A 72,089-nucleotide genomic window follows, 5' to 3' on the forward strand; every position below is an offset into this window, starting at 1 on the left:
CCCTCCAAAAATCATCATTATTTTTTCCTGTCATCTTAGCCAATCTGACAGGTGTGTAGTGGTATCTCAGAGTTGTCTTAATTTGCATTTCTCTTTTGATATAGAGTATCTTGATAAGAAATAAATTCATTCACATTTAGTGCTACTTATGGGACATAAGGAAACAGGATACAATGTATTTTGTGTTGAGCAAGGGAGATACAAGTCATGTTGGGTGGGAGTTTCCTATAACAAAACCCTGTCTGATTCCTGCAGGTGATGGTGTGGATCCATGGTGGCTGTTTCCATTTTGGCTCTGCTTCCGTGTATGATGGTTCCCTATTGTCAGCCTCCCAGAATGGGGTTGGGGTCACTATCCAGTACAGGCTGGGCCTCCTTGGGTTCTTCAGGTGAGATTTGCCTGCAAGTGAAATGTGAGTCATTTGTCCTGGTGAGATTTTAGTTTTCTTGTGATCCTTTGCTGCCCCAGCAAACTAAGCCCTATCATAGCAGGGAAAACCCTGGATTTGTATCCAGAGAATCTGAGTTCAAATTATGACTGTTCAGATTATGATGAATATGACTTCTGTCAAGTCACTCTATGAGCCTCAGATTCCTCATTTACCGTGTGAGTGAGTTCGATTGGGATCTTGGTCTCCTTCAGAATTCTCAGCTTAGCTAATATGTCTTCCAGCACTGTGGATGAATATGCACCTGGCAACTGGGGTTACCTGAATCAGGTGGCTGCCCAGAGATGGGTTCAGGAGAACATTGCCCACTTTGGAGGAAATATTGGCTGAGTAACCATCTTTGGAGAGTGCACTGGGGGAATGAATGCTTCCTCACATGTAAGTGACACGATCTCACAATTCCAAGATTTGTAATGAAAAGTGCACATCCAGAGAGAGAACTATGAAGACTGAATGTGGGTCTGAGCATATTATTTTAACCTTTTGTTGTTTATTTTTTATTTCTCATATTTTTCCCCTTTGATCTGATGTTTTGGATTTTTTGCACAGTGTAAATATAGAAATATGTTTAGAAGAATTTGCACATATTTAACTTACTTCTGATTGCTTAATATCTTGGAGAGGGAGGAAGAGTGGAGAAAGGGAGAAAGGTTTTGTAAAGGTGAATGTTGAAAACTATCTTTGACATGTTTGGAAAAATAAAATGCTATTTTAAAAAAGAAAGAAATGACTTCAGTCTGGAAAGGGGCTTCTTGTAATCAAATCCAAGAACTTGAGCTTTTATCTCTTTTTATTATTCTCTATCTTCTTTTATTAACTCTATCAGATTGTTAGTTATTTTGGGATGGGGGAAAGAGAGAAGGGAGAAAATTTTGGAATGCAAGGTTTTGCAAAGCATTAATGTTAAAAAATAAAAACTACCTTTGAACATATTTGAAAAAATAAAATAATATTTAAAAAATTAAATAAGAGAAATTATCTCATTCTGAAAAGAGGTTTCCTGTAGTCAAATCTAAGTTTAGATCACATGATCCTGAGTTTTTCTTATCTCTTTTATTGTCCTTCCTTCTCTCAGAACTATTGCGGTTGATGACTTTGTTCTACAAGGGTGTCACCTGGTCTTGTCTGCCTTTTGGAAATCCCATTAAACTTCCCATCTGCCTTCTTAGTAACACTAATCAGAGTCTTTCTATAGCTAAAAAAAAAAATCATCATTTTGTCCCCAACTTAGCTTAGGTTGGCTTTCAGATCATAGACACAAGCTTCATTAGTAGACCTAAAATCAAAGATTTTATAAATTGCTTGGATCTAGTAGAAGCTTTCATATCACTAGCTTAATAAGGATTGATAAAGCACCTGAAGATCTGCAACCTTTGCAAGATTTGAAGCCTGGGCCACCTGCAAAGATTTAAAGCCACTGTGCTTTAATATGTGCTATGATATTGTGCTTTACAAGAGACCTAGGTCCCTTTCCCCAGTGAGGAGGCAAAATAAATTGTGAGAAGTGCCATGGGGAGGTACCAACTTCTCTGAAAGCCCTAAGCAGGGAGAGTTCCTATCTTTGAAGAATCAGAGAACCAATTGGCTTTTTGGGTCCAGACTTGACTTTGGAGATAGGCAGAGTTGGGCATAGATGGCATAGGACAACAGAAACCTGGAAGTTTTTCGAGTGTTGATGAAACATGTTGAAAACTGCATTTTAGTCAAATTACTTTGGAGTCCTGAGCAGGATCATTTTGGGAGGAGACAAGGGAGAGAGAATGTTGGGGAAAGGGAAACACACCTAATGTTGATCTTATTAAAGCTGTTTCCTTCCTGCTTTTAGTTTTGGGGGAGCAACACAAGAGGAAAACCTGCTAAGTGAGAAGACAAAGATCTTCTGGGCAAACTTTATCCAAAATGGGTTAGCCTCCTGCCCCCTTGCTCTCCCAACAGCTCTGGCAAGGTTCCCTTAAAGGGACCTTTTGATTCCTTGTTCCATAGAAGAAAAGCAATCCTATGATTTATATGGGTTAGTTCACAGAAAACAAAATTATCTATCACCACTTGGGTAAAACTTGCTGAGCAAACACAGCCCTTTCCTCAAGCTCATGACCCAGGGAGACATGCTCGCCTTGTAAGGAACACAAGCGTGAGAAGTGCCCTGCCTAGCCCACACTATCACCCCTGAGGCCTTGGGACCTTTCTTCTTCCTGAGAAGCAGCAGGATGTATTCTGGAAGGGTCAAGGGCATTGTTGGTTTTGGCCTTGGCTGTCCAGAATTCAGATCTTGGCTCTGCTATTCTTTGCTCCCCACTTGAATCATGTCTTTGTACTTTCTCCCTGAAGTACTTGAGATGGTTCTCATCAAAGAGCCACATGAAAGGTTAAGCCAGCCTGCTTCAGGGGAGGTGAACAGGTCTGATCTCCATGATTCTCACTTTCCCTACCCTTCTCTTCCTCTTCCTCCTCCTCCCCGCTACCAGCTCCTCAGACTTCTGGAGTGGGCAATTATTTGGTCAAACAGATGTTGGCTTGCTAAACCTACTAATTCACTGACACCTTGTCTTCCTGAACCTATGTGAGACCCAAATGGTGCAGCCTTGCTGTACTGTACTGACTCTTAAATAGATAAAGAGTACCTGCAGTTGTCTATGGGACAGGATCTGAAGACAGAGAAGATGGAGTTCTGGGTGAAGAACTTGCCTTAGAAGAAAGAAGCAGGAGACCCAAATTTCCAGTAGTCATGAGTTCTAAGTCTGAACCATTTTTGCTGCTCCTGTTTAATAACCTCCAATTATTTCCTTTAATAATTCCTTGGTTTCTACTAAATATATGGTACTTAAGTCACATATTTTGACTCTCAATCATTATTACTATTAGGGAAGAATTGCCTGATGTTCAGATGGGACCTTATGATACTAGACAGAAAGGAGGTTGCCTGGTTTAGTGGATTAGATGCTGAGCTGGCAATCAGGTGTCATACTAGGCAAATGACTTTTACTCTGAGCCTTAGTTTCCTCATTTGGGGAATGAAGGGGGTAGACAAGATGAATCTCTTAAAATTGCAGCTCCATTGTCTTATGCTAAGATCATTCAGTCCATCCTCCTCCTAGCAAAGAATCATCTGTCGACAGAATTATAGGATTTAGAACCAGAAGAGGATAATATTCTCTACAAAACTAGAAAACTGAGGCCCAGGGATTGGGGGTGGCTTGTCCAAGACCAGTGACAGCAAGCTGCAGCTTCAGGCCTGGAAGCCAGATTTTCTGATTTCTAACACAATGTTCTTCTGAGGATCCTATGATGCCATGAGGGAGGGCTGGAAATAGCAGCTTCTCTGCCCTGCTTTACAATTCCTCCCAGGCCCAGAACAAATCTGGGTATGCAGGAAGTACAGAGCAAGTGCTTGCTGCAAGAAGACCAAGTTTCCTTTCATTAGGGTACAAAAGGCTGAAGGGGCAGGAGTTTTCTAGAAGTTTCCTAGAGACAATTTCAAAGGAACTCCATGATCATTTAGTTCAAACCGTCCATGAAAAGAAGCCCCATTACAACATAGTGGACAAATGGTTACAAAGACTTTTAAGGAGGAATGACCACTTCTCCAGTCAGCCTCATTGACTTTTGGGTGGCTGTAATTGTTAGGAAGTTTTTCTACCTTAAGCCTAAATTTATCTTGTTTGCAACTTCTAGACATAGCTTCTGGTTCTTCCCTCTGGGGCTAAACAGAAGAAAACTGTCCTTCTGCCACATGACAGTCCTGCAAACACTGAAAGAAAACAATGAATGTTCCCCTTGAGTTTTCTGCAGGCTAAACTTCCCTCATTCCTTCAGTCAGCCCTCTTATGATGGAGTCCTTTACCATCCTAGCTGCCCTCCTCTGGACATTCTCTAGTATCCTTAAACAATAGTACCCAGAACCAAGAACAGCCCTCCCAATGAAGTCTTACAACAGCAGCCTGTGGGAGCAACATCTCCTCCTTATCCCTATAAGAAACCATGTCCATCCATATAGCCAAAAACAGAGCTTTGTTTTCTAAAATTACTTATTTATAGATTATTCGTTTACTCTGTTCTACCCTAGTTTTCCTATTTGTCCTACCAACCCTAGACATCTTTATCAATAGTTTGGAGCCAAATCAGTCTCTTCTTCTGAAAGCTCATTGGTTAGAGATATTAATTATTTTATATTACCTTGAGGCTTACAACATTCTGTGGCAACTTAACTTTTCAATATTTCTCATTGCTCAAGGTTTCTGTGGAATTGGATTTTAATTGTTCTGTGGAAACTTCTCCCTAGTTTGTCTCTCATACCAGTCATGTCACTGAGGTTGAATTTCCCTCTACTTGGGGCCCATGCCATTGATACTGCCCTTCTCTGGCTCATTCCCCCAGAATACTCTGTCTTAAAGTTTCTTTTTCTTTACTTCTCTTTCATACCATGTGGTATATCTCAACCCAATTATGCTCCTGACCCCACTTCTCTTTATAGCTAACTAGCACTTTTAGAGTGGTTGGTCCCTTTCAGGATTTAGCCTGCCAGCTAAGGGCTTGCCCCAACCGCATGGTAGTGTTCTCTTTCTCTTGGGTAATTAAGAGTTTCACTAAGGAACTTGCCTTCCATATGCTCCCCCTCTCTATTGCATGTTTACCCTTCCTGGTGTCTTTTGTTTCCCTTCATTTTGCCTATAAGCTCTTCCCCTAAATGAACCTTCTTTTTGCCAGAGAGAACAGCCATTGGGACTTCTTGATATGACCAGATCCCAACATTTGGTGGCTACCAACATCTGGTGCCTACATAAAAACAATGGATGCTACATCAGCCACATCAGTCTCTGTGAAAATGATTCCCATGTGGTCTTCCCCAGTCTCTATCCTGAGCATTAGTGCCACTTCTTTTCCTGCCTCTTGAACATCTTAATCAGGGTGCTCTAAATACATCTCAAAGTTAGTGTGTCCAAAACACAACTATGATATTTCCTCACAGCCTTCTCTACATCTGTTCTCCGGGGATAGTGTCATTGGTTCCACCATCTTCCCAGTCACTGGGACTCCCAAACTCTGTCACTTTGGACTCCTCCCTCTTTGGCCAGATTTGTTGTTTCTCTTTTCACAATATGTCTTCACACATAAAAAACACATCTCTAATTCAGATTTTCATCACTTCTTTTATCTAGATTACTTTAATAGCCTTCACTTTAATCAGGTTTACCTGATTCAATGCTCTTCCCACTTTCTTTTGTCCTTCACTTGACTGTGATGGTAATTTTTTTTCAAAGCAGAGTTCTGCTCATGTCACTTTCCTGCTCAGTGAACTTCAGTGACTCCTTACTTCCATCAATTAACTGAGAAATATTTATCAAACACTTAACATGCCAGACACTGTACCATGGGGGATATAAAAAAAGCCAAAAGACAGACAGTTCCAGCCCTGAAGGAGCTTACAATCTATTGGGAAGACAACATGCAAGCAAATATATACAAAAAAGGGAAAGAACACTCTCTGCCTGAAGGAGCTTACAACTGAATAGGGAAGAATACATACAGACAAATATACACAGAGCAAATTATATGCAGGATAAATAAGAAATAAGTAGAGAGAAGTTTGAGAAACACTTCTGGTAAAAGATGAGATTTTATCTGGGATTTAAAAGAAATCAGAGAACATACTAGGCAGAGATGATGGGAGAAAGCATTCTAGGCACAGGAGATGGCCACTGAAAATGGTCAGAATAAAGACATTGTGTGCCTTGGTTCACAGAATAGCCAGGAGGCCAGTATTATGGTCTGAAGAATATGGATCAGGGAATAAGGTATAAGGAGATTAGAACGATAGGAGGGAGCTACATATGAAGCAGAACATTTTGTATTTTGATTCTGGAAGTATTAAAGTCTTATTGGAGTTTAACAAACAGGGGAATGACATGGTCAAATCTGTACTTTAGGAAAATTACTTAGGTGACTGAATGGAGGATCCATTGGAATAGGGAGAGATCTGAAGGAGGCAAAGCCATCAGAAACTATTGCAATAGTCTAGGTGTGAGGTGATGCAGACCTGTACCAGACTGGCAGGAGTGTCAGAGGGGAAAAGAGGGCATGTAATAGAAATCTTGCAGAGTTGACATTTATAAGCCTTTCCAACAGCTTGGATAGTAAGGTGTGAGACAGGAGTCAAGGATGACTGCTGCGTTGTGATCCTGAAGCATTAGGATGATTTGCCTTCTACAGTAATAGGGATTGCAAGAGTGGGAATAAGTTGAGGTGGGAATATAATGGGTTCTCTTTTGGATAAGTTTTACTTACATTCAATTGGAGATGTGACTTTGGAAGTAAGCCGTGAGTATGGGGCAGAATACAGAGATTTGAGAATAATTTTCATAGATAGAAATGGTCATTAAATCCATTGAAGCTGATGAGATCACCAAGCGAATAATATAGAGGGAAAACTGAAGAGGACCTAGGACAGAAATTTGAGGGACACCTACAGTCAGAAGACTGGTCAGATAGGGAAGAGGAAAATCAAGAAATAGGACTGTCTGGCTACCTAGAGAGAAAAGAGTATTAAGAAGGAGATTGTGATTAGCTGTGTCACAGACTGCATCGATATTGAGAAAAATATAGAGAAAGAGAACCTTAGATTTGAAATTAAGTGATAATTAGTAACTTTGGAACAAACATTTGGGTGCAATGCTGAGGTTGGAAGCTAGATTGTGAGGGGTTAAGAAGATAGAGAAAAGAGAAATCAGAGGCACCTAATTCAACTACAAAAGGCAAAAGAGGGTCATAATTAGAGGAGATGGAAGGATCAGGCAATTAAGAATGAGCCAGGAGACGATAAGATTAAAAATTAATGAGAGGGGATAGCATAGGGGAAATCTATTGGAGGGCAAGTGGATTGCATTCAGGATTGAATATAAAGTCCCCTGTTTGACATTTAAATCTCTTCACAACTTGATCCTGTGTGGGATGGGTGCTAGACCCCCTTATCCAAACTGGCTACTCAGAGGCATCTTCAGATACCAACAGGATGCATTTATTCAGTCCTTGCAAGACCTTGGTAGAAATACTCATTTTCAGAGGACTTGCAGTTCTAACAAAGCTCTTAAGAGTTTCTTACATTGCTAAACAGTGGAATCTTTGAAACAGCATCAAAAATGACCTTGCCATAAAGAAGCCATAAACTTGAAAAATAAAAACAACCATTCAGTTATTAACACCATGTAAATGTAGCTATTCCCTTTAACAATAAAAACAATTAATGTTAAAGGGGGTGGGTTGGAGGGAGTAGCGGTATGGGGGGGAGGGCGTGTAAGCTCCAGGGAGTGGAGTTTGTTCTCTCACTTCTAAGAAGCAGCTACATCCAGTGGGAAGGAGGGCAAGTTAAATCTTCACCTTTCCAAGTCCACATATCTTTCCCTTTTCCCTTCCCCCACTCCATGTGATGTCTCTCCTAACTCCACTATGCTTCCTGACCTTACTTCTCCTTATAGCTAACTTTTTTAGGGTGCCCAATCCCTTGCCCCCAGGACCCAGCCTGACAGCTAAGGACATCCCCCAATTTCATAGAATGTCTCCTTTGCCCTGTCAAGTGACAGGTTTCACTAGAAACTTGTTCCTTTCCATAATAAATCTATCTTTGTCAAAAATAATGGTCAATATGAATTCCCCACATGACTTACCCCAACTTTGGTGCCTATCATCACCTGGTGTCTCCATAACCTACATAATACCTAACAATTTTAAGTTTCAATATTACAATAACCCCAAATAATTTAATTATAAGTTGTTCCTACTTAAAAAGTTATAGATTATCAGTAAACTAATTCCTTCATTGGGACCCATTTCACTCAAACAAATTATTTCTCAGGGATAATAATCTGACAAAATAGTTTTAAGAAGCTTAACTATTTTAGAATTTAAGAGGAATTCCAGAAGAAGACTCCTCTTCACTTCATGTCTGTTTACTTTCTTAGGCTAACATAAACTTTGTTTATTCTCTTTTATCTTCCCCCACCTCCCATTCAGAGCTGCATGGTCTAAGGTCTCTGGACTTTTAAAATGCAAACCTAATGAAGATAAGGTTTTATTCTTTTTTTTTCCTCTTTGAGTCAGAAAAGGTTTAAGGACTGGACTGTTTATTTAAAATCAGCTCAATGCTTTTCTGTTTTTCCCAAAGTCAAAGCAAAAAAAGGTACAATTTATATAAAACTCCTTTTACTATAATATTTCAAATAACATATATCACTTAACTAAACTGACAGAACATTTTTTTTCTCTCACTCACTCCTCCCACATGTCCCTTTATCCTGTGCACTATCCTCCTCTTGGAGAACTTAATTTAGTTGAATTTGCTTTCAAATTACTTTACACACACACAAAATTCATTTATCTCAATGTTGGCATTATATGTTGATCACATCTTAAAATCTATATAAAGTTACCAAATATGAAGCAATTAAACCCAACAAAGTAGTTAATATTCATATAGCATTTGTTGTTATTATAACACCTTTGCGATCTTGAAATGACCAATTGCCAAACCCTCCAATCATTACTCTCAAAAATTAGCTAACTTTTTATGCAGCTCTCAGTTTGACTAGAGGTGAAGTCTAGTCTTTCTTTTTTTCTTTCTTTCTTTTTCTCTCTTTCTTTCTTTCTTTCCTTCTTCCTTCCTTCCTTTCTTTCTTTCTTTCTTCCATTCATTCTTCCTTCCTTCCTTTCTTCCATTCATTCTTCCTTCCTTTCTTCTTTCTTTCTTTCTTTCTTTCTTTCTTCCTTTCTTCCTTTCTTCCTTCTTTCTTTCTTTCTTTATTTGTTTCTTTCTTCCTTCCTTCCATTCTTTCTTTCTTTTTTCCTTTCTTTCTTCCTTCCTTCCATTCTTTCTTTCCTTCCTTCTTTCCCTTCCTCCTTCCTTTCTCTCTCTGTCTCTCTGTCTGTCTGTCTGTCTCTCTCTCTCATGAAATCCAGCTCACAGAACACATATAATACAGACATTCTCCACAAAGATAAAAACACAAATACAGACAAAAATTAAATAGAAGAAGATAGTCCCTTCTTATAACTCAAACAGACATATCTCACCAAGTGCACTTTTGCTTCAAAGATTTGGTTTGGACTACTCCTTCTGTGGAGAACAACTGCAAACTCATGGCATGAGATCTTGTAATACCCAGATCCGACCTCTTGACTCAGATCCCCAAGCCCAAGAGGGTGCCCCCATACAACAGTCATTCAGAGCACCCCTGATCTGTGCCATTTATCAGTTGTTCCTTTTGGCTTAATAGGTGACACCCTTTAACTTTGGATCAACAATCCTTGAGACGCCTTCAACCTAAGGACAGCCCAAGGACATAGGCTGTGGCCTGGGGAGAGTAGCTACAATCTCTGGACTTCTTTTTCCTCTTCACCTCTGAATTATGCATGCACAAGTTACCTTACTGGCCATTTCACTTGTCCTCAGGCTTCTTCTTTGGAGACTTGTGCTCCTGTTTGTATTTGGATGCCTTTCTTCAGGTCTATACTTCACAAAGTGGGAGGCTGAGTATCTTATCTTGAGTATGGTCAGAAAAATCCAGCTTGGCACCTGTCTTGAATTAGGACCCAGCTATTTCTCTGGGAAGTCACAGATCCCGGACAAGCCCCCACAAATTGTGTGGGACAGATGCTAGACCCCCTTACCCAAAGTGACTACTCAGAGGCATCTTCAGATACAAACAGGAAGTATTTATTTGGTCTATACAAGGAGATGTCCAAGCACACTAGGTTAGCAGACATAGAGCCCTTCAGTTCCCAACTCTCAGCATTGTGCCTGGCCTAGAGTGTTGGAAATAGTGAATTTTGAATTTGGTTAAATAGCAAAAGACTTGGGTTCACTAGATGGATTGAAAAGGACATAATCATTGACCAATAGTCAGCAATGCTGTCTACTTCTTGTAGGATATGTAATTTCCTGAAGCTTAGGCCTAGAGTCTGACCTTTCCTGCCCCTAAAGTCATCTGAGAATATGGATCTGACTTCCTGAAATTTAGGCCTAGGATCTCATCTACTCAATCCCATAGACTTTTTGAGAACTCTTCACCTAGTCCCATTCAATCCTTTTTGGTCCCTTTTAAGTATCTTTATTTAACTAGACTCTATTCCCTTTCATTTACTTTGTGATGTGTCTACATTGGTTTAATTTCACTTCCCTGAATGTGACATATGACCACTTATGTCCATGCCTCTGCACTGGCTGTCCCCTCAAGCCAGGAATGTGTTCTTACATCTGCCTCTTGGTTTACCTGATTACTTTCAAGATTCCACTTGAAGCTTACTTTCTGCAAGAGGACTTTCCAGCCCTCCTCTACAGCCTAATTTTTTCCCCAGCTGTCTGTCCCTCTATTAGGTAGTATCCTATATATACGTGATGAGGTTTGAGAATGTAGAAATTCCTCAGAAACCCTAAGGGTATGTGGCCTTGGGGGTTCCAAAAAGGATGCTGGCTGTCAGAGAACAATCTCTTGGTCAAGAATTACTCTACCCCTAACATACCTCAATTGTATCTCTAAACCATAAAATTAGCATCTTTGATTCTTTGCTACAAAATTATTTTCTTCCTTCTGACTTTTTGCAAGATTCCTTTGGTATTTTAATCTGCTTCAATTGGCAACACACCTATAAAAAATCTTTGCCCTCACACTTGGAGACAAACTGAATGAATTCTTTTTCCATAACCCACAACACCAACCAGGGGACCCTAATATTGGTAGAGGATATTTCTGCTCAAAATCCTGGCACTCAGCATGGGGCCCCAAATTTTATGGCCTTGTTAAGGTAAGCCCTTTGTACCTCTATAGGTGGGATATCTCACGCACTTAGGAGAGCTTATTTTGGTAATGGGAATTCCATGCTGTGTAAATTTTCCATGACCAGGAATGCCTTGACTTGGAAAATCTTGCCATTTCTTGGCATAGTTCCTTCTTGACTAAGAAACCTTTGCCATCATTTCACCCTCCCTGGGATGCCAGAGGAGACAAGGTGCTATAGAATTAGGAATTCTAAGGCTCCTGGCAAAGATGGGACAGTTCATTTCTATCCCTGAGTCTAGTGAATGGGAATTGATGACCCCTTCCTTTTTACTCCTTCAGGGACACAGGATCCTTATCAATAAGTCCAAGAATCCCTTCAAGGACCATTATCAAGATCTAGATCTTATGTCCAGCAATATTTCTTTAACTCAGTCCCCTTTCCTGAATTCTCACTTCTTCAGCCAGATTCTGAACCCACCTGGGCCCCAAACCTCAGTCCCTCCCACACAAGGTGCATCATTCCCTTTTCTCTCCCTCAGGATCCTGATTCAGCCTCATAAACTTGCCCATTGAGAGAAGAAGCAGGCTCTTGGGGTGGAACACTCAAGCTGTATGTACTTTTTTTCAAATGTCAGATCTTTCCCAGATTAAAAAAAACCGTGGTCATTGCTCTGAGGACCCCCACTAAATATATTGAGGACTTTAAAGCTATCTCTCTCCAATTTGATTTTACCTGGGGAGATAATAGCATCATTATCTCCTCTTGCTGCACTATAGAAGAGAAAAAGAGAAAAAGAAATCTCCAGAAGTTTGGAGATGATATGAGTGATTCTTTCTCCTCCTCTGGTAGATATCCACCAGGAGCTATTGCTGTCCCAATGGGGACCCTGGATGGGATTATCAGGAAGGAAGCAGAGACAGAGGGAGAAGGGATCATTTTCTAATCTGTTTCACTGAAGGCATGAAGAAGGGAATTAAGAAGCTGGTTAATTATGAAAAATTTAAGGAAGTTATCCAAATTGCTGAGAACAATCCAGCTCTCTTTCAGGGGCACCTTGTAGAGACTCTAAAGAAATAATTAACCCAGAACCCATTTCTTTAGAGGAGACCACTGACCTGAGCATGCATTTCATTAGTCAGTCTTTCCCAGAAATTCGGAGGAAGCTGCAGAAGTTAGCCACAGGTCTTCAAACTCTCCAGACATAGTTGTTGGAACCAGCCTTTATAGTTTTTAATAATAGGGAACAAGCTTTGGTGGAGGAGGGAGAAGACAGAGCCAGGGAAAGGATCAATGAACAGGATCAAATTTTAGACTCTGCCATATCTGGGTACCATATGGGTTCATCTCTGAGATACCATGACCAGGGTCATTGGTCTTGAGATTGTCCTTAGAAGAAATCCCCAACCCTGTGCCCTAAGTTCAAACAGGGATGGCACTGGAAGACTACCTGAAGATGAATAGAGTCACCTCTTTTCAATGCCCTGCCCTTTCATTTCCTCCAAACCAGGAGTGAGGTGCCAGGGTTTTGACCAGGTTCTTCCCTGCTCCATCACAATAGTAGAATTCAGGATAACTTTGGATGTGGCAAATAAATCCATTGAAGTTCTCTTTGACTTTATGGGAGCCTCACATCCAGTCCTGACCAAGTACTCTGACTCTACCTGCCCTTGCCCTCACAGGTTGTTTTGAGACCTTCCCTCTGCCTTGTCAGTTTGGTGACCTGTTTTTCCAAATACTTTTTTCTTATCATTTCCTCTTGTCCTCCCTGCTTTTCAGAATGAGCCTTAGTGGTGAAAGTGGGGATCCAAATTTCTTTTCTCTGACCTCTGGGGGAATTTTTTATTTCTCTAAAAACTCTCCCAAGAGGCCAGAGATAGAATGCAATGCTTGATCAAAAAATTTCTCAAGCACAAGCTTTTAATTCTTTGTCAGTCTCCCTGTAATACTTCAATCCTCCCCATTAAGAAAACAAAAGGGGAGTGTTGGATGGTACAGGATCTCAGAGCTAATGAGCCATTTAACTTTCTAGGATCCCAAGAATATAAAGTTTCTTCATTTAGGGCCCACATTGTCTGGTCAGTCTGTTAAGTATTTGGGCCATGAATTAATTCCCACCTCCCATTCACTCACAGAGGAGAGGAAGCAGTAGATCTTGTTACTCCCTGAACCTGCCTCAAAGAACTCTGTAGTGAACCTCAGTTGCATGTTGGAGGCTAAGTCACATCCCTGGGACTACTGCCCAGAGAGTCGAATCTATTGCCCTCACCAGCTTTAGAACAGGGGAAAGCAAGGAGAGTGAACGTCTATGCTGACTCCAAATATTCCTTTCATGCCTTGCATGCTCATGGGGCTATAAAGAAAAGGGGTACCCCTTTTCTTCTTCTGGGTGATTTCAATATCTCAGGCCAACTTTTTTTTAAATTTTAATAACTTTTTATTTACAAGTTATATGCATGGGTAATTTTACAGCATTGACAATTGCCAAACTTTTTGTCCCAATTTTCCCCCTCCTTCCCTTCACCCTAGATGGCAGGATGACCACTACATGTTAAATATATTAAAGTATAAATTAAATACAAAATAAGTATACATGTCCAAACCATTATTTTGCTGTACAAAAAGAATCGGACTCTGAAATATTGTACAATTAGCCTGTGAAGGAAATCAACAATGCAAGCAGGCAAAAATATAGGGATTGGGAATTCAACGTAATGGTTCTTAGTCATCTCCCAGAGTTCTTTCGTTGGGTGTAGTTGGTTCAGTTCATTACTGCTCCATTAGAACTGATTTGGTTCATCTCATTGCTGAAGATGGTCAGGCCAACTTCTAATCCCAGAAGCCTGTCAATGGAAACTATGGCCTAATCAATCTTTCCCCATCTTCTAGTCATCAAATTGATTGTATTTAAGTACAATATTTTGCATTTATCTATCCCTATTGAATTTCATTTAGATTCAGTCCTATCCTCTTGGATTCTGACTTTATCATCTTTATTGTTAGCCATCCTTCCCAGCTTGTATTGTCTGCAGATTTGATGAAGATATCATTTTTACTTTTTTTCTAAGTCACTGAAATATATTAAACAACTCAGGGACAAATATAGATCTCCTGGGATACTTCCCTGGAGTCCTCAATATTGTGAACTTTCACTTAGAGATACATAACCTACATTAGCAATTCATACCTTACTCGTATGAACCTGCCTGTAAAAATAAAGTGAAACTTTCTACTTTTGTTTCACAAAACTTTTTTTTTAAGTTTTGGAACCTTTTTCACTGAAGTTTTGAGGCACTGATTTTTTATCTCAAAGAACGTAAATTATTTTCTGACTGGCAATGCTTAAATTGCTTCAAATTGAATATTCCTGGTCAGGCAGAGCATCAGTAATGAGTGGCTGCAAAGCCCCAGGATTCTATTCTAAGGGAGTGATCATTTTAGCTTTGTTTGCTGGCCTGGACTGAGGTTAAATTGTTCTTGTCTGGTTCAAATATGTAGCTCATTTGATGCAACTAATAGATATCTCTGGGAATTTTGACTATTGGCCAAGTTTTTCCTGGAAGGGAAGGCCCTACTGGCTGACCACTGTGTTCTCCTCACAGAAGGGGGCTACTAGAACAGAATTTTATCTGTGCCCCTAACTGCTCATCTAGGAGCATGATTTTTTTTTTTTTTTGGTTCAATCTGATTTAGTGGCTCTTTTTTTTTTTAAATGAGGGAAGAAATCTAAGCTTGCACCTGTAGATTTGACTCCAAATGTTCTCCAAAATTATCATCACAAAAAGTGAATAGTGTCACCATATTTATCTAAACAGAGAGTGACAAGAAATCAGAGAAGTGATGTATATTAGAATAGGCCAAAAATATACAGATTTTGGTTTTTTTTCCAGTGTGCATCAGTACATATGTATCTTCCCAGGTTTTTTTGAATCCATTTTGCTCAATGTTTATTACAAGTGGTCTCAAACTTTTGTTTTCAGTATCTTTACCCTATTAAAAATTATTGATAATTTTTATCAATATCAATATCAATAAACTCTTTTCCAAAGAGTTTTTGTTTATCTGGATTATATTTATAGACATTTACCATATTGGAAATAAAAACTATTTTTGAATTTGTAGCCCCTCTAAAAGGGTTTCAGAGATCCCCAGGATTCTCTAGACCATACTTTGAGAACCACTGGTACATTGGTTGAGGTATAAGATTGTGATGGAATACAACTATACTGGTACATTATAGTAGTATTCCATCACAATCTTATACCTCAACCTGTTCAGCCATTCCTTAAATGATAAGTGTCCCCTCGGTTTCTAATACTTTGGCACCACCAAAAGAATTGCTATAAATATTTTTATACATGTAAGACCTTTTATTTTTTCTTTGATCTTCTTGGAATACAGACCTAGTAGTATTAGTATTGGGCAGGTACAATCTTATCACCATTTGGTTATAGCTCCAAATTGCTCTCCAGAATGGTCAGATCATCTCGCAACTCTATCAATAATGCATTAGTGTCCTAGTTTTTCCACATATCCTCCCATTTTTGTCAATTTCCTCTTCTGTCATACTAGGTAATCTGATAGTCATGAGGTTAATACTTCAGAGTTGTTTTAATGTGCATTTCTTTAACCAATAGTGATTTAGAGTATTTTTTTTATATGAATATAGATAGTTTTGGGTTTTTGGTCTGAAAACTGACCCTTCATATCCTTTGAATGTTTATCAATTGGGGAATGACTTGTATAACTAGAAACTTGATTCAGTTCTCTATGAAGTTGAGATAAGGCCTTTATCAGAGAAAATTACTGTAAAATTTTTTCTTGGTTACTGTGTTCCTTCCAATCTTGATTGAATTCGTTTTGTTTATGCAAAAATTTTACTTTAATGTAGTCAAAATTATAATTTTTGCATCCTGTGATCATTTCTGTCTCTTGTTCTCTTATCTATAAATCTGATAGGCAAATTTTCAATTCTCTCCTAAATTTTTTTTATACTTTTCTTTTAAATCAAAGTCATGCATCCATTTTGACCTAAGCTAGAAATATGGGGGGGAGATGATGGTGTCTGCTTAGTTTCTACTATATTGTTTTCCAGTTTTCCCAGTAATATTTTTCAAATAATGAGTACTTGTCCCAAAATTTTGGATGTTCGATTTATCACACATTAGATTTTTTTTTTTATTTAATAGCCTTTTATTTACAGGATATATACATGGGTAACTTTACAGCATTAACAATTGCCAAACCTCTTGTTCCCAAATCATTTCTAATGGAGCAGTAATGAACTAAACTAGCTATGCCCAAACATTAGATTTTAATGGTCATTTACTACTGTGGTTTGTGTACATGATAAATTCCCTTGATCCACCATTCCATTTTTTGGCTATTACTAGATTATTTTCTGGTTTACAGTCTACCTTCCTTTATGTTATTTTCATTAATTTCTTTCAAATTTTTGACCTTTTGTTCTTCTACATGAGTTTTATTATTTGTTCTAGCTGTATAAAATCATTTTTTCTAGTTTTTTACAACATTTATTAATTTGGTTGGAAATAAATAAATTAATTTAGGTAGAATTGTCATTTCTATTGTATTGGGTCCATCTACCCATGAACAATTAATATTTCTCCATTTGTTTAAGTCTGTCTTTATGTGTGAGGAAAATGTTTTGTAATTATGTTCACATAATTCCTAGGCTTGTCTTGGCAGGCAGACTACCAGATATTTCTTATTGTCACCTATTAGTTCAAATAGAATTTCTCTTTCTCTTTTTTCCAACTGTGTTGATCATATACAGAAAAGATTGATGATTCATATGGGCTTATTTAATATTCTGTAACTTTGTTAACATTGTTTATTCTTTCAGTTAATCTTTAATTGCTTCTTTAAGACTTTAAAGTAGACTATTCTATCTTCTGAAAAAGTGATAGTTTTGTTTCTTTGTCACCTATTCTAATTCCTTCAATTTATTTTTCTTATCTCCTTGCTATAAGTAACATTTTCAATACAATATTGAATAGTTGTTGTAATAATGAGCACCCTTCTTTCACCCCTTATCTTACTTCTAGCTTATCCTCATTGCAGACAACGCTTGCTAATGGTTTTATATAAATAATACTCATGAGTATAAGGAAACTCTAATAATTCCTATACTTACTAGTGTTTTTTAAGAGGACTGAATGTTGTATTTTTGTATAAGCTTTTTCTGCAGCTATGGAGATAATTATAAAATTTTATTTGTTTTTGCTATTGATATGGTCCACATTAAGTGATTTGCTCAGGTATACATAGCTAGTAAGTATTTGGGGCAGGAGCCACATTCACTCAGATCTTCCTGATTCTATTTAATTGCCTAGAGCTCCATCCTTGGCACAAAGGCTGCAGCATTGGGTTATCATCCTCTCTACCAACTAGGAAAAGCTTAGGCAAATGATCCAGGATTGAAAGCTGTGTTGCAGTGGTATGAGTAGAAAGGCTGGGGAAGAAAAGCAATCCAATGCTCTGCCAAGTTTCATAGGATCGACTTGGGTTCTGGTCATGTGGACTTACTTTATTCCCCTATCAGGAAGAAGCCCATATGGCTATTATCAGGCATAACCAATTCCCAGACTGTTGTGTTAGCATAGAGTGGTTGTAAGGATGGAAGTCTTTATTAGCCTCCATTATCCATCCCCCAACCCCTGGGCTACATTAATTCAATATTGATTAGTACATTGGGGGGAAATATTGAACAACATAGGAGGTGATAAGCATGTAGAATTGCCAACATATATTGTCTGGGCTAGCTCTCTGGAAGGTCTCAGGATCAGTTCTTGTTCCTTAGGAGGAGAATGAAGGAGGGAGGCAAACTGCCACGTGACTCAACAAAGATGAATCTTGGACTCTGGAGTCTGGAGCCTGAAGTCTTCCCTGCTGAGTGAGCTGTGGTAGAGAGACTCTGACCCTCTCCCTCAGGCCTCCAATCCTTGCTCAGATTATCTCACCACCACACATTCAGCAAGAACCAATGGTGAGGAGAGCCATCACATTGCCATATCATCTAAGTATGTGTTCATAAAACCCTTATCTCACATTGAGTTGGTAATTAGCCTTAAGTGCTCTTCTGTCTTAGATTCAAGTTCACCTTTTCAGAGTTCCAGCCCTCTACATCTCCCGCTTTCTTTTCTTTTAGAACACAGGTGGTCATGACCTCCCTGACTTCTCAGGGAGGTGAGAACCCCCAAAAGGAGGTGATTACATCCTCCCTGACTTCCCAGGAAGAGAGATGAAAAACACCAAAGGGAAGTGGAGAGTCAAGCCAGATATTACTAGCGGGTTTTGGGGCTGAAGTTAAAAACAGGTATGCACAAACCCATCAGCATAGGGATAGCAATATAACATAGACTAGTAGTGATGGCTCTCCCCACAGCCAGTGCAGGCTCAATGTGGTGTAACAAGCATTAATTGTACATGCAAGTAGTGGTATAACAAACAATATGAATCAACATGGTGTTGTAAAAGATTGCCAGAAGTCCTAGAAGGAGGGTATGTAAATAATAGTCATACATACGCCTTCTTCAGCAGCCAAGAGATAGTCTAAAACCAATCTATTGTCTATTGCTTCATATGTTAGGGAATCCAATGATTCCTGCAGATTTTGAAGTCCTGCAACAGTCTCATCATGTGTCAGGGAATCCAGTGATTCAGATAGTTATGACAAAAAGATGTCAGTTCTGAAATTAAGGGAAGAGACAGCCTTGGGATTTGGGCGTGTGAAAATGTAATGGTTAATGACTTTACTAAACACATTGATTTACTTAAGCTCCATTGCTAGGCTGAAGAGGCTGGCCTGACCTGCGAATCAGAGAAATTTGAATATTCCTTGATGGATGTATCAGAAGTTTCTTGCAACATTCATGCACTGGAAGTTCCTTGAAGTATTGGCATACTGAACCCAGAACTTCCCCTGCTATGGTAAATAACCAACAAAGACTGATTCCTAGCAACTCCCAGTTTTGTAAAACAACCTACTCTAGCAATAACCGGATAAAGACCATTATGTAATTACACCCATCCTCTGTGATTTTTCTCTTTAACTTTCCCTTTGATTCATTATCAAACTTCTATTTTCTTTATTTTTCTTCTTTTTTAAAAAATAACTTTTTATAGACAGAACCCACGCCACGGTCATTTTTTAAAACATTATCCTTTGCACTCACTTCTGTTCCAATTTTTCCCCTCCCTCCCTCCACCCCCTCCCCCAGATGCCAAGCAGTACTATACATGTTAAATAGGTTACAGTGTATCCTAGATACAATATATGTGTGCAGAACCAAACAGTTCTCTTGTTGCCCAGGGAGAATTGGATTCAGAAGCTATAAATAACCCGGGAAGAAAAACAGAAATGCAAACAATTTACATTCATTTCCCAGTGTTCTTTCTTTGGGTATAGCTGCTTCTGTCCATCCTTGATCAATTGAAACTGAGCTAGATCTTCTCTTTGTCGAAGGAATCCACTTTTTTCAGAATACATCCTCATACAGTATTGTTGTTGAGGTATATAATGATCTCCTGGTTCTGCTCATTTCACTCAGCATCAGTTCATATAAGTCTCGCCAATACTCTCTGTATTCATCCTGCTGGTCATTTTTTACAGAACAATAATATTCCATAACATTCATATACCACAATTTACTCAACCATTCTCCAATTGATAGGCATCCATTCATTTTCCAGCTTCTAGCCACTACAAACAGGGCTGCCACAAACATTTTGGCACATACAGGTCCCTTTCCCTTCTTTAGTATCTCTTTGGGGTATAAACCCATTAGAAACACTGCTGGATCAAAGGGTATGCACAGTTTGATAACTTTTTGAGCATAGTTCCAAATTGCTCTCCAAAATGGCTGGATGTGTTCACAATTCCACCAACAATGTAACAGTGTCCTTGTTTTCTCACATCCCCTCCAACATTCCGCATTATCTTTCCCTGTCATTCTAGCCAAAAAACTGGATCTTTGGGTTTGTCACACACTAGATTATTAAAGTTATTGGCTGTTTTGTCCTTTGAATCTAATATATTCCATTGATCTTATCTCTTAGCCAATACCAGATGGTTTTAGTAACCGCTGCTTTATAATATAATTTTAGATGTGGTATAGCTAGGCCACCTTCATTTGATTTTTTTTCACTAATTCCCTTGAGATTCTCGACCTTTTGTTTTTCCATATGAATTTTGTTGTTATTTTTTCTAGGTCATCAAAATAGTTTTTGGGGAGTCTGATTGGTATAGTGCTAAATAAATAGATTAGTTTAGGTAATATTGTCATCTTTATTATATTTGGTCGCTCAATCCAAGAGCATTGAATATTTTTCCAGTTGGTTAGATCAGACTTAATTTGTGTGGAAAGTGTTTTGTAGTTTTGCTCATAAAGTTTCTGATTTTCCCTTGGCAGAGAGATTCCTAAATATTTTATACAATCAGTAGTTACTTTAAATGCAATTTCTCTTTGTAACTCTGACTGCTGGATTTTGTTAGTGATATATAAGAATGCTGATGACTTTTGTGGGTTTATTTTGTATCCTACAACTTTGCTAAAGGTGAGGATTGTTTCTAATAACTTTTTAGTAGAATTTCTGGGGTTCTCTTAAGTATACCATCATATCATCAGCAAAGAGTGATAATTTGGTTTCCTCATTGCCTATTCTTATTCCTTTAATCTCTTTCTCAACTCTTATTCCCAAAGCTAGCATTTCTAATACAATATTAAATAGTAACGATGATAGTGGGTAACCTTGTTTCACTCCTGATCTTATTGGGAATGGTTGCAGTTTGTCCCCATTATATATGATGCATGATGCTTACTGATGGTTTTAAATAGATGCTACTAATTATTTTAAGGAAAAGTCCCATTTATTCCTATACTCTCAAGTGTTTTTAATAGGAATGGATGGTGGATTTTATCAAATGCTTTTTCTGCATCTATTGAGATGATCATATGGTTTTTGTTAATTTGGTTATTAATATGGCCAATTATATTGATAGTTTTCCTAATATTGAAACAACCTTGCATTCCTGGTATAAATCCTACTTGATCGTGGTATATTATCCTGAGGATGATTTTCTGTAGTCTTTTTGCTAATATCTTATTTAAGATTTTAGCATCAAGATTCATTAGGGAGATTGGTCTATAATTTTCTTTCTCTGTTTTCAACCTACCTGGTGTAAGTATCAGTACTATGTCTGTGTCATAAAAGGAATTTGGTAGGACTCCTTCATTCCCTATTTTTTCAAATAGTTTATAAAGCATTGGGGCTAATTGTTCTTTAAATGTTTGGTAGAATTCACATGTAAATCCATCTGGTCTTGGGGATTTTTTTTAGGGAGTTGATTAATGGCTTGTTCTATTTCTTTTTCTGAAATGGGACTATTTAAGCAATTTACTTCCTCCTCTGATAATCTGGGAAGCCTATATTTTTGGAGGTAGTCATCCATTTCGCTTAGGTTATCAAATTTATTGGCATAAAGTTGGGCAAAATAACCCCTTATTATTTCTTTAATTTCCTCTTCATTGGTGGAAAGTTCTCCCTTTTCATTTCTAAGACTACTAATTTGATTTTCCTCTCACCTTTTTCTAATCAAATTTACCAAAGGTTTATCAATTTTATTGGTTTTTTCATAAAACCAACTCTTAGTTTTATTTATTAGTTCAATAGTTTTTTTTTTACTTTCAATATTATTAATTTCTCCTTTTAATTTTAGAATTTCAAGTTTGGTAATTGATTGGGGTTTTTTAATTTGATCTTTTTCTAGCTTTTTAAGTTGCAAGCCCAATTCATTGATCTTCTCTCTCTCTATTTTATTCAAGTAAGCCTCTAAGGAAATAAAATTTCCTCATTACCACTTTGGCTGCATCCCACAAATTTTGGTATGATGTCTCATCGTTGTCATTATCTTGAGTGAAATTATTAATTGTGTCTATAATTTGCTGTTTCACCCAATAATTCTTTAAGATGAGATTATTTAGTTTCCAATTACTTTTTGGTCTATTTACACCTAACTTTTTGTTGAATGTAGTTTTTATTACATCATGATCCGAGAAAAAAACATTTATTATTTCTGCCTTCCTGCATTTAATTTTGAGGTCTTTATATCCTAATATATGGTCAATTTTTGTGTAGGTTCCATGAACTGTTGAGAAGAAAGTATACTATTTTCTGTCACCATTCCGTTTTCTCCAAAGATCTATCATACCTAATTTTTCTAATATTCTATTTACTTCTTTAATTTCTTTCTTATTTGTTTTGTGATTTGATTTACCTAATTCTGAGAGTGCAAGATTGAAACCTCCTACTATTATAGTTTTGCTATCTATTTCTTCTCGCAACTCTCTTAACTTCTCCTTTAGGAAGTTAGATGCTACACCACTAGGTGCATACATGTTTAATACTGATATTGCTTCATTGTCTATAGTACCCTTTAGCAAGATGTAGTTTCCTTCCTTATCTCTTTTAATTAAATCAATTTTTGCTTTTGCTTGATCTGAGATAAGGATTGCTACCCCTGCTTTTTTTACTTCACCTGAAGCATAATAGATTCTGCTCCAGCCTTTTACCTTTACTCTGTATATATCTCCCTGTTTTAAATGTGTTTCCTGTAAACAACATATTGTAGGGTTCTGACTTTTGATCCAGTCTGCTATCCACCTCTACTTTATGGGAGAGTTCATCCCATTCACGTTTATGGTTAAAATTACTAATTCTGTATTTCCTGCCATCCTAATATCCCCAGATTATGCTTTTCTTTTTCTTACCCTCTTCCCCCCTTCCCTAATATTAAACTTATTGATCCCCCTTGCGTCATGCAGCTCTCCCTCTTTAGAATCCCTCCCTCCTCCCTTTGAATCCCTTCCCCTTTCTTGTGCCCTTCCCTTATTATTCTTTTCCCTTTTCCCTTTTCCTCTCTCACTTTTTAATGAGGTGAGAGAAGATTCTCTGTAAAACAAATATGTTATTTCTTCTTTGAGCCAACTCTGATGAGAGTGGGATTCACACAATGTTCCTCCCCCTCTCTAAGTTCCTTCAGATATGATAGGTTTCCTTTGCCTCATCGTTGCATGTAGTTTCCCTCTTTTTATCTCCCCTTTTCCTTTTTTCTAACACTACCCCCTTTCCATTTCTACTTCCCTTTTTTATGTTATATCAGTAAAATCAAATTATACATGTGGTTTTTATGTATATCCACAACAGAAATACAGTTCTCAAGAGTTCCTTTTACCTTTTTCTACTTCTCTTGAGTCCTGTGGTTGGAGATCAAATTTTTTGTTTAAGTCTGGTTTTTTCCTTAGAAACAAATGGAATTCCTCTGTTTCATTAAATGTCCATCTTCTTCCATGGAAAAAAATGCTCAGCTTAGCTGGGTAGTTTATTCTTGGCTGCATTCCAAGTTCTTTTGCCTTTTGGAATATCAGATTCCAGGCCCTTCAATCCTTTAATGTTGAGGCAGCCAGATCTTGAGTGACCCTTATTGTGGCACCTCTATATTTGAATTGTTTTTTCCTGGCTGCTTGTAATATTTTTTCTTTAGTCTGAAAATTCTGAAATTTGGCCACAATATTCCTCAGAGTCTTTATTTTAGGGTCTTTTTCAGAAGGTGTTCGATGAATTCTTTCAATGCCTATTTTACCTTCTGGTTCTATTACTTCTGGGCAGTTCTCTTTGATGATTTCCTATAAAATAGTATCTAGGCTCTTTTTTTCATCATAATTTTCGGGTAGTCCAATGATCCTCAGGTTATCTCTCCTAGATCTATTTTCCAGGTCTGTTGTTTTTCCAAGTAAGTATTTGACATTTTTTCCAATCTTTCATTTTTTTTTGGTTTTATTTGACAATTCTTGATGTCTCAATGAATCCGTCATTTCTATTTGTTCAGTTCTGATTTTTAGTGAGTTATTTTCTTCATTAGCTTTTTTACTTCTTTTTGTATATGTCCAATTGAGTTTTTAAATGAGTTGTTTTGCTCTATGGAGTTTTTTTCCATTTCACTAATTTTTTTTTAGTGAGTTATTTTCTTTTTCCAATTCACAAATTCTGTGTTCCTGCACTTCTTGGAAGTTTTTTACCTTTTCCAATTCACATTTCAGGAAGTTGTTGCTCTCTTGCATAGCTTCTCTTTCCTCTCCCCATTTTTCTTCTAGTTCTCTTTTAAGAACTTTTAAGTTTTTAATAGTCTCTTCTAGGAGAGCCTTTTGTATTGGGGACCAACAATTTTCTGGAGACTGTCTGCTATTAGTCTCTTCAGGGTTGAAAAGCTGCTCTCTTTCTGTATAGAAGCTATCAATCGTCCTTTTGATTTTCTTACTCATTTTGTTAAAGCTTGTAGGGTCTGCCTTCAGGGCCAGGAGGTTACCAGCTTCCTCTTCAGAGCAGTGATAGGTGTATGGACGGGTAACTGTCCTGCCAGCCGGCTACAAAAAGCAGTGAGGTACTGGAGTGGGCTGGGAAAGAGTTCCCCACCCAGAAGTAACTCAGACCTGCAGGGCAGAGCTGGGAAAATGCCCTGCAAAGAACCCTCATTGTGTGAGATAACGACTGCCCTGGGGCTAGACGCTGAGCAGTGAGAGTTTCACTAACCCAAGCCAAATCCCACCCTGGGACTGTGGATATTAGCAGTTGAGCAGTGAATGGCCCTGCAGGGACCAGAAGTGTTTCTGACACGGGAAGCACAGTCCTGCTGGGGAAGTTCTATTACCCCAGGCCAAGCTCCCCACTGTGCCAATTACAGGCTGCCCAGGCTGTGCCTACCTTCCGTGCAGATTTATAACTGCCCCCCCCCAGCAAAAGCCCCAAACTGCAGGATGTGGCTGCAGGGCTGGGTTTCAGTCTGCCTGAGTCACTTTCAGGTTTCAGTGGTTACAGCCAGATCTTGTTAGGTTCTGGCGTTTTTTAAGAGTACCCTCTGTTTTAGGCTTTAATTTTTCTGCCAGTTTACTGCTTTGTAATCAAGGCAGAGCAGTTATCCTATAGCAGAGTGGTCTCTATAACTTCTCTAGCCACTGAGATCACCCTCACCCCTGGTCTGCTCAGGACGCTAGTCTCTCACTGCCTGCACTATTCTGTTCCTGGCTCCTCAGGACAAACCTTTCCTGGAGATCTTCCAGATTATCTTCTGCTGGTAAATTGTAGCGCTTCTAATCTTCATGAATTTAAGCAGTAAAGAGATATTTTTGAGGCTGAATTAAATAGTTGGTTGAGGGGATGAGAGGAGCTTAGAAAGTTGCATGTGCCTTCTCTGACATCTTGGCTCCGCCTCTCTCCAAACTTCTGTTTTCTCTCTCCTTCCCTCCCATCTTTCTTTCCTTCCTATTTCCTTTTCCTTCCTTTCTCCCTTCCTTTCAAGACATTTCAAGTCCAATATAGCTCTAAAACCAGCACCTTGGTATTGTTGGATTCCTTAATATTTGCATCCTTTAGAACGGAATTTGAGCTGCTGCATGCAAGTCTGTACATTGAAATGAAATCTGTATTTGTTAATGTATGTATGTATGTTAAACAAGGTTAACCCACTCCGACCCGATTGCACACCATGTTCAGAATAATGGAAATTTTGAACAATGCTTTTATGATTTCTAATGCACAATTAAAGACTTTTTAAAAATATGCATTGAATTTCTCCCAATGCTCATCAGGAATTAAGAAGAAGGGTGAGACAATGAATTAGGCATTGCTCCTGCCAGAGAAATTAGAGAGATCTTGGGTCTTGTAGACAGAAACCACTGGGATCTGGTTGAATCTCTAGAGAGAGAAATCTTCAAAGGAGGAAAGGTCACTGAGGACAGAGGAACTGGCTGGAAGTGCTTGTGAAGAGCATGAATAGTGTTAGGCATGGAATCAGGAAGAACTGAGTTCTAAATCTCCCTCACACCTACTAGCTGTGGGATCCTGGGAGAGTCATTTAAAGTTCCTCAGCATTGTGTTCTTCATCTATAAAGGGGGAATAATAATAGCACTTGCCTTACAAGGTTGTTGTGAGGTTCTGATTAGATAATTGTATGTGCCTTGTTGCTACATAAATATTATTACTATTATTAATTATTACTATGTTCCTGGTATATCATGTCCACTGAGAGGCTAAGTATGGGATCAGTAGCTTGCAATGTTAGGAAGACAGAAAATAATAGAGAATTCTTTAGAAAGCCATTTATTAAACCTTATTAGCTTATCTCTGTGGGGTGTGTGAACTTGCCCATCTGATTTTTAAGATTGTAATCTAAATTCTCATCTTAAGCACCCTAGAGCAAATATTAACAAGGAAATCAATTCCAAAGCCCTTAGGTTCTAGTTGCCCTTTGACCCAACTGATCTCATATTAAAGCCCAGTTCTGGGATCTGGTTAGACATAACCAGTGCAGAGAGAAAGATGGGGAAGACTTTCCTGCTGTCCATGCTCTTGACTTGGGGGGTCCTGGGCCACCTAATTCCAGCCCAAGGTGAGTGGCTCTGCCAGGCTGCCCCAGAGTAGGGAGTAATTTCTGGGTGAAGGTAGAAGTGTATAAGGTTTGTGGTTATTTTTTTTTGTTGCCCTCATTGGTTGGAAAGGCTACAGCTGAGAGGTTGTAGTTAATTTTGTTTTCCTGGGACAGATCTGGGTTCATTACTCCAGAACTTATGTTTTCTACACATGTTACACAAAAAAATCTTCCTATCACTGGGAATAACTCTGGAAAACAGCCATCCGAACTAAGAACATTAATTTAAGTGCCAATCATTGTGCTAGGCACTGGTAGATATGAAGACAGAGGAAAAACAGCTCCTGCCCTTAAGGAATTTGTAAGGAATGGATGTGTGCAAGTGATGAAGTGCAAATGATGATGTTAGTGGTAGTTGTGATGAGATGCAAGAATTGGGGTAGGAAATCCCCTCTGGTTGGCGCTGGTCCTATGTGAAAGAATTCAAAAACCTGAAATCTGAGTGGCAACAGGGATTAATGGCACTGAGAAGCCTACCTTTGCTAGGTAGACTGACTGCTTTAGTGGGCAAAAAGTCCTGTGAGAAAGACAGCAAAGGTTAACATTGAGAAGAGAATACTACCAGTGGGAAAAAAAAGTCCTAGAAGCACAACTTGATAATAAGTTTCCTTGGCAAGCATAATCCTGTTTAGGACTTCTGCAAAGATTTGGGGTTCAAAGTTGTCTTTTGTTAGTTGTCTGAGTCTGGGGTTTCAATTCAAAACTGAATGAGATTCCCTCATTGTTGTCAATGCACTGGGGCCTAGATCTCCAAATGAAAAGAGATTACTCATCTTGGGAGTGTGAGAGACTGGGAGTGGTTGGGGACTAATTTTCAATTCAGTAGAGAGTGCAACCATATCCCTGGCCTGATCTTCAACTGAATGAGACCACCCAACTGGGTTTCCTGAGGGTAGGCCTCTTTCAGAGGAGAGTTTGAGACTCTGGAACTTCCCCTGAAAAGAGCGACAAAGCCTTACATCATTGCCACCTCAAGCATTTGGGGAAAGGGGATGAAGGTCTCATCTTCTGTAATTGTTTCAAGCCAATAAGGGTCCTACAGCTATGATGGCCTTCCTGTCTTAGAGAGGTAGCTGCTCTGGCCCTTTTGATTGGAGAGGTCTCAAAATTAATTTTGGGACAGCCATTAGATATTTTGCCCCCCCCCTACCCACCTTGGAGTCAAAGCATTTTAGAAGCCAAAGGACATGTGGCTTGTGCAGTGGGAGGCTTACTCTAGTAAGCCTATCAGGCACTCCTGCTAGACAACCCTGACCTGACTTTCTGGGTGTGCCATGTTCTTAATCCTTCCACTCTGCTCCCAGACCACACTCAATGAAGAGACATTATTCATAATTGTAAGGAAACTCTAGATTCTGTCTACTCCAACAGACCTGACTTAAGGGAAATTCTGCTTGACAATAGAGATGGGGAGTGGTTTACAGATGGGTCGAACTATCTTGAAAATGGGGAAAGAAAGGCAGGTTATTCTTAGGTGAGCCTCAATGGAATCCTAGAAGCTAAGCCACTGTCACTGAACTCATTGCCCTAATCATCTATCCCAATTCCAAATATGCTTTTCATGTTTTGCACACTCATGGGGCCATATGGAAAGAAAAAGGACAGAGTTTATATCAGAATTACATGTAATAAAAGCCAGAGGGGAAAAAAAGACCAAAAATTAATTGGAAACTAAATAATATTATTCTAAAGAATGAATGGGGGAATCAACAAATCATAAACACAATTGATAATTTCATTCAAGAGAATGACAATTATGAGGCAACATACCAAAATTTATGTGATGCAGCCAAAGCAGTTCTTACGAGGAGTTTTATATCTCTAAATGCTTATTGGCATAAAATAAAAAAAGAGAAGATCAATAAATTGGCCATGCAACTAAAAAAGCTAGAACAGAACAAAGTAAATACCAAATTTGAAATTCTGAAAATAAAAGGGGAGATAAATAAAATACAAAGTAAAAAAAAAACTATTGAATTAATAAACAAAACTGAGAGCTGGTTTTATGAAAAAAAAAACAAAATAGAAAAACCTTTAGTTAATTTGATCAAAAAAAAGGAAAGAAGAAAATCAAATTGTTAGTATCAAAAATGAAAAGGATATACTTTTCTTTTTTGAATTATTATTTTTCTTTATTAAAGCTTTTTATTTTTCAAAACATATGCATGGACAATTCTTCAACATTAGCCCTTCTAAAATCTAGTGTTTCAATTTTTCCTCCTTCCCCCACTCCCTCCCCTAGATGGCAAGTAGTCCAATATATGTTAAACATGGTAGAAATATATGTTAAATCAATATAAAGATGCATATTTATACAATTGTCATGCCACAAGAGAAGAATTAAATCAAGCCAGAAAAAGAGAAGCAAAATAAAATTCAAGCAAACAACAAAAAGAGTGAAAATGCTATGTTGTGAATGAATCACACTCAGTTCTCACAGTCCTCTTTCTGAGTGCAGATGGCTCTCTTCATCACTAAATAATGGGAACTGGTTTGAATCATCTCTGTGGAAGAGAGCTATATAAAGGATGAATTTTTCACCAAATGAAGAGGAAATTGGAACAATAATTAGGAACTTTTTGCCCAACTATATGCCAATAAATATTATAATCTAAGGAAATGGATGAATATTTACAAAAATATAGATTGTCCTCATCAACAGGGGAAACAAATTACTTAAGTAGCTGCATTTTGGGGAAAAAAATTGAACAAGCTATTAATCAGCTCTCTAAGAAAAAATCTCCAGTGTCAGATGGATTTGCATGCGAATTCTACCAAATATTTAAAGAGCAATTAATTCCATTATTATGCAAACTCTTTGGAAAAATAGGTAAAGACTGGAGAGCAATTTGGAACTATGTTCAAAAAGTTTCTACTAGGATTATATCTCAGAAAGATCCTAAAGGAGGGAAAGGGATCCACATGCACAAAAATGTTTGTGGCAGCCCTCTTTGTAGTGGCAAGAAACTGGAAACTGAGTGGATGTCCATGAATTGGAGAATGGCTGAATAAACTGTGGTATATGAATGTTATGCAATACTATTGTTCTGTAAGAAAAGACCAGCAGGATGATTTCAGAGAAGCTTGAAGAGGCCTAAATGAACTCATGCTAAGTGAAATGCACAGAACCAGGAGATCATTATACATAGCGACAACAAGACTATATGATGATCAGTTCTGATGGATGTGTCTCTCTTCAACAATGAGATGATTCAAATGAGTTACACTTATTCAGTGATGAAAAGAGCTATCTATACACAGAGAGAGAACTGTGGGAACTGAGTGTCGAACATAATATAGCATTCTCACTCTTTGTGAGTGTTATTTGTTGTTGCATTTGTGTGCATTTTGTTTTCTTTCTCAATTATTCTTTTTTTCCCTTCTTGATCTGATTTGTCTTGTGCAACAAGAAAACTGTATAAATATGTATACATATATTGGATCTAACATGTATTTCAACAAATTTAATATGTATTGGACTACCTGCCAGTTAGGGGAGAGGGTTGGGGAAGGAGAGGAAAATTTGGAATAAAAGGTTTTGCAAGGGTCATTGTTGGAAAAATTACCCATGCATATGCTTTGTAAATTAAAAAGCTTTTTAAAAAACCATCTTAGTGGAAAGGGACTTTGAAGATTCAGACTAGGAAGTTTTGTATATTGCCTAGCAATGGTTCTCACTTGACACTCCACATAGGTACCTGTCTGTGACTGTGAGTCTTCCCAGATAAGGAATTAAGATGTTGGTGCTTCCCTGGAGTGGTGATGATGTATGTTGTATATCATTTGTTTGTTACAGTCTTTATTGTGATGGTGGCCACTATGTTTGCTAATTGTGCATTATTTTTATGTTTTGAGTTTCCTCTTCCCTTATGTCTTATTTCAATTAAATTTCTGAGTAATACTAAACTTGTACCCTTCTACTTTTAAAAAATAGGTCAAGTAGGAATCTTTCCAAATTCTTTTATGCTACAGACATAATCCTGATACCTAAACCAGGTAGGGTCAAAACAGAGAAAAAAATTATAGGTCAATTTTCCTAATAAATATTGATTCAAAAACCTTTTTTTAAAAAAAAATTAGTTTTTTTTATTTTCAAAACATATGCATGGATAATTTTTCAACACTGATCCTTGCATAGCCTTGAATCCCAAATTTTCCCCTCCTTCTTCCATTAACTCCCCTAGATGGCATGTAATCAATATATGCTATAAGTGTTAATATATATGTTAAATCCAATATGTGTAAACATATTTGTACAATTTTCATGCCAATTCTTAAATAAAATATTAGCAAAGAAATTACAGCAAGTTATCCCCAGGATAAAACATCATGACCAAGTAGGATTTATATCAGGAATGCAGGGCTAGTTTAATATTAGTAAAACTATTGGCCTAATTGATTATATCAATGACCAAAGTAACAAAAATCATATGATTATCTCAATGGGTACAGAAAAAGCATTGACAAAATCTAATGCCCATTCCTGTTAAAAACATTAGAAAGAATAGAAATATATGGAATTTTTCTTAAAATGATCAATAGCATCTATTTAAATTCATAAGCAAGCATCAAATGTAATGGAGATTAACTAGAACCTTTCCCAATAAGATCAGAGGTGAAACAAGATTGTCCACTATTACCATTCCTATTCAATATTGTATTAGAAATGTTAGCTTTGTCAATAAGAGAAGAAAAAGAGATTAAAGGAATTTGAATAGATAAAGAGGAAACCAAATTATGACTCTTTGCAGATGATTTGATGATATACTTAAAGAATCCCCTAAAAAATTACTAGAAACTCACACCTTTATCAAAGTTGCAAGATACAAAACAAATCCACAGAAATCATCAGCATTTTTGTATATTACTCACCAAGTCCAGCAGCAAGAGATACAAAGAGAAATTCCATTAAAAATAACTGTAGATAATATAAATTTTGGGGAGTCTACCTGCTAAGGTAAAATCAAGAACTACATAAACACAATTATAAAATATTTTCCACAGAAATAAAGTCAGATCTGATCTCTTGGGAAAATATCAAGTGCTCATGGTTAAGCCTAGAGAATATAATAAAAACGACAATATTACCTAAATGAATCTACTTATTCAGTGCCATACCAAACAAACTCCCAAGAAAGTGCTTCACAGAGCTACAAAAAAAAAAATAACAAAATTAATCTGGTTAAACAAAAGGTCAAGAATTTTAAAGGAATTAATGAAACAAAATGAAAATGAAATGGCCTAGCTGTACCAGACCTAAAACTATATTATAACACAGCAGTCATCAGAACCATTTGGTACTGGCTAAGAAATATAGAGTAGTCAATCAGTGGAATAGGTTAGGTTCATAGGACAAAATATTCAATGACTATAGTAATCTAGTGTTTGACAAACCTAAAGACTCCAGATTTTGGGATAAGAACTCACTATTTGATAAAGACTGCAGGGAAAATTGAAAATAAGTATGGCAGAAACTAGATATTGACCCACACCTAACACCCTAGACATAACCAGTGATAAAATAAGGAAATTAGAAGAACAAAAGATAGTTTACCTCTCAGATCTGTGGAGAAAAAAGGAATTTGTCACCAAAGAGGAATTTGAATACATTATTGAAAGCAAAATGGATAACTTTGATGATATTAAATAAAAAAGGGTTTGTACAAAAAAAAAAAAAAAAAAAAAAAAAAACAATCCAGATGAACTTAGAAGGGAACCAATAAACTAAGAAAAATTTTTACATTCAAGGGTTTTTATAAAGTCCTCATTTCTAAAATATATAGAAAATGGACTCAAATTTAAAAGAATTGAAGCCATTCTCCAATTGATGAATGGTAGAAGGAGATGAACAGGCAATTTTCAGATGAAGAAGTCATATGAAAAGGTGCTCTAAATCATTATTGATCAGAGAAATGCACATTAAGACAACTCTGTAGTGTAACACTACACACCTTTCAAATTGGTTAAAATGACAGGAAAAGATAACGATAAATGTTGGAGGGGATATGGGAAAACTGAGACATTAAAACATTGTGGGTGGATTGTGAACTGATTCAACCATTATGGAGAGCAATTTGGAACTACGCCCAAAGGGCTCTCAAACTGTGAATACCCTTTAATCCAGTAGTCTTTTTACTGGGCTTGTATCCTAAAGAAATCATAGAGGAAAGAAGAGGACCCACATGTATAAAAATGTTTTACTGCCCTTTTTGTAGTGGAAAAAAACTGGAAACTGAGTGAATGCCCATAAGTTGGAGAATGATTGAACAAGCTATGGTATATGAATGTTATGGAATACTATTGTTCTATAAGAAATGATCAGTAGTATGATTTCAGAAAGGCCTGGAGAGACTTAAGTGAACCAATGCTAAGTGAAATGAGCAGAACCAGGAGATCATTATACACTTCAATAACAATACTAGATGATGATCAACTCTGATCATTGTTTCCCACACCATAGAAATATTCCAACCTTATACTATCTACTTATTTTACATAGTCCAATATTATATTGATTAATATGGCTGACATGTAGTGTAGTTTATCTATTTGTTCTCTTTTTATTAAATCTGTTGCAGTTTTAAGTTTGATATCATGATTACAATCTCTGCTTTCTTTATCTAATAAATTTTCTTCCTAATTGTTGTCATCATCATTGAGTTTGTGTGTGATTCTCTTATTTCCTATTTCTACTGACTCCTTTATTTACTACTACCTAGTATTGCCCTATTACTTAACCTATTCCTCCTCCAATGACTATTCCCTTAATTCTCTTGCCCCATCCTTTCCAACCCTCTTTATTCCATACCTATTAATTATATAACCCTACATAGCTCGTTTATCTTATTCCCTCACCCTCTTACTTCTCTATAAATTAAGAAGATTTAAAAAAAATTATTTTCAAAACATATGTGTAGATAGTTTTTAATATTCACCCTTGGAAAACCTTATACTTCAATTTTTTCTGTCTCCTTTCCCCAAACCCCTTCCTTAGACAACAATTAATCCAATATATAATAAATATGTGCAATTCTTCTATACATATTTCCACAATTATCATGCTGCACAAACAAATCAAAAAGGAAAAACAGAAAGAAAGAAAACAAAATGAAAGCAAAGAGCAATTTAAAAATGTGAAAATATTATGTTGAGATCCATACTCAGTCCCCATAGTTCTCTCTCAGGGTTCAGAGGGCTCTCTCAATCATAAAACCATTGGAACTGGCCTGACACACCTCGCTGATGAAAATAGCCACGTCCATCAGAATTGATCTTTGTAAAATCTTGTTGTTGCTGTGTACAATGTTCTCCTGGTTCTTCTCACTTAACTTAGCATCAATTCATGTGAGGCTCTCCAGCCCTTTCTGAAATCATCTTGCTGATTATTTCTTATAGAACAATTATATTCTATAATATTCATTTGTATTTTTCTTAACAACAGTGATTTAGAACATTTTTAATGTTCTAATAAATTATTCTAATAAATATTATAATAAATTATTATACACACTCCTACTTGATTATTATATCATACTTTAAGTAAAAACCATGTACTCATTTTGACCTTACCTTTGTATATGGGGTGAATGTTGGTCTATACATAGATTCTGCCATACTATTTTCCAGTTCTCCCAGCGATTTTCTTTTAAATAATATTTCTTTTGCTCTAAAAACTCGGATCTTTGCAATTGTTATATATTAGATTACTTTGGGTCATTCACTATAAGATAATTTCTATCTAATCTATTCCACTGATTTACCATTCTATTTCTTAGCCAGTAGAAAAACGTTTCAGTCATTACCCCTTTATAATAGTTTGAGATCTGTGCCTTCTTAAACTAGGTTGCGGGTAAAATTTTTGGGGAGCTGTAGCTTGACTGAGCCTCAGATTCCCAAAGCTAGACAGTTCCTGAGGCAGCACCAGAGCTGTCTAAAAATGAAAGGACTTCATGTCTGAAGAGCTTCAAGGGAAATAATGACCACATCTCAAGGACATTGGGAGTGGTATTTTTAGTCAGGTATGGATTAGAAGACTACCATCTGAAGTCGTTCCCCTTCAAAGCTTTTGTAAGGATTCAGGTCATGGGGTGAGGGAGCTCAGGAGATCTGGCTTCAGTATATCTAATTGAGGGGAGATGGTCAGGACTTTTTAACTCTACAAATCATTTTTTAAAATATTTAATTTCATTTTTTTCAAAGAAGATTTTTTTCTCCCTCCCTTCCCTTCCCTCTCCCACTGAAATAAAAACAAAACAAAACCCAAAGCCATCATGATAAATATATATAGCCAAGAAGAACTAATTCCTAAATTGGTCAAGTCCAAAAATTTGACTCTTTTTATAACCTGAGTCATCAGCCTTTCTAGCACCAATTAAGAAATATGTGGTTGAGCCATGATGGCAGAGAGTAGACAGAATGTTGCCTGAGTTCTTCCTGGCTTCCCTCAGAATCAACATTAGATCAGAACTCTGAATAGATCTTTAGAGTGACAGAATCCATAAATATTACTTATAACTAAATAATTAAAATATGAGAGCTTTGCAGGAAAGCTTGGAAAAGGAAACACAGAAATTTGCTGAAGAAAATAACTCCTTAAAAATACATTTGGTGAAATGGGGAAAATGTACTGAAGAAAACCATTTAAAATAGATTTGGTAAAATGGAAAAAGAAAACAACACCTTTAAAAATAGAATTGATGAAATGGAAAAAGGGAACAACTTTAAAAACAGAATTGGTAAAATGAAAAAAAAATCCAATTAACAAAACACCTCCATTAAAAGCACCAATGACCAAATGCAAAAGGAGAGTTAAAAAAACTAACTGAAGAATAATTAACTAACAATTAAAAGTGGCAAATGGAAATGAATGACTTAATGAGACATCAAGAATCAGTCAAACAAAACAAAAAAAAAAATTAAAACAGAAGAAAAAGTAAAATACCTCATTGGAAAAACAACTGACCTGAAAAATAGGTCCAGCAAAGAGAATCTAAGAATTATTGAACTCCCTAAAAAATCACGATTGAAAAAAAATCTGGACTATATTTTTTAAGAAATGATCAAGAAAAACCACCTTGATATCCTAGCACTAGAAGGCAAAACATCCATTGACAGAATCCACAATCACCCCCTGAAAGAGACTCCAAAAGAAAAACTCCAAGGAATATTGTAGGTAAATCCCAGTATGATTAGATCAAGGAGAAAACACTGCAAATAACCAGAAAGAAAAAAAAATCATATATACAGGAGCCAAAATCATGATTTCCCAGGACCTAACACCTTCAAATTTAAAGGACAGAAAAACCTAGAATATGATATTTCACAGGGCAAAAGAGCTTGGACTGAATCAACTAGCCAGCAAAACTAAACATTATCTTTCAGTGATACAAATGAACATTCAGTGAATAGGGGATTTTAAATTATTTTTGATGAAAAAATTCAGAGCTGAATACAAAAATTGATCTTCAAATACAGAACAAAAGTGTAGCATAAGTAAAAAGTGAAGGAAAACTCCCTTATATTTTTGAAAAATTAAAACATTACATCCCTACATAGGATGATGATATGTGTAATTTTTGAGAATTGTATCTTTGTTAAGGGTATACTTAGAGGGTGTAAGTATATATTCACTTTAATGTGATGATATAAAAAAAGAAACTGAGGTGGAAAAGAAATTGTACTGGAAGAAGAGGTAAAGAGAGGTAAAAGAAGATAAATTATAACACATGGGATGCAAAGAAGAACTATTACAATAGAGGGAAAAAGGGAGAGGGATGAGCATTGTTTGAACCTTAATATCAATGGATTGTCTCAAAGAGAAAATATATAGTTTGTTATAGAAACTTGTTTTGCCTTGAGGGAAAAGGGGAAAGGAAAGGGGGAGGCTAATAGAGGGGTAGGGCAGAAGTAGAAAGGGAAAGGGATGAGAAATGGAGGATAGGCTGAAAAGAGGGAGGGCAGATTGAGGGAGATGAAGTCATAAGAAAAACACTGGTGAGGAGGGAATGGGGAAAGAAGAGAATAAAATAACTTGGGAAAATAGGATGTGGGAAATACAGTAATAAAAATTTTTATTGTGACTGTGAATGATACGAACTCTCATATAAAACAAAAGCAGATAGTAGATTGCATTAAAAGCTAGAATTCTACAATTTGTTGTTTACAATAAACACATTTGAAGCACAGAGATACATACTGAGCAAAGAGGAAAAGGCTGGAGCAGATTCTATTATGTTTAAGCTGAAGTTTAAAAAAAAAAAGAGCAGTATTGATCCTGATGTCAAATCAAGCAAAAGCAAAAATAAATCTAATTAAAAGACATAAGGAAACTACAAACTGTGCCAGAGTACTATAGACAATGAAGTAATATCAATACTAAACATATGCACCAAATGGGATAGTGTCCAAATTTATATAGGAGAAGTTAAAAAATTTGCGAATAGAAATAGACAGCAAAACTATACTAGTGTGGGATGTCATCTTCTCTCTATTAGAACTAGATAAATTGAACCACAAAAACAAACACATAAACAAAGAAGAAAGAAGTTAAGGAGGTCAACAGAACTTTAGATACAATAAACTGTTGGAGGAATTAAGAAATATAGTTCATCATCAGTCGTCAGGAATCATGGTTATTCAAGGCATAGAGAGCAAAGTGTGGTTTTCCAAAATTGTCAGTTTATTCACTACTCTTGTTATTCTATACCTTTCTATAGGTAACTTGTCAAAGGGAAATGTTTGTAAGACCGAGCCTGTCTTGATTTCTTCATCTTGCCTTTGAGATGAAAGTAATTCTGGCAGAAATAGAAGGCCTGCATTCCCATCCAGGGGAGTGTAATAGGGAGGGAAACATATGGACGTCTCCACCAATTCTTGGCCCTCTGTCTATCCTCAGGGTTTCTCTTCACCTTTGTTCACAGGAGACAAAGCTGATGACCCCATCAGGAGCACTGAATATGGAGAGATCCGTGGGACTCACATCAACGTCAAGAATTTGGACAAAGGAGTCAATGTTTTCCTGGGAATCCCCTTTGCCAGACCTCCTATTGGGGCCTTGAGGTTTTCTCCTCCACAGCCACCAGAATCATGGAGTGAAGTGAAAAATGCTACTTCTTACCCACCTATGTAAGTGACTTCCTCAACTTTCTCTTACCAGATGGGCATAGGGCACCAAAGTATCTTATCCAAACTTTCTAACTCCCCCAGTGCCTAAAGCACAATTCTGTTTCTTAAAATAAAAAAATCTTCCTTTTTCTCTAGGGCTATGCAGCTTTGAAAAACTGCTTAATTTGTCTTCATTGATATAGGACTTCAGAGGTCAGGGCAGTGTGGTGAGGCAGTTAGTACATAATACTAAAGATAGGAAAATTAAGGCCTTGAGAGTTTAAACATCTCATCTGAGCTCACAAAGCTAGTAAATTTCAGAGCCCAGATTCACTGACTCGTAAATTACAAGAGGAGGAAGAAGTCATAGAGACCAAATAATTCAACCTTCATGTATTTTTAAAAAAAAGATTTAAAAATGCCTACATTTAAAAAAATTAGGATTCAGTTCCTCATATTCACCCCTTCCCTCCCTTGACTTGCCACGGGGCATCTCTTTGAAACAAGACCATCCTGTGTACTTCAGGACCCATACCTGACAGCTTAAAATGTCCTCATTGGTCTCATCCATGGGCAGCTCCTTCCCAGATTTGTGCAGTGTGCAGGAATGTCAGGTTGGAGGCTATGAAGTTGAGGTTATGCCTGTTGGTGGCACGTTGAGGAGCAGCTTCTGTAAGGCACTGCTGCTGCAGTGTGTAGTCTCCTAGCTGTAGGACTGGAGAGGGGCACTGAGCAGCTGGCATGGCCCATAGGGAAAAAGCAGCAGGAGCAGGAGCAGGAGTAGTACAAGCAGCAGTGGCAGGAGCCCAGGGCAAAGCTGCAGTCAGGGTAATGATGGAGGAGGCAGCCTTGGAGGACCCAGGGCTCCTGACATTTCTAAGACCTGGGCAGAGCCCAGAACCCTGGGTGGCAGAGACTATGGGACCATGACTTCTGCCTCTGCATCCAGGTGAGAAAGCTTGGATGGCATGATGTCAGGAAAGAGTATAAAGGTAATGGTTCCTCTCAGTGAGTTGAGGCAAGAAGGGAGGAGCCTGGGGGTTGGGGAGAGGCTGCCTTGTTTCTCTGCAGCTGGAATCCCTACTTGCTCCTTTGGGAATTTGGGTGGGAAGGGATGGTTAGGCTGTGGACTTGAGATCCACCCATTATGGGGAAAATGTTCATACTTGTGGTTTTTGCCACTTGTCCTGCCTCCTGAGCCAATTAATAATGAGTAAAGAGGAGTGTAGGAGTGTGTGGGGAGTAGAAGAAGTTGTGTTTCCACAGATATTGTCAAAACAGAATGAAATCATTGATATATGGAATAGTTGAATAATCAGGGTTGTAAATCTGACCAATTTTAACTAAGTGGGATTGTAAATCTGAGCAATCGGAACTTTGAAGACAAGAGTAAAGAACCAAACCAAGGGTATAAAGTCTGCTCCTGAGTCTGCATTCCGTGTGTCTTACCCATGAGCACACCTGCTTCTCATGAGAATTGCTGAAGAAAGGATTCTGGTCTCTCTCTCAAAGAACTTTTGTGGTTAACTCTGCCCCTGGACCAGCTTGCAACTGGGGAAGCTGTAGGCAGTGACAGCTCATCCCAGGCTTAATCCCCAACCCTGCTGAATTCCGTGGGGTCTTTTGATAACACCATTGTACTCTGACTACTACTAATAACTTCTACTACTACTACTAATAACAACAGTTAGCATTTATGTAATGCTTTGAGGTTTCTAGGGAAGTTTATAAATAATATCTCATTTGATTCTCCCCAAATCCTGGTAGGTAAGTATTATTATTGCCACTTTACACATAAGGAACCTGAGGCAGGCAGAGATTAAGTGATTCTCCCAGGTTTAGATAGCTAGCGAGTGTCTGAGCCTGGATTTGGATTCAGTATTACTGATTCCAGTTTCAACTCTCTCTCCACTAAACAACCTAGTTTCTTATTTCTATTTTGTTCCCGAGAGCATCAATAATTTTTAATGGTATGTATAAAGGAATCCTGAAACTAAAAACCTTGAGAATCACCAGAATGTGTAGCAGAAAGAATCCTGTCTTGGAGCTACAAGGACTGGTTCTAGCTTCCTAATTCCAGGATCAGGATTCTAGCACTGGGTCCTCATTTGCCTTAAAAGAAAGCATTTTAGTAAACTATTTTGAGGGCTTTCTATAACAGCACTTTAAATATATTATCTCCTTTGACCCTCTTAACAACCCAGTGAGGTAGTTGCTATTTTTATCTTCATATTTTAGATGAAGAGACTGAGAATGTGATAAGTTACATGGCTTATCTAGGATCACACAGCTACTTTGTGCCTAAAATTGAATTGGACTCATTTTCCTACTCCAGTTGCTGGTCTCTTAGCCACGTACCAAACCTCTTATTTATTTTTTTTATGAAGCTCAGATAGAAAGTCAGGGGGAAATTATTATTATCATATTTTTTATTTTATGAATTCCACACAGATGGATAAAATATCTTTCTTTAGTTGAATGAAGTGATTAGGACATGGCATTTCTGCAAGATGGACTCTAGTAATAGGCAGGACACATTAGGTATGTTGCACTCATAATTCTGTTGTTCTAATATGATTTTGTTCTCTTTTGGTGATTTCCTTTATTTTGTAAATGTTTTCTTCCATGTATCTTGGAGTTTGCTTTTATTGTTTCTGTTACTAATGTTGTCATTCTTAGCCTAAATGAAGGGGACATGGTGTGATGAGTGGAAATGCAGCTAGATCCCAGTTGGAACCTGATATTATCCTACTCTGCAATGGGCAGGTTTCTTTCTGTGATTTCCATGAGTTGCAATCTTTCTTCTGTTTTCCAGGTGTTTGCAGGATATTACTATCCTAGAAGGACTGAGGAAGTCCTTGACCATAAACTTCTCTATTCCTGCTACTTCTGAAGACTGTTTGTACCTCAATATCTATGTTCCTGACCATGCAAAAGAGGGGGCCAGATTGCCAGTAAGCCAAATCTCTGTGATATCTATATCATGGGATGAAAATTGATGAAGAGTTTTCCTTTCCTTTCCCCATTTTTCTTCCAGTTCTCTTTTAAGATCCTTTTAAAGAAATTTTCTAGGAGAGCCTCAGGTTATATCACCCTTTGGGGCTTCATCTAGAGACAATCTGCTTTTAGTCTCCTCAGGGTGTGAAGTTTATTTTTCTCTTTCCCCATAGAAGCTATCTAAGTTAGAGTTTGCTTTGCTTTTTTACAAATTTCTTTTTAAAGAAAATTGGGATCTGCTTTTAGGGCAAGGGAGGTTTTCCAAGCTTCTACAGCCACCAGGAAGCAGCAGTGGCTATGCTGGGACTGTGCTGAATCACTCCTGGTGCTGGGTGGGTGTGACCAGGTCTCATCAGACTCAGGTGCTTTGGGGTTCACTGTTTACCTTTTGTGTTAGTGCTGGATGTTTTATAACTTCTCTGCTGATCTCCTGGCTTGCAGCTAGGGCAGAGTAGCCAATAATGTGGTAGAGTCCTCCCTGTAGATTCTCCACAGCATGAAGTCTGCACCACTCTGGAAACTGTACCCGTCCTGGGTCTGCACAGTGTGAGCTGGCATCTTGTGCCTGGCAACCTCCCTGTGCCCAATCAAAACAGACCTTTTCTGTTGATCTTCAAAATTATCTTCTGCTGTTAATTTGCTTCACTCCCAATATTCATGAATTTTGCTGGTCTAGAACTAATTCAGAGGCTGATTTTGGTAATTAGTTGAGGGTCCAAGGAGAAGTTCAGAAAGAAGCATGTGTCCTCTCTACTCCCTTGGCTCTCCCACCATCATTTCACTTCTTGATAGACAGTATCTTGATAAGAAATAAATTCACTCACATTTAGTGCTACTTTATTATGGGATAAAAGAGAACAGGACACGGTGTTTCCCTGTTGAGTAAGGGAACAACAGAGCCATGTTTGATGAGAGTTGTTCCTATAACAAAACCCTGTCTGATTCCTGCAGGTAATGGTGTGGATCCATGGTGGCCGTTTCCGTTTTGGCTCTGCTTCCATGTATGATGGTTCGATATTGTCGGCCTTCCAGAACATTGTAGTGGTCACTATCCAGTTCAGGCTGGGCATCCTTGGGTTCTTCAGGTGAGACTTACCCCCAAATGAAATGTGAGTCATTTGTTCTGGCAAGATCCTAGTTTTCTTGTCATCCTAAATTCCTTCATATCAGAAAAAGCACTGAATTTGTAGCCAAAGAATCCAACTTCAAATTATGGCTGTGCAACGTATGATATATGTAACTTCTTTCAAGTCAATTTATGAGCCTCAGAGTCCTCATTTTCAAAATGAGTGGGCTGGACTGTGATTATGAAACTGGTATTCATGGGAATTCTCAATCCTTGCCTAATTTCTTTCAGCACTGGGGATAAGCACACATCTGGCAACTGGGGTTACCTAGATCAGATGGCTGCCCAGAGGTGGATCCAGGAGAACATTGCCCATTTTGGAGGAGATCCTGGCCTTGTGACCATTTTTGACGAGTCCATTGGGGGAATAAATGCTTCCTTACATGTAAGTGATAAACGACCTTATAATTCCAGTACATTTGTAATGGAAAGGGCCATCCACATACAGAGAGAGAAGTATAGAGACTGAAGCAAGTATTTTCACCATTTGTTGTTTTTTCTTACTTGTGTTCTTTCCCTTTGTTATCTTTTTTTGTTTGTTTGTTTGTTTTGCATAGAATGACAATATGTTTAGAAGAATTTGCACAAGTTTAACCTATATTTGATTGCTTAATAGTTTGGGGAAGGAGGAAAAGTGGAGAGAGGGAGAAAAGGTTTTGCAAAGATGAATGTTGAACACTAGCATTGCCCATGTTTGGAAACATAAAATAGTATTTAAACAAAGAAAGAAGCGCCCTCAGTCTGGAAAGAGGTTTCTTGTAGTCACAATCAAGAGCCTGAGTTTTTCTTACCTGTTTTATTATACTTCCTTGTCTCAGAAACATTGGGACTGATGACTTCTTTCTGTTAGCACCTGCTCTTACCTGCCATATGGAAATCCCAGTAAACTTCCCAACTGCCCTTCTTACTAATATTAATCAGAGCCTTTTTATAGCTGAAAAAGTCACCATTCCACCTCCAACTTAGCCAGTTTCACTTTTAGATCATAGTCACAAGATTCAATAGTAGGCATATAATCAAAGCTTTTCCAGTTCTCCAAGCAGTTCTCATGCCACTGACTTAATACAGATAGATAGCATTTGAAGATCTGAAAAGTCCTTCACCTATAGGATCTCATTAAATCTTCTTAACAGCATGAAGTACCATTTTATACTGGGGCTGAGAGAGATTAAACAGCTTTCCCAGAGTCTCTCAGGATCAGAAATCGTCAGGGGCAAAATTCATTCTCAAGGCCCTTCTCATTCTCAACCCATCATTCTATCCAGTAGGCATGTGTCAAACTCAGATTGAGATGGTTAGTAATCTTTACATACAGATCCCTATGGGTTCCATATTGACTTAATTTTTAAACGCAATGTTCTGTTTTATTAGATTTTTATTTACTTTGTTAAAAAGTTTCTAATTATATCTATTGGGGATGGGGCAATCAGGGTTAAGTAACTTACTCAAAGTCAGACCCCTAATAAGTGTCTGAGGGGGAATTTGAACTCAATTCCTCCTTTCTCCAGGGCCAGAGCTCTACCCATTCCACCACCTAGCTGCCCCTCCCAATTATATTTTAATCTGGTTCTGGCACACCCAGGTGTCAGTCTCTAGCAGTATATTTGACACATTTGATATGACCTATATATGGTCTCCTGACACAGATGCACAGCTAGGATGAGGTATCTGATAAAGACATCAGTGGAGAGATAATGATGATAAGGATGATAGTGGCTGACAGAAGGCAGCATGATTAGGAGAGGATCTGGGTTCCTATCCTGGTCCTGGCACTTTCTAGCTCTGTGGTTTTGTACAAATCCTTTCCCTTCCATTGCCTTGGTTTTCTCATTAGACTGTAAACTCCTCAAGGGCAGAAGTATCTTGATTTTGTTTCTGTACCTCCAATGCTAAGCTCAGTGGTTGTCACAGTTAGAACTTTAATAGGTTTTTTTTAAAAATTCTCCACTATATAAAAGGAGGAGCATGAATTCAGCTGTCAATCTATGATTCTGACATGGTAGCCTATGGTTTCCACGGCACTTTATACCTGTTGTCTCCTTCATGATCACAAAAGTAGTTAAGGGATGTGGAGATGCAGTGAACAAGCCCAGGCATCTCATCATACCTTGGGCTTCAATCACCAGAGAGGTCTGGGTAACACCCAGAGCTAACGAGGCTCCCTTTGTGTTAAACTAAGATTTTGGCCTGGATGTGCCCAAGGACCAAAGGCCGGGGTCCCATAGAGACCCTGCTGTTGGTAACTGTCCTAGATGGTTAACTTGGGGCGGGACAGCATAAGTAACGATCCTGACTTTCAGACTCAGTCTCCCCTGTCTCTGCTCAGCCAGGAATGTCTGGGCCTCCCATGACTGTTTGTTCCTCCCCTCTTCTATTCTTTGTTCCCCCAGATTCTGTCCCCCATGTCCAAAGGCTTGTTGTACAGGACAATCAAGGAGAGGGATGGGACCATCCAACCTGGCTTGATTTCATCTCGCTCAGAGTCCATTACAAGAGTGAGTTCCTTGTCTTTTGAGAGATTTACATGAACTGATGCTAAGTGAAGTGAGTAGGAGTTAGAGAACATTGTTCATGGTGAAGAAAGATTATGTGATAATCAATTCTGATGGATGTGGCTCTTTTCAACAGTGAGGAGATTCAGGCCAGTTCCAATGGTCTTGTGGTGGAGAGAGACTGGACTGAAAGAAAGGACTGTGAGGACAGAGTGTGGATCACAACATAGTGTTTTCACTTTTTTGTTGTTTGCTTGCATTTTCTTTCTCATTTTTTTCCTTTTTGATATGATTTTGCTTGTGTAGTATAAATGTGGAAATATATATATATATATATAAAAGTTTTACATATATATAAAACATTTTTTAAAGCCCTTTAGTCCTTATAAGCCATTATCCTTCCTTAAGATTATTGGCTTCCTATCCCCATGGCCTAGTTTCACTGACCTTTGGGCTTTTCTGAGCTATAAGAGGGCTCACTGGAATCACTGAATGTTGAAGCTGAATCTGACCATAGAAATGATCTGTCCAACAGTCCCCTTTTACAGAGAAGGAAACTAAGGCACAAAAAGGAAAGATTTTATCCCTAGCTCTGCTTAATATTCCTTTTATTTTAGGGAAATTATCTGCCTTCTTGAAACTTCAGTTTCTTTCTCTGTACAATTGAGTTAGATTAGGTGGTTTTCAAAGTCCCTTCTAGGGGACTTTGGGAAATTCTATTTCCTGACAATCCCAGAACAGCAGAGAGAGTTCTTTAAGTGCACTCAGGTACAGGTTAAATGAAATCATCTGTGAAGTCCCATTTATTTCTGTAGTTCTGTCATTTTCTGACTTGTCCAGGATCACACAATGTGTTGGTGAGTGAGCTGGGACGTGGACTGAGGTCTCTGAGCCAATAACAGCACCTTTCAACATACCAGACACATTTGTTCTCCTTTAGAGCCAGTGATGATCAACTCTGACTAAATGCTTCAACTCATTGTACCCTGCTCCTGCCCATAACCATTTCCATTGGCTGGCACTGAGTCCTGTAACTAGGAGGTTCACTCTTGGAAGGACTCATCCCCTTTGGGCACTCAGCTTCCAGCCTGGTCTCCTTACTATGATTGTATAATCACACATACAGATGATTCTTTATTGGTTTTTTTATTGAATGGGATAGAATTTTTTTACTGGTGTGTAGGCTAAGGATTCAATTATGAGAACATTAATTTTTTGTGGTTTCTTCTGTGCAGGTCATTGCCCACCTGTCTGCTTGTGAGAAATACAGTTCAGCCTCCTTAGTTGAGTGCTTAAGAAACAAAACAGAAAGGGAGATCATGGCCATTAGCAAGGTAGGTAAGATGAAATGGAAAGATTCAATAAGAGTTGTCAGTTTAGCCCAGGGTAGGGGCTGAATAACCCATTTCTGACACTCTTTCACCTCCCTCCTTTGGGGGGGGGGGGCAATGGGACAAGGATCTTGAATATGTCACTAGTTGTATGGGTCTGTTTCCTCCTATGTAAAATGGGAAGCTTATCTTTAATGTCCTCTAAAAATCCCCCCAGCTCCAAGATTTCTCCAAGCTTTAACATTTTACTGAGATTCTTTACATTTTCAGCATAGGATATGCTTTAAATATTTGTGATTTATTCATACCTTCAGCAGTGGACATTCTATGTTCTAACATCTCATATTCTATAATTCTTTGTTCTGAGGTTCTTTTCTATCCTAATATTCTTTTCTAATATTCATCCTTATTTTAATATGTTCCTGGGTCAGAATTATGAGAGCACCATGATCATACTGTCAGTTTCAGAAATACATATTCTCATATGGAGGACAGATAAGATGGAGTTGGGAGAAGACTGGAGATAGTGAGATAAATTAAGGTGCTATTACACTAATGCAGAATGACAGCAAAGAAGCTATGAACTGAGGAAGGATTTTGTGGGATAAACAATTTGGAGTAAGACTAACCTTCTTCTTTCTGCTTATTTTTCTGTAGTATTTCAAGATAATACCTGGGGTGATTAATGGGCAATTCTTCCCCAAACATCCTGAAGATCTCTTGGCTTCTATAAAGTTCCACAAGGTGGTCTCCATCATCAATGTCAACAGCAATGAATATGGATCGATAATTCCTCTTGTAAGATCCTTGATTTTTCTACCACCAATTCTCCTGCATGAATGGAATGGCATGGCAAGACTAGGTGTACACAGCTTTTGGGGATCTTGGTATTTTTGATCGCTAAAGAATCACAGAATTTTGGATTTGGATGGGATTTGGGATGTCTATGGAGACTAACCCAGAGCTATATTTCTACAACATCCTTCAAAAGTGGATGTCTAGCCTTTATTTGAAGACCTCCAAGGAGATGCGACTTACTATCTGTTGAGGCTTCCCATTCAACTTTAAAACAGCCTTGACTTCCTCCCATGAATCTAAATTAGTTTTTAAAAAAATGTAAAGTTCTGCAGTGCTCTCATGATGTCCTTTTCTCTCTATACAGAGTTTAGGGATCACTAAGTTCAAAGAGTTAAGTAGAGAAAACATCCTACAAATACTGCTAAATCCATTCATGGTAAGACTTATAAAGGTAAACTCACTTTCTTACTTTTTTCCTTCATAATCCGAGACTCAGTATCACAGAGTTGGAAGGAAACCTTAGAGACCATCTATAACAATAAGAGCTGTCATTTATTTGAAACGCCTTTAAGTTTGCAAAGTAACTTTCAAATTTATGTAACTTGACTTTTACAGCAATCCTGTGAGGTAGAGGATACTATGATCCTCATTTTACAAATGAAAATGAGGGTAAGTGACTTGCTCAGGGTCACATGTCTAATAAGAGTCTGAGGCCAGATTCAAACTCGGTTCTTCCTCACTCCAGATGTGGTGCTTTAGCCTCTGTACCACTCAGTCTGGTCTTCTATCTTCTGTGGATGAGCCAAATATCTTTTCCACCATCCCCAACAAGTGGTTGTCTGGTATCTTCTTGAAGAACTGAACTGCCAAAGACGAGGCTCTGGGGAGGCAGCACAAGGATGTGATGGGATCTAGGATTTCACAGAGACTCTGCCCAATGTGCTGGAAGGCTTCCTTCTACTGTTTTTGGTTTTGGACTGTGTAGGGCTCATCTCTCCTAATCAAATGACAGAAATTCCCCAAACAAATTACCCCCATGTAAAATTTTTTGTTTCTTAACATGTTTCTTCCTGTGTTTCATATAGGATATCCATCCTGATAATGTAGATGCAATGATGTACCTATATTTATGGAATTTTGAGGATCCCAAAGAACTTCAAGCTCAATTTCAGGAGATGCTGGGGGACTTTGAAATTCCTGCCCTCAGGGTGGCCAAATATCAACAGAGTACAGCCTTAAGCATTTACAGGACTTGTGGCATAAGGTCTTGTTTCTGGAGTGACATATCTTGTCTGTGCACTCACCCAAAAGGCTTTCTGTTCTTGGGTTTAGCATGATGGCCTTTAGATTGGTTGAATTGTCTCAATGACCTTTCTTCTCTTACCTTCCCTATATTTCCCATCCCTAGGAAAGTTGTGCTTAGTAGGAATTGCCAACAAAAAATAGCAATTACCTATTTTTCGCAGCACTTCATAAGTCTTATCCTTCTGGATCCTCACACCAGCCCCCATAAGGATAGTTAAAGAATTATAATTGAAAGATCAGCCTCAAAGAAATAAAAGCATTTCCCCTAAGGTCTCAGTCAACAACAGGGCCAGGATTCCAATGCAAGTGGTTATTCTAGACCCCGGCACTTGTCCTTCCTCACAGTCTCACTCTTGAATAGTATCTGTTAAGGAACAGCCCTTTAGGGGGTTGCTTATTAATTCCTAGCTACGGTCATCTCCCACCCCAAAGGAGGGAATCCACCTAGGGGCCCAGGGCATGTGATCCCGTTCTGTCTTCAACATGTCTCTAACTGGACATTTCTCATTCTTACCTAGGTCCTAGCTCTCCAGTCTACTTTTATGCATTCCAGCACGGACCAACCACATTTGTCAGCATCAAGCCAGATTATGTGGAAGTGGACTATAGTGATGAGCTGTTTTCTGTATTTGGAGCTTGTAAGAAATGGAGATTTTGATTGGGAGAATGGGGACTTGAGAAGGGCAGAATCTCTGGGGCTATGAATTATCATCCTTGTTGCCTGCTCTATTCTTGATAACATCAAAATGAATCCTAGTTCCTCATCTTTCCACATATGACCTCATTTAATCCTCTCAACAGCCCTGAGTGGGTAGTATATGGATGTAGAATCATCAGCCCCATTTTGGAAGGAAGGACTGAGACTTAAAAGAAATGATTCCCAAAGTCACAAGCTATTAACAGTGGACATTTTTGTAATACATAGAGTTTTACAAATGCCTTGACTTCATATATACTATAGGTTGCTCCTCACTTACAACCTGTGAGTTAAATGCTATTATTATTCCCATTTTATACTCTAGGAACCTTGGGCAATCACAGGTTCAATGTCTTATCCAGTCTCCCACAGTCAGTAAATGGTAGAGCTGGGATTTAGTTCCATCTGGGCTGTATCCCAAATCGAAGGTTCATGAAGCACTGAACAAAAGCTATCTGACCTTCAGTAAGTCAGATGGCCCAAAGTCTGAATGTCAACAAGGGTTTGTTTGGAAGATCTTTGTGAAGATCTGCCTCAGAGGTCTTTTAACTTAACCTGCTTATTTAGGTGAGCAGGAGAATGGAATCAGTTTCTCAATTCATTTCTTATGATTAAGCACATCCTATATGCAGAGCCCCTCTGTTCAACCCTGGAAAATATACAATAAATAAGTCATTGTCTCTGAATTCTTGGAGCTTATTACACAGAACGAAAGATGAGACACAAAAACACATACACAAAAATACGCATTCCCATGTCAATGGGCCAGTGTCCTCACCAACCCTTGACCTCTCCTCCAGTGTGGACCATCACCTGTCATCCTACCTGTGTGCTTCTTGTCCTTGAATTTCCTAAATCCTCCACAGAGATTCTGCACATTGGGTTGGAAGGCTTTCCTCTTTCTCCTTCTTTCCATCCTTCCTCACCTCTCTCCATCTTTTTTTCTTCCTTCTTTCTTTCCATCATTTTTGGATCCAATTTCTTACTAGTACATCCACTGGTTTATCACTGGACAAAAGTCTTATTTAGCAACTCTGTGAGTTTATGTTTGGGATGATTCCAAAACCCTTTTTTGTGTAAACCTTCTGCCCCTATTTTCACCTCTCTGGTATTATTCTGGCAGAACTAGAAGGCCAGGTTACACATTGATCTCTTGTGACTTGCCCTGGCCAGGGAATTCATTTCTTTATGGCTCAAGTACTAATGCTTTAACCTATCTGCACTCCCTATACTGCAATACCCATCTTGAATAGCAGGGATTTTCTGGAACCTGGCTCAGTTTGCAAAGATTTAAAATCATTAGAGCTTGTGCTATGTTATTGTAGCTTAGAAGAGACCTAGGTCCCTTTCCTCATCGAGGAGACAAAAGAGAATGTGAGAAGTGCCCAGGGGAGGTACCAAATGCTCTGAAAGCCCTAAGCAGAGAAAACTCCTACCTTTGCCTGAAGAGTCAGAAAACCATTTGGCTCTTTGGGTCAAGTCTTGTCTTTAGAGTCAGGCAGAGCTGGCCCCAGATTACATAGGACAACAGAAACCCTGGAAATTTTCCTAGTGTTGGTGCAACATGTAGAAAACCAAATTTTAGGGAAATGACTTTGAAGCTTGAACGGGATCATTTTGGGAGGAGAAAAGGGAGAGAACACTGGGATGAGAGAAATACTTACACCTAATGTTGATCTTAATGAAGCTGTTTCTTTCCTGTTTTTAGTTTTACATGGACCAATAGCACAAGAGGACAAGCTGTTCAGCGTGAATAGAATGATCTTCTGGGCAAATTTTGTTAGAAATGGGTGAGCATCCTGCCCCCTGGCTCTCCCAATAACTCTGGCAAAGCTCCCTGAAAGGGGCCTCTTGATTCCTTGTTCCTTAGAGGAAAGCAATTGCATGATATATATATATATATATATATATATATATATATATATATATATGTATGTATATGTATATATATATATGTATATGTATATATGAAAACAAATTGAGCCATCACCATTTGGGTAAGACCTGCTGAGCAAACACAACCTTTTCCTCTCCTGGCCCAGGGAGAGCGCATGCTTATGTTGGAAGGAACACAAGGATGAGAGGTGCTCTGCGGAGCCCACACTGTCACCCCTGAGACCTTGGGACGTTTCTTCTTCCTGGGAAGCAGCAGGATGTATTCTGGAAACCACAAGGCCATTGTTGTTTTAGGCTTTGGCTCACCCGAATTCACATCTTAGCCCTGCTATACTTAGCTCCCCACTTGAATCACGTCTCTCTGTACTTTCTCCCTGAAGTGCTTGAGATTTTTCTCATCAAAAAGCCACAAGAGACATTAAGCCAGCCTGCTTCAGGGGAGGTGAACAGGTCTTATCTCCATGCCTCCCACTTTCCCTGCCCTCCTTCTCCTCCCCCCAGCTTCTCAGACTCCTGGAGTGGGCAGATATTTGGTCAAGCAGATGTTGGCTTGTTAAACCTGCTAATTCAATGACACCTTTTCTTCCTGAACCCATATGGGATCCAAATGGTGCAGACCTGCTCTACTGGCTGATCTACAACCAAATGAAGACCATCTGCAGCTGTCTGTGGGACAGGGCATGATGGCAGAGAAGATGAAGTTCTGGATGAAGAATTTGCTTCAGAAGAAGGAAGCAAAGGATATCCTGGGGAAATGAGTCCTAATCTGAACCATTTCTGCTGCTGCTCTTGTCTAGTAACTTCCAATCATTTCCTTTGAATAATTCCTTCATTTCTACTAAATATATGGCACCTTGGGTTACATATTTTGAGCTCAATCATTATTACTATTAGGGAAGAATTGTCCGATGGGGCCTTAGGATACTAGACAGAAGGGAGGTTACGTGGTTTGGTGGATTAAATGCTGGGCTTGCAATCAGGAAGTTACGGGTTCAAATCCTGCCTTTGACACTTCAAAGCTGTGTCTTCCCAGGCAAGTCACTTTTACTCGTAACCTCAGTTTCCTCATTTATTGAATGAAGGGGTTTAGACAAGATGGATCTCTTAAAACTGAAGCTCCATTGTCCTATGCTAAGATCATTCAGGCCATTCTCCCCCTAGCAAAGAATCCTCTGTCCCCAGAATTATGGGATTTAGAACCAGAAGAAGATAATTAATATCCTCTGACAGAACAAGAAAACTGAGGCCCAGAGACTGAGGGTGGCTTGTCCAAGGTCAGAGAAAGCAAGTGGCAGCTGCAGGCCTGGAAGCCAGGTTTTCTGATTTCTAACACAACGTGCTTCTGAGGATCCTATGCTGCTGTGAGTGAGGGCTGGGGATAGCAGCATCTCTGTCCTGCTTTCCGGTTCCTCCCAGGCCCAGCACAGATCTGGGCATGCAGGAAGTACAGAGCAAGGCCAAGTTTCCTTTCGTCAGGTAGGCACAAAAGGCTGCAGGAGAAGGAGCCCCGGATGCCCCACACCTACCTCCCTGTGTCCCCCCTGCCCAGAATGGCCTTCCTCCTTTCCCCTTCATTTGTCTGGCTCCAGGCCATGTTCCCCCCACACCATCTAGCCTTCTGAGAGGAAACTAGCCTCTAGCTAATTGTCCTGCTCTGGCTGCCCTTCCTCCCTCAGGGGGATACCAACAGGGCTTCCCCATCCGAAGGGAGTGGATACACTGGCAGGCAGAGAGAAAGCAGGGGGCAAGGTATCCAGGGATGTGTGATGAAGGAAAAGGGGAAATTGAGGTTAGATGACAAAGAGATGGTGTCAGATTACAACCTAGAGTTTTCCTCCCTGACTCCCATCATGATCTTGGGAAATGGGATAGAAGGAAGGTCAATTGCCCAACTTCAGACCCCAGAAATTGGGGTCTGAGTGAATGGAAACCAAGGGAAAAACTCCCCAAACAACCAATTCCATCCTTTCTTGGGTGTTTCCACTCGAATTCCACAGGAAGTGTGGGACTAGGGGCCATCATGTGTCCCAGGAATAATGGGAACCTCTGTCTGGAAGAAAGGCCTTGAAGAAATTCTGATCCTTACAAGTGCCCATCTCTCAGGCCCTTCAGGGCATGGGGCCTGGTGACTTAGAAAGAGATTGATGATTCCTCCCCTCAATGGCCTTTTCAAGGAATGTCTGTATAATGCACCTCACTCTAATTCCCCTTAAATGAATCAAACGGTTAATTAGCCAGTCAGGTGCAGAGCTAGTCTGGAGATAGGGAGCATGGATGTCCTTCATTGACTTTGAATCTTTCAGACAAGGATCAAATCAGCTTCACTTTGATGGGCAGAGTGATTAATGCTACTGTACTGCAGTAGATACTGCCCTCTCCTTGTCTTTAATCTGAACAGGAAGGAGAGGATGCCAGCTACTGTGGATTGGACTCTTCTCTCATTGACATTGGGTCAGCTCTCCATGGGGAGGGAAAAGCCTAAGTCCATACTGATGCCCAGGGAGAAAGTCCCAAAGTCCCATCGTACCTCTGAGTTGTTTCTAAAAGATTCTGAACTTAATGACAAATAAAAAGAGCATTTCCACATCTGGAGTGGAACAGAAAAGGGGGATTGTGTATGAAACTCTGAAACTTACTGTGAAATTATGCTATATACAGCATGCTTTAATTTAAAGTCCATAATGAATTTGACACATAACTTTCAAATATATCCTGCTTCTCTGGGCTCTTAGAAGCTCTTATTGTGCTTCCTTGATGATCAACCCACCACAGAACTGCTCAGTAAAAGGAGGAGGCTCCAGGACAAAAGGAATATAAGTACAATGTTGGTAGAGTTAAGAATTGGTCTGTCCATCTGAAAAGAAGTTTGGAATGAGGCTCAAAACATCAATAAACTGTTTATTCTTTTTGACACATTATGCAACACAGTATAGTTACACCGTTTCTAAGGGGGGAGATGGAAGGACATGCAAGGAAAGACATAGGGTTGCCCCCTTCCCTAAATAAAAAAAAAGGAAAAACCAGGATGTACGTAGTGCTTCAAAATTTTCAATGCTTATAAATATTTTTTATTCTTTACAACAACCCTGGGTGACAGGTGCTATTATAGTCATTTTATAGAAGAGGAAACTGAGGCAGGAAGCGGTTAAGATCTGAGTGCAGACCAGAAGGCAGGTCATCCTGACTCCAAGACCAGTATTTTATCCAATGTGCCCCCTGTGGCCTAGAAAAGAGCCATTAAGGGATCTTTTGTTGCCATAGAAAAAGAGACCAGAAGGAAGCCTTGGAAGCAGCACAGGCAAGCAGGACAGTTTTGAAAACTGCACATTAACCTTAAGCTCTACACAATGGGATTTGCAGCTTCATGCACAATCCTCTTTTTCTGCTGTACTATAAATATGAAAATACCCGTTTTCTTTGGTATCGAGTTCAGAAGGTAAGAAAAAACAAACAAAAACCATCCTCTGTGTGGTATTTCTCTGTAGTGAAGGGAGAATTCTCCTCCTCTACAAAAGAAAACAGCTGCCTCAGAAGCTGCAGCTCCTTCCAAGGTGAGGAAGCCCCGGGGGATCAGACTCCTAAACAATTCCATTCAATGAACATTTGTTAAGTGCCTACTATAGCCAGGGACCATGCTAAGTGCTGAGGATACACAGAGGAGCAGACAGCCCCTACCTCCGGGAGACTATGATCTAAGGGGAGAGACAACATGCAAACAATCTCAGCGAAGTCATCTCCACGTGGGATAAAGTGGGAATCATGAGCAGAGGGAAGGGACCGGACTTAAGAGGGGGTGGGGAAGGTTTCCTGTGGGAATTGGGTCTATAAGGGCTTCCAGAGCCATGTGCGAATAAAGAACCCGAGTCCCGGAAAGGAGCGAGTTCCAGTCCGAGCTGGGAGATCTTGGGCACCTGCTTCCCTGGAGAAGCCCGGCCCCCTCCCCTGTGCAGTGGGGAGCATGAGGGCACCACAAAGCGGGGGGAGCCATGAACTGCACACACACACAGACATCATTAGGCACACGCACACACACAGACACACACACACACACACAGACACACACAGACACACACACACAGACACACACACAGACACACACACACAGACACACAGACACTCACACACACACACACACAGACACACACACACACAGACACACACAGACACACACACACAGACACACACGCACACACACACACACAGATACACAGATGCACACTCATACACACACAACATCATTTGCACTTATTTAACACACTGACTGCACACAGCAGGTGCTTAATAAAAGCTCAGGGATTTGAGAACTGAGAAAGGACTCCAGGGCAGGCTCATCTCTAGGAGGGGCAGAAACCACCAAAATGACCACAGGACCGCCCCACACCACCAGGTGGGCCCTTCCTCACTTTCACTGGGACTTGCTCCCCAGCACTCAGCTTCTTTAAAGTGAACAGGAGTTATGGCTAATGGATGCACTGCCAACCTTGCTCACGCCCCGCCCCTGCAGGCTCCTTTCAATCTCAGAGAATTACCATGTCAGCCCCCAGGCCCGTCCCCGCCCCCATGCAGGCCCCCTCTCATATACTTTCTCACCCCTGTAACCTCCCCAGGCGCGGACCTTCCCAAATACCTGAAATTATCAATGATCTCTCCATGGCCGATACACTCCAGCACCTGATCATCCTCCTCGCCCCTGGTGATTGGTCACTCCCTGGACTGTTGGTAGATTGGCAGGTTGACCTTCTCCAAGAGGCCCCACCTGGGCTAGCGCCGCTGCTCCCCTGGTGGCTGTTGGTTCCTTGGGTGCCTGACAGCAAGGCTCACTTCCTTCCAGGGTGAGGCTTTGGGGGTGAAAGAGATGGAACGAGATTTCTCAGACAGTTGTGAAAATCGAGTAAAGTTTTACCTCCCCCAGCCAACGCTGGCCTGAACCCACACCCACTAGGACATACCTATCTCCCCTTCCTGCCATTCTTCTAGGGCATTCCTACCTCCTTCCATCCCTTTCCTACCTCATCCTAAGCAAATTCGGGCAGCTATACTCCTATCGGGCAAAGCTCAATGAGAGCTAACACTTAGAATGTAAGACCTTCAGCCAGTAAGGATGAGGGCCAGTGGTGGGCAGGATTCTATTTAATCTGCTGTCCTGTCTCAATGTGGGGAGGGGGGAAGGGACTCTTCCATTGGATTGCCTGGAGTGATGCCAGCTTCTTTTGAAAAGTTATAATCTTCATTTGGCTTCTAGAGATATCTCCAACTATTCTGTTATTATGATGGTCACTCAGGGTTGAGGAAGCAAAGTGCGTTTCTGGGAGGGAGGGATACAGTAGTGGGGAGAGGACAAAAGGATTCTCCTCCAGTTTAACCCTGGTCCTTTCTGGTCCCTAAACTGTGGGAGGAAGAGGGAGCATCTGCCCAACCCCTATCTTCCCAATGCCATTTCCCAACACCTCCCAGATCCTCAGCCTTCCATCTGTAAAATGAGTGGATTGGACTAGATGACCTGGAAGGATCCTTCCAACCTGAGATGTGCTGGGCTGCAGACAGAGATGTAGACAGGCATCTCTTTAAATTTAACCCGCATTATTATTAACTGTTTCTCAAGTCTAGGCAGTCCTCGTGACCATGTACCAAGCCCTGAATAAAGACCCAGGTCTCCCCCTGCCACCAGGGCCATCTCCAGTGGTCCTGATCTCTCTGGTCATTTCCATGACATCGTGGACCTCTGAGAAGGAAGGGCAAGTACAACAAGCACCTCTCTTCTCCAAGAGAGCCAAATGACATCACCATCAGGAAGGTAGCATCTGATTGACAAAGGAATGGGGTTTAAAGGAGGCAGAGTCCTCCAGGGTCTTCTGGGTCAGGGGGTAAGACAGAAAGGGAGAGGCTGGTGCAGGGTCACCTCCCCCACCTCCTGGCCATGGAATGCTAGGTCTGGGAGGACCCTCGGACATAAAGGGTCAGAGCTGGAAGAACGCAGAGAAACTGAAGACTCCAAAGCTTCATTTTATTAGAGCTGAACACAGGGAGTCCAGGCAGGAGAAACAAAGGATTTTCTCTCAATGCCTCTCATTCCTAGACCAACTCACTGTTCGTTTCACTAAGATGATCGTACATGTGGGAGGAAGGGAAAAAGAGGGGAAAGAGGAAAGAGGACAGCTTCTGAGACCTGGAAGAGATAAAAGGTGGGTTATCTCGAGGTCCCTTCCCATTCTGGACCCCCAGGAACTCTCAGAAAACATGGTCCCATGCATAGAAGGCATGCAGCTGTGCACAACTACCCCTGAATTCAAGGAAAATACTCAGAAACAGGAAGGAATCCACTTAAGAAAGGCCTTGAGGTGGAGAAATAAGTAGAGTCTCTGCTGCAGTCGGGGGAACCTGAACCAAAAACTGCCAGGGCTGTGTCGGCCCCAGTTTCCTCAGCAGCAAAGGGGAGATAAGGAAAGCATCTTCCTCCCAACCAGCTAGGTAGCGCCAGAGTGGACCATCATCTGGGGTTTAAATTACACTATATCACTCCTATCAATCTCTGTGAAGATGATTCCCAGTTTATCTTTCCTAGGATCTATCCTGAGCATTAGTGCCACATCTTCTCCTGCCTCTTGAACATCTTGATCAGAGTGTTCCATATACATTTCAAACATCATTATGTCAAAAACACAATTTCTCTCACAGCCTTCTCTACTTCTCACTTCCATAATAGTATTATTATTGGCTCCACCATCTTCCCAGTCACTGGGGTTCCCAACTTCATTGTCTTTTTGGATTCTCCCTCATTCAAGTCTGGAGCCGGATTTTATCATTTCTCTTTTCACAATATCTCTTTGCTCATAATGGACACATCTCTAGTTCAGGCTCTTATCACCTCTCTTATCTAGATTACTTTAGTGGCCTTCTAACTGGTTTTCTTGCTTCAAGCCTTTTCCCACTCTCTTATCTTTGATTTAGCTCTCAAGGTGTTGTTTTTTTTTAAAGCAATGATTTGCTCACATAACCTTCCTGTTCAGTGAACTTCACTGACTTCCTCTTTCATCAATTAATCAATGGACGAATATTCATCAGTCACATACCATGTGCCAGGCACTGTGCCACCAGGGATATAAAAAGAGACAAAAGACAGACAGTTCCTGTCCTCAAAGACCTAATAAGGAAGACAACATGCAAACAGGTATATAGAAAGGAAGGGAAATAACAGTCCCTGCCCTCAAGGAACATACAATGCGATGAGGAAGAAAACATGCAAACAAATATATATGTGAAGCAAACTCTCTACAGGATAAATAGGAAATAATTAGAGAGAAGGCACTAAAATTAAGAGGGGTTAGAAAAGAATTGTAGTAAAAGACAGAATTTTAGTTGGGACTTAAAGGAAGCCAGAGAAGATAGTAGGCAGAGGTGATGGAGAAAGCATTCCAAGCATGGGGCATAGTTAGAGAAAATGTTCATATTCAAGAGATAGAGTATCTTGTTCATGGAACAGCCAGAAAGCCAGAACAGTTAGTATACTGGGCTGAAGAATATGGATCAAGGAATAAGGTGTAAGTAGACTTGAAAGGTAGGAGGAGGAACTCATGAAGGACTTTGAATGCTAAGCAGAGCATTTTGTATTTTGTTTCAGGAGGTATTAGGGCCTCATTGAAGTTTATCAAGCAGGGAAGTGCAATGGTCAGACCTGCACTTTAGGAAAATCACTTAGGTGGCTGAATGGAAGATGGATTGGAATAGAGAGACCTGAGGAAGGCAAACCCACTAGAAACTCCTGCAGTAGTCTAGGGTCTGTAGTAGAGTGGTAGAAGCGTCATTTTGGAGAAGAGCGGCATGTAATAGAAATGCTGCAGAGCTAACATCTACAAGCCTTGATAACTCTTGGATTGGGTGGTATGAGATAGGAGTCAAGAATGGCTGCTGGGTTGTGAGCCTGAGGCACTGGGAAGATGGTTTGCCCTCCATAGCAATAGATATGGTAGGAATCAGGGAAAGTTGAGGGGGAAATATAATGGGTTCTCTTTTGGTTAAGTTTGGCTTAAGATATTTACTGGACATCCAATTGGAGATATGACTTTGGAGGTCAGCAGAGTAGTTGAGGAAGAAGACAAAGATTTCAGAATCATCAGCATAGATAGAAATGGTCATTAAACCCAGTGAAATTGATGAGATCACCAATTAAATGATGTAGAAGGAGAAGAGAAGGGGTCCTAGGACAGAAGCTTGAGGGGCACCTACAGTCAAAGGATGTCCTCTGGATGAGAATCTAGCCAGGAGGAGACTGAAGAGTGGTCAGAAAAGGAGGAAAGTCAGGAGATAGGACTGTCTGGATACCTAGAGAAAAAAAAGCATCAAGCAAGAGAGGCTGATTTACAATGTGAGAAACTGCAGAGATATGGAGAAGAATGAGGAGAGAGAAAAGGGACCTTAGATTTGATGACTAAAAGAGAATTGGTAACTTTGGAGAGAGAATTTGGGTGGAATGCTAAGATTGTTAGAGTGTAAGGGGTTAAGTAGAGAGAGAGAGGAGAGAAATTAGAGACACTTATTGGGTAGTTCTGCTACCAAAGGGCAAAGAGATAGAGAATTAAAGGGCATTGGAAGGATCAGGCAATTGGGAATGAAACAGCAATGGTAAGATTAAAATGAAGTTATAGAAAAGAGGTAGCAGAGTGTGAACTCTATTGGAAGATCACTGGATTGCATCTAGGATTGAATATAAAGCCCTCTGTTTGACATTTATGTCATTTCACAGAAGGAAGAAATTTATGGCAAAAGAAGAACTAGTGAACATTATGAAATGCAACATGGATAATTTTGATTATTTTAAATTAAAAAGATTTTGTATAAAGAAATCAAATGCAGCCAAGATTAGAAGGGAAGCAGTAACCTACGAAAAATATTTGCATCCAAGGGCTCTAATGAAGGCCTCATTTCTAAAATATATAGAGAATTGAGTCAAACTTATAATAATATGATAATGTAAACCATTCTCCAAGTGATGAGTGACCAAAGATATGAACAGACAATTTTCAGATGGAAAAATTAAAGCCATTTCTAGTTATATGAAAAAAAATGCTCTATATTACTATTGATTAGAAAAATGCACATTAACACAACTCTGAGATTGGCCAAGATGACAGGAAAAGATAAAGATCAATGTTGGAGGGGATGTGGGAAAACTGGGATATTAATACCTTAATTAGTAGAGTTGTGAACTGATCTAACCATTCTTGAGAGCAATTTGGAACTGTGCCTAAAGGGCTATCAAACTGTGTGTACCCTTTGATCCCACAGTGCCTCTATTGGGTCTGTATACCAAAAAGATCATAAAACTGGAAAGGACCCACATGTGCAAAAATGTTTGTAGCAGGTCTTTTTGTAGTGGGAAGGAACTAGAAACTGAGTGGATGTTCATCTGTTGGACCATAGGTGAATAAGCTATGATATATGAATATTATGCAATATTATTATTGTTGTATAAGACATCAGCAGGATGATTTCCGAAATGCCTGGCAAGACTTACATAAACTGATGCTAAGTGAAGTGAGTAGAATCAAGAGAACACAACAAGACTGTGTGCTGATCAACTGTGATGGACGTGGCTCTTTACAACAATGAGATGATTCAGGCCAGTACCAATAGACTTGTGATGCAGAGAGTCATCTGCATCTAGAGAAAGATCTATGGGAACCAAAAATGGATCACAACATAATATTTTAATCTTTTTGTTATTGTTTGCTTCTTTTTGTTCTTTCTCATTTTTTCCCTTTTTGATCTGATTTTTCTTGTGCAGCATAATAAATGTGAAAATATGTTTAGAATGCTTAGCCTCTATTGGATTAAATTCTGTCTAGGGTAGAGGAGATGGGTGGAAAGGAGGGAGAAAATTTGGAAAACAAGGTTTTGGAAGGGTGAATGTTGAAAACTATCTTAGCATGTAATTTGAAGGTAAAAAGCTATTATGAAAAATAACCACTTCATAACTTGATGCCTTTTGGTACTTTTTTAGTACCTTCTATTTAAGTATCTTTTATTCCCTTACATTTACTTCATGATGTGTACATTGGTTTATTTTCTTTTCCTTGAATGTGACGTACGACCTTATATGTCCATGTCTGTCCTCCCTTGCAGCAGGAATAGTCTTCTATCACCTACCTCTGGATTTACCTGTTTATTTTCAAGACTTAGCTTGAAGCTCACTTTCTACAGGAAAATTTCCTTAGAATCTAATGTTTCCTTTTTCAGATGATTGTCTTTCTATTAAGAATGTGGCTTATCTGCATCTACTTACCACTTTAAGAGCAGAGGCCATAATTTTTCATTTTACTCTTTCAACTCCTGGATAAGCAAATTATCAGTTATGAGTGGCTGCAAAGCCTCAAGCTTCAATTCAAAAGAAGTCATTGTTTTAAGTTTACTTGCCCTGTTGCTATCCTTGACTGAATTTAAATTATTGTTGTCTAGTCTAAATATACCTTCCTAGGAGGAACTGATAGATATCTCTGGAATCTTGCCTATTACCCAGATTTTTTCTAAAAAAGTAGAAACTATTGATTAGTCACTAAGTTCTCGTCTATGAGAGAGAGCTACTAAACCAGAATTTTATCTATGCCCTTAAATGTTGCTGGTCCAGCATGATTTTTTTTAGTTTTAGACTGTTTTCATGGCCATTGTTATTATTATTTTTATGAGGGAAGAGTAGCCCAAGTTCGCACCTGTAGACTTGACTTACAAATGTTCCCCAGTATTATTACAAATAGCAAGTAGTGAATCACCATATTTATCCAAGGAGAGAGTGAACAGAAATCAGAGAAGTGACACAGATTGGAATATGCCAGAAAATACACAGACTGAATGAACTCTTCTACAGATGAGCTCAATCAAAAGAAAGGCACTGATTGCACCCAGTGGAAAATTCCGTGGTTTCCAATCAAGTCAAGAAGCAGTTATTAGGTGCTTCCTGAGGCCAAAAAAATCCTAATAGGATCATGAAAAATTTTACTTGACTGATACGACTGGAATGCAAAAACAAGACCAGGTGATGTGGTTAGGGTAGCAGTTCCTAGTTTGAAATAAACATATGACAAATTCATAATGGCAATTTTCTTTGAGAAAAGATAGTTTTACTTATGAAGTGAGGTTACAGGTAAAATAAGCATCAAGAGGGATAAATATAAAATAGAGTTGGGAGAGTAATAGGGTTACTGAGGAAAGGAGTTTGGAAGAATCCATTAAAGGAATATGCCATGAGGCCAGGGTATATCATTGACTGGAAGGGTAGATTCAAAGATGAGTCTAGCACACTAACCAGAATTAGCTATAAGTACAGAGAAAAATGCCATTAGAGGGAATGCACTAAAAGGGTGAGAGAGAGATTACCTTATAGTGGGTTTAGTCCTGAAAAGACCTTAGTAATTATCTTCATCATGATCATATCTTTTATAAGGGAAAATGTAACCTCAGGAGAGTAGGGGAAGTGCCCAGAAAGAATTTGTAACTCATAGGGAGGGATCAAGGAGAAGGCAGATGGAATGCACCTGTTAGACTAGGTTCCAGACCTGTCTAAAGACATGCTAATCAATATCTCAAAGCTTGTTTAAAGATGCCCAGAAGTTTGAGGGATGGAGGCAATGGTAACTTTCTTGCATTTTGGTGCTCCAAACCTTTGGCCTTCTTATTGACAAAAGGTAAATAATGTGCAGCCCAAAATTTTCTTCCTATTTTTCCTCTAAGATGGGATTGTCAAAACTGGGAACCTGCAAAGCCATATGTATGGTATCATTTTGCACACTGGGGAACTAATGATAGATCTGAAAATTGAGGGGTGACCACTTCCCTCTGTTTGAGGATAAGATTTTGGATTTTTAGTTATGTCTGCATCCCCAATATTTCAGAGAGAACTAGTATGATATCTGGTTATCTAGGATTTGAAAAAGGCACATTCTCTGTATTATTACTATCTCTGTGCTCCCATTTCTGAGTGTTTGTGACAGTCTAACTTCTCTTTGCAACTCAAGCTAATCTGTTAACATTTCTTCAAATTTAAGCTTTTCCCTTGACAAAATTCATTGTACAATACTGGCCTCATTAAATCAGTAATCACATAAATGAAACAACAGACTCCTGAAATTATCCAAGTGCCAAATTATCTGTACAATTACATTTGAAGTTCTAGATCCATAATTGTGCTTGGACAGTGTCATGTACTCTGTGCTGACATTTGATGAAAAGTTATCCAATTTAATTTAGGGATCCTGCTAAAACAGCAAATCCAGAATGGTAATAGAGTTGAAATTCCAGATTTTATTGTAATTGAGTTCCTCCTAGAAAGTTACCATTTTTGATGCTCTAATATCAGCTTTCTAAAATGATCATTACTACTTCATCCTAAAAAAAATCACAGTTAAACCAATTCCATTCAGTGTTGGTAAGATTTTAGTGGATGAATAAAAAATTATAAATTTCAGGAAATAGATTTTATGACAACAATTTCTTGCCATATGTCCAGAAAGTTAGCTCTCTCTGTTATATAAGACATATTTTAGTTGTAAAATGAAAAGTTTATCCACTTGATGAGCTATGCCCCCTTACAGTTTGAAGCAGCCACGGTTCCAGCAGACGACAGAGATCTCTGACCCTTGTCTCCAGAATTTTTTCTGTCCAAAAGACAGAAAGGGGAGAAATGATAGGTCTCACAGCCCAAGATCTACTCCAATTGCATATCTAACTGAAGATAGAGCAATTAAAACCTTTTATCTATTGCTCCTTATTTGGCTCCTATAAAACCCCCATCCTAACTTATTCATTCTAATGTTTGATCTTCCTTATCTTTCTTTTACCACCTTTTAGGGTGGTAGCCTGCTAGCTAAACCCCAGATTTGCTATAAAGCTAATTTGCTAAACTTCCTTAAGAGTCTAGCTAGCCAGTGATGTGAATAAACTCTTTAGTGACTTTAAGAGAATGTCTTTAACTGGGAAGTCCCCTTTGTGGATCTGAATTCTCTTGAAGTCACAAGATAAATGCTTTCCTTTAAATTCCTCTTTCTCCCATGGCCAGGTCCATAGGAGGCTCAAACCTCTTGGAAGTGGTATGTCCTCCAGCTTTTTTTTTTTTTTTTTTTTTTTTTTTTTATTTAATAGCCTTTTGTTTACAGGATATATACATGGGTAACTTTACAGCATTAACAATTGCCAAACCTCTTGTTCCAATTTTTCACCTCTTACCCCCCCACCCCCTCCCCTAAATGGCAGGATGACCAGTAGATGTTAAATATATTAAAATATAACTTAGATACACAATAAGTATACATGACCAAAACATTATTTTGCTGTACAAAAAGAATCAGACTCTGAATTATTGTACAATTAGCTTGTGAAGGAAATCAAAAATGCATGTGTGCATAAATATAGGGATTGGGAATTCAATGTAATGGTTTTTAGTCATCTCCCAGAGTTCTTTTTCTGGGTATAGCTAGTTCAGTTCATTACTGCTCCATTAGAAATGATTTGGTTGATCTCGTTGCTGAGGATGGCCTGATCCATCAGAACTGGTCATCATCTAGTATTGTTGTTGAAGTATATAATGATCTCCTGGTCCTGCTCATTTCACTCAGCATCAGTTCGTGTAAGTCTCTCCAGGCCTTTCTGAAATCATCCTGTTGGTCATTTCTTACAGAACAGTAATATTCCATAATTTTCATATACCACAATTTATTCAGCCATTCTCCAACTGATGGACATCCATTCAGTTTCCAGTTTCTAGCCACTACAAAAAGGGCTGCCACAAACATTCGTGCACATACAGGTCCCTTTCCCTTCTTTATAATCTCTTTGGGATATAAGCCCAGTAGTAACATTGCTGGATCAAAGGGTATGCACAGTTTGATAACTTTTTGAGCATAGTTCCAAACTACTCTCCAAAATGGTTGGATTCGTTCACAACTCCACCAACAATGAATCAATGTCCCAGTTTTCCCACATCCCCTCCAACAATCATCATTATTGTCCTCCAGCTTTCAACAACTGGATGCCCAGACAAGCTTTCTGAATGAGTCACTTATCAAATAGCCATTCCCTCTCCCTCTCACATTTTCTTAATCCTCCTCCTCACTTTTTGGGGAAAGTGAAAGAAAAATTCATGGAGCAGCTAGATGTGCAATGGGTAGAGCACCAGCCCTGCAGACAGGAGGACCTGAATTCAAATCTGTCCTCAGACACTTAACACTTCCTAGCTGTGTGACTCTGGGCAAGTCACTTAACCCCAATTGCCTCAGCAAAGAAAAAGAAAAAGAAACTCATATAAGTGTTATTGCTAGTAAAGTTGGCAGTCCTAGAAACAATGCTTGGTTTTGAAAATAAAATCTAGGTATAAAATTCCCTTGCACAGGTGAAATAGTTTTTAAGCTTCTTCACCTCTGTATTTTTGAAAATTCTTGATTAAGATTTTTGATAATTATCTAAAATCTAGGATTCAAAACTGAATAATTTCATGGTTTTAATTTTAGATCAATTGACTTTGGAAAGTGAAGTCTAAATCCAACATGATCTCACTGCATGTGGCTGCTCCTTAACCCTGACCTGAGCCCTCCCCGCATTGGCAGAATGGGGGAGGTATCAAAAAACACAGCTCTTCTCCAGGCTTTCCTATGATTAAAAGAAATTTATCCAACTTTAAATTGCTTCTATTGTTTAAAGGAAAAGCCTATGTTTGCACAGTTAATAACTGAATATTTATTTTTATTTCTCAAGCCTATGGTTATTTTCACAGCAAAATCATTTCGTTGAAAATCTGTTTAGATAAAATGCTGTGGCAGAAGCTCTACTGCTTAGTAATGCAAGGAACTTCTAAGAGAATTTTGTTAGATTTCTGGTTAACTGCAAATTCTCTGAAAATGGTTATTTCAAAACTCATTAGCTCTACCATGGTTTCCATCTGGCTTCAGAAAATTATTTAACATTTCTTTAAGTGCCTCATGGTCTCATTGTTTAATTAAGATAATAACAAATGTGATCTGTAACTTTCTTACAATATCTAAACCTGATTTAAACCTGATAATGTGGGTATTTTTGCCAGTTTTTCTGCACTTTGTTTTGACTGTGCCCTGCAGACCCAGATCTATTGAGAAGAAAGTGTAGCATGAGAATGCCTCCCACCTTATCAGGCCTGAGATAGTTAAAGTAAGGCACAATGATTTGTAGTCTCTTTTTCTTTTTTTAGATATGAACCTCGGGCGAGGGACTTGGCTGTTTGAGAGAAAACTTTTTTGGGGGGGACTATTCCTCAAGTTTGGATTCAGATATGGATAAGTACCATCAGAAAATCCACTATCCCAGAAAAATGCCACAGAACTTCAAATGAAAGGGGTTTGTTTGTTGATCTGGGTAAAGAGTAGAAGGTTGGGTTTTGACCTCTTCTTGAGGTCAGATCCTTCTAACTTAATTTCCCAGTTGTGTCCCCTTCTATTATTAGAATGACTCCTATGTATTCTTGATTCTTAGAAGGGATGGAATTCATTTGAGCTTTTCATGCCTGATATCAAACAGGTAGAGACATTCTGTTCTGTCACTGCCTTTTCTATCTTACAGCAAAATTTTCAGAGTAAGTATTCAGTTTAAAAGCTATGAGCAAAAATCCAGTTTATTTACTCTAGTGGGGAGTAATATCTATTTGCCCTATGTTTTCTGTTGATAAATATGTTTTTAAAGCAACAGCTTATTTGATATCAAAAGCTTCTAACATTGGTTTCTCCCAGTTCATTCTACAACAGATCTTGATGAAGAGGAGATGCACTTCCCCCTCTGGGTGATTTTTAACACCCTCAGGCCAATTTCTAATCCTAGAGACAAGCCAATGGAAACTTCTCTTTAGGCCTATGCCAGGTCATGAAGTCTCTTGTTAACAAACCATTAGTCAGGATGCTTGTCTACAAAAGATTGATAGAGAGATTTTATACATATGTCCCATGGGATAATATCTCTAACACAAAGTCCAGTTTTTTTAGTATGAGATCATTGTCAGATGGTTGTTAAGGAAGAGTTGGATGCCCCAGTTAATCTGGTGACATCCCCCTTTCTGAAAACTGCTCTTTCTGCCCAATGCAATCTCCTTCATGGCGATCTTGGCCACTCTGTTTCTTTGGCATCCCAATTCTAATCAATATTCCAGCCTTAAATGAGTCTTTTGTTTTAAGTAAGTTTTTGTTAAAAGGACTTTTAATGGCGGTCTCTGGAAACTGAGATCTTTGGAGACATTGCCCCATTCCCTCTACATTTTATTTTTCCTTTTCCCTGGTTCTTTATATCAGGAGAAATAATTCTGATTGGAGATCCCTCTCAGCCAGTCATTCTCTTTAACCATTGCCGAGGTCCTTTTGAAAACTTTGGCATCTGTATCTTTAGCTATGCAAGTGACTCTACTATTTGCAATGTTTCTGTCCCTAAACTCTCTTAATTTGGCTAAGTATTTTTAACATTTACTAAAATTATTTTTTGAGTTCCAAATTCTCACCTTTTTGTCCATCTTTCCTTCAACCTTTGAGAAGACAAGATGTGCTACATTGCAAAGAAAAAAATTCAATAAAACCTTCAGACATTAAATTTAAAGTCATATTTAAACTTAGACTCAGATTCCATCAGTTATTTCTCTGGGAGTAAATAACATTTTTCACCTTAAGTCCTTCAGAATTGTCTTGGATTATTGTATTTATCAGAATAGCTAAATCATTCACAGATAATGACTGTATAATATTGTTGTTACCATGTTCTGGTTCTGTTCATTTTGCATCAGTTCATATATTACTTCCCAGGTTTTTTTTTTAATCTATTTGACTCAACAGTTTTTATATCACAATAGTATTCCATCACAATCATAGATCACAACTTGTTGTATCTCTCCAGAGTGGTTATCAGGAAACAGCTCCAGCAAAAGTGCGTTAGTGTCCCAGTTTCTTCATATTCCCGCCTACATTTGTCATTTTCCTTTTCTTTCATACAACCTAATTTGATAGGTATAAGTTGATAGAGTTGTTTTAATATACATTTCTTTAATCAATAGTGATTTAGAGTATTTTTTTCATATGAGTATAGATGGTTTTGATTTCTTTGTCTCAAAACTGGATCCTCATAACCTTTGATCATTTATCAGTTAGGAAATGAGATGTATTTTTACAAATATGACTCAGTTCCCCATATAGTTGAGACATGAGGCCTTTATCAGAGAAACTTGCTATAAAATGTTTCTTGTTTCTGCTTTCTTCCAAATCTTGGCTGAATTAGTTTTGTAATGTAAACAAAAACATTATTTTCTGTCTTCTATCTCTTATTTGGTCATAAATTATTCCCTTATCTGTAAATCTGGCAGGCACAATTGACCATTCTCCCCTAATTTGTTTATGATATCACCCTTTATGTTGAAATCATGCACTTATTTTAACCTAAGCTAGACATTTTGTGTGAGATTATGATCTCTGCCTAGGTTCTGCCATATTGCTTTTTAGTTTTCCCAGAAATTTTAGTCAAATACTGAGCACTTTCCCCAAAATCTTGGATCTTTAGTTTATCAAACACCAGATTATTATGGTAATTTACTACTGTGTCTATACACAGTATACACACAATCTATTGTGTGTAGTATACACAGTATACACATAGTATACACAATCTATTCCCTTGCTCCACCACTTCATTTCTTAGAATATACTAGATTATTTTCATGATTACTGCTGTGTAATACAGTTTGACATCTGGGACTGCTTGGCTCCCTTTCCCTTAATATATTTTTGTTGTTATTGTTCTTTCAGATGAATTTTATTACCCTAGCTCCATAAAATCACTTTTCTAGCTCAACAGTTTTGTTTAGATATGACATTATTTGCGTGGAGAGTATTTTGTAGTTTGCTCATATAGTTCCTGACATTCTCTTGGCAGATAGATTTCCAAATATTTTATACTATCGACAGTTATTTTAAAATGGAATTTCTCTTTGTATCTTGCTGTTGGATTTTGTTAATGATGTACAAAGATGCTGATGATTTATGTGGATTTATTTTGTGTAATATTTTGTATCCTGAAACATTGCTAAAGTTGTGGATTATTTCCAATAGCTTTTTAGTTGATTCTCTGGGATTCTCTAAGTATACCATCATCTCATTTCCAAAGAGTGATAATTTGATTTCCTCATTACCTAATTTAATTACTCTAATTTTCATCTCTTATCGCCAAAGCTCGCATTTCTAATACAATATTTAATAGTAATGGTGATAGTGGGCAACTTTGTTTCACTCCTGATCTTACTGGGGATCGTTGCAGTTTATTCTCATTACATATGATGCTTACTGATAGTTTTAAATAGATGCTACTGTTTTAGGGAAAATTTATTCCTTTTATTCCTATACTCTCTAATGTTTTTAATAAGAATGGGTGTTGGATTTTATCAAATGCTTTTTCTGCATCTATTGAGATAATCATATAGTTTTTGTTAATTTGGTTATTGATATAGTCAATTATGCTAATAGTTTTCCTAATATCAAAGCAGCTCTGAATTCCTGGTATAAATCCTACTTGGTCATGATGTATTATCCTGGGGATGATTTTCTGGAATCTCTTTGCTAATATTTTATTTAAGATTTTTGCATCAATATTCATTAGGGAAACTGGTCTATTTTCCCCTGGCTTTTTATTGAATGTAATTTTTATTGCATTATGATCTGGAAAAAAAATGCATTTGCTATTTCTGCCCTTCTGCATTTGATTCTGAGGTCTTTATGTCCTAATATATGGTCAGTTTTTGTATAGGTTCCATGAACTGCTGAGAAGAAAGTGCATTCCTTTCTATCTTCATTCAATTTTCTCCAAAGATTTATCATACTTAACTTTTCTAGTATTCTATTTACTTCTTTAATTTTCTTCTTATTTATTTTGTGGTTTGATTTGTCTTGTTCTGAGAGAGCAAAGTTGAGATGTCCCACTATTATAGTTTTGCTGTCTATTTCTTCTTGCAGTTCTCTCCTTTAGGAATTGCCATGCTATGCCACTTGGTGCATATATGTTTAGTATTGATATTGCTTCATTATCTATGGTACCTTTTATCAAGATATAGTTTTCTTCCTTATCTCTTTTAATTAGATCAATTTTGGCTTTTGCTTGATCTGAGATCAGGGTGGCTACTCTTGCTTTTTTTTTTTTTTTAATTTAACCTGAAGCATAAATAAATTCTGTTCCAGCCTTTTACCTTTACTCTGTATGTATCATTCCACTTTAAATGTGTTTCTTGTAAACAGCATATTGTAGGATTCTGGCTTGTAATCCAGTTTGCTACCCACTTCTGCTTTATGGGAGAGTTTACCCCACTCACATTTACAGTTAAAACTACTAATTCAGTATTTCCTGCCATCTTATTATCCCCAAATTATATTTTCCCCTTTCCCTCCTCCCCAGTATATAACTTATGAGCACCACTTGTTTCAAGCAGTCCTCCCCCTTTAGAATCCCTTCCCCTTTTTTATATCTTTCCCCTACTATTTCTGTTTTCCCTTCTATTTAGCTTATCCCTTCTCTTTTCACTTTTTTCTTCCCACTTTTCAATTAGGTGAGAGAAGTTTCTCTGTAAACCAAATATTTTCTTTTTCAGCCAAATCTGATGAGATTGAGATTCATACAATGTTCATGCCCCTCCCTTCTTTCCCTCAAATATAAAAAGTTCGCCTCTTTGTGAGATGTAATTTTCCTCATTTTACCTCCCCATTCCCTTTCTCTAGTACAATCCCTTTTCCACTTCTAATTCCTTTTTATATTATAACAGTAAAATGAAATTATACATGTACTCTCTATGTATACCCAAAACAGAAATACAGTTCTCAAGTTTTTATGCTTCTCTTGAGTTCTGTATTTGGAGTTCAAACTTTTTATTTAGCTCTGGGCTTTTCATCAGAAATAAATGGAATTCACCTGTTTTATTGAATATCCATCTTCTTCCCTGGGAAAAAATGCTCAGCTTATCTGGGTAGTTTATTCTTGGCTGCATTCCAATTTTTTTTTTTTTTTACTTTTGGAATATCAGATTCCAGGCCCTTCAATCCTTTAAGATGGAAGCTGATAAAACCTGGGTAACCCTTATTATGGCTCCTTGGTATTTGTATTGTTTTTTCTGGCTCCTTGAATATTTTTTCTTTGGTCCAATAGTTCTGAAATGTTACCACAATATTCCTTGGAGTTTTAATTTTGAGGTTTCTTTCAGGAGGTATTTGGTGAATCCTTTCAATGGCTATTTTACCTTCTGATTCTTTGACTTCAGGGAAGTTCTCTTTAATGATTTCCTGAAAAATGATGTCTAGGCTCTTTTTTTTCATCATGGTTTACAGGAAGTCAAATAATCCTTAGATTATCTCTCCTAGATCTATTTTCCAGGTCAGTTGTTTGCCCAAGTAGATATTTTTTTTTTCTATTTTTTCATTTTTTGGTTTTGCTTGACTGATTCCTGATGTCTCATCAAGTCATTCATTTCCATTTGTTCAGTTCTGATTTTTAGCTAATTATTTTCTTCATTTTATTTTTTTACTTTTTTTTTTGTATCTGTCCAATTGAGTTTCTAAATGAGTTGTTTTGTTCTATTGAATTTTTTTCCATTTCACAAATTCTGTTTTTTAAGTAGTTATTTTCTTTTTTCATTTCACAAATTCTGTTATTTTCTTTTTCCATTTCACAAATTCTGTTTTTCTGGGAGTTATTTACCTTTTCCAATTCACAAATTCTGTTTTTCAGGGAATTGTTTTCTTTTTCCTTTTTGTCAAATCTATCTTTTAATGAGTTACATACCTTTTCCAAACCCTCTTGCAAAGTTTTCCTTTCCTTTCCCCATTTTTCTTCTAGCTCTCTTTTAAGATCATTTTAAACTTCTTATAGGAGAGCCTTCTGTGATGGGGACCAAATTATTCCACCTTTTGGGGCTTCATCTGGAAATAATCTACTTTTAGTCTCCTCAGGGTTTGAAATCTTTTCTTCTCTTTCACCATACAAACTATCTATGGTTAGAGTTCTCTTTGGCTTTTTAATCTTTTTTTTTTTTTTTTTTTTTTTTTTTTAAGTTAGGATCTGCTTTTAGGGCAAGAAAGGTTTTCCTAGCTTCCTCTACAGGCAACAGTGAAGCGATAGTGGAGTGGCACCCACTGTGCTGGGATCATGCTGACTCACTCCCTATGCTGGGTGGGCATGGCCAGGTCTCATGAGACTCTGGGTGTTTTGGGGTTCACTGATTTACTTTTGTGTTTGTGTTGAATATTTTATAACTTCTCTACTGATCTACTGGCTTGCAACCAGGGCAGAGTAGCCAACACTGGTACAGATTCTTCCCTTGTAGATTCTCTGCTGCACAAAATCTGCATCACCCAGTGGAGACAGCACCCTGCTCCAGGTCTGCACAACATGCTGGTGTTCTGTGCCTGGCCACTTTTCTCTGTGTCTGACCAAAACAGACCTTTCTGGCAATCTTTGAAATTGTCTTCTGCTGGTAATTTGCTGCACTCTCAACATTGGTGAATTCTGCCAGTCTAGAACTAATTCAGAGGCTGAATTTGCTAATTAGTCGAGGGTCATCAGAGAAAGTCATAAAGAAACATGTGTCTTCTCTGCCAGCTACTACTCT

At 38.5% G+C, this 72,089-nt stretch overlaps 1 protein-coding gene across 1 annotated transcript; it reads left to right on the plus strand.

Moving 5' to 3' along the window:
• The first annotated feature begins 26,610 nt into the window (after nucleotides 1–26,610).
• On the plus strand, nucleotides 26,611–51,321 carry LOC100929030 (cocaine esterase-like). The gene is made up of 12 exons (XM_031949239.1): nucleotides 26,611–26,680; nucleotides 37,639–37,843; nucleotides 40,638–40,776; nucleotides 41,771–41,904; nucleotides 42,177–42,330; nucleotides 44,336–44,440; nucleotides 45,673–45,771; nucleotides 46,426–46,566; nucleotides 46,931–47,002; nucleotides 48,390–48,509; nucleotides 50,277–50,358; nucleotides 51,081–51,321. The coding sequence occupies exons 1-11, from the start codon at nucleotides 26,611–26,613 to the stop codon at nucleotides 50,292–50,294; spliced, it is 1,257 nt and encodes a 418-aa protein (XP_031805099.1). The 3' UTR covers nucleotides 50,295–50,358; nucleotides 51,081–51,321.
• Nucleotides 51,322–72,089: the final 20,768 nt, after the last annotated feature.

Source organism: Sarcophilus harrisii, chromosome 2, assembly GCF_902635505.1.
Source record: "Sarcophilus harrisii chromosome 2, mSarHar1.11, whole genome shotgun sequence".
NCBI lineage: Eukaryota > Metazoa > Chordata > Mammalia > Dasyuromorphia > Dasyuridae > Sarcophilus > Sarcophilus harrisii.

What these genes read in the sequence shown, in the direction of transcription:
- LOC100929030 (XM_031949239.1), top strand. Translation starts at nt 26,611, where the DNA reads ATGGGGAAGACTTTCCTGCTGTCCATGCTCTTGACTTGGGGGGTCCTG. An exon ending in GCTCAGAGTCCATTACAAGA is followed by an intron (nt 44,441 to 45,672) that starts GTGAGTTCCTTG and finishes TCTTCTGTGCAG; the next exon opens with GTCATTGCCCACCTGTCTGC. An exon ending in AGATCATGGCCATTAGCAAG is followed by an intron (nt 45,772 to 46,425) that starts GTAGGTAAGATG and finishes ATTTTTCTGTAG; the next exon opens with TATTTCAAGATAATACCTGG.